Source organism: Malania oleifera, chromosome 6, assembly GCF_029873635.1.
Source record: "Malania oleifera isolate guangnan ecotype guangnan chromosome 6, ASM2987363v1, whole genome shotgun sequence".
NCBI classification, from domain to species: Eukaryota; Viridiplantae; Streptophyta; class Magnoliopsida; order Santalales; family Ximeniaceae; genus Malania; species Malania oleifera.
The window spans coordinates 16394252-16463110 of NC_080422.1; the positions used below are offsets into that span (position 1 = coordinate 16394252).

The following is a 68859-nucleotide window of genomic DNA, read 5'->3' on the forward strand; positions in this document are numbered from 1 at the left end:
CTTTTCATCGTGACAGTTGGGCTCCAGCAGCTCTATGAGTTTGGCCTTCAAGAGCTAGTCCAAAATATCCAGCACGTTAGAGTCCTGGAATGGATATTTCTTCTGCTCCAATTCTCATAGCATCGTCCTTGGCTTCTCCTACCGCTTTGGTGGGTCAGGCAATATTGGAGTGTTTGTCTTCATCTTTGCTCTGATCTTGATAGGTGTGGTGTCAAAGGTCATTGCATCCTTGCCCTTTGCAGTTTTTCGATCCTTTTGACCTCCTTTCTTTCTCAACGTTGGTCCACGTGGTGTACTGGGTCTTTGCCCCCATAAGTGGCCTTATCTCCATGTCATGGGCTCAAGTTGCAAGTTCCTCAAAGATTTTAGACTTGATACGAGAATGTAGAGCAACTCCTAATGCTTCCCTCGAATGCACATCTCCACGATGGAAGTCTTGGTTGGGCAGTCTTTGTAGTCCAAGCTCAGCACGCGCTATCTGCTGATGTACTCGACAATTGGTTTCCCTTTTCTTTGCTTCATGTTGGTTAGCTCCATCATGCTCACGGTGCGTTGGATGCTAAAGAATCTATTAAGGAACTCTCTCTCAAGTTGTTCCCAACTGTCAATGGATTCAAGTTCGAGATTGATGAACCACTTGAATGCATTGTCCTTTAGAGACCGAACGAATTGTTTCACCAACAAATCGTCGTATGTCCCCGCGTGGTTGCAGGTTTCGAAGAAATGGGCTATGTGCTACTTTGTATACCTCTTCCGTCAAATTGATGGAATTTGCGCGGTTGATAGCCCAATGGCGTCCTTATCCACTCAATCATTTGCGGATAAGGCTTTGCATAGGTTTTAGAATCTTGGTTGAGCCCACCTTGTTGTAGTTTGATGTTGTTAGCTATCATATCTTGCATTTGTTGGACTAATAGTGAGGCAATTGAGGTAGATGACGTGACATATGCTGATTCAGCTTGAGGCCTTTCTTCCGTAGAAGTGTTGGCTAGCATGGCATGTGGAACGAAACCGAGAGGATACGGTTGCTCTTCGCCGAATTCAATATCAATTTGATTTTTCCCCTTTAAGAAAGCGATCTATTGATCCTTGTCTTCGAAGGCTTTAGCTAGTATCACTAGTTTGTTCTCTAACTTGGCAATCCTTTCATCTGTGTTTGCCGCTTTTGTGGTCATTACTTCAACATTGGCGTCGACAAATGATCTTCCGTGGAATATTGGGGTGGATGGTTCTGTTGCGCCATCCTTGCTTAACCTAGTGGAGTGGTTTAGGCTTTACTGTAAAGGGGATATTAGAGGCAAGTAGTTGCCCCCAAGCTCGATGTCAGTCAGTGTAGACAATTGGCTTCTCCATGCTTCGAGAGAGCTAAGTGACAATTCTAGATCTTGAGGGAACTGTCGGTCTTCTGGATTCATGGGCCCCATGGAGGTGAGAACTTGAGCTCGCCTGTGGGTCTCCAAGCCAGTGTAGCCGAGTAAGGTGTGGTGACCTTTATTTTGTTGGGGCCAGTGGTGACATTCTTCCTTGGTGTCATGTGTTCACCAACTGCAATTTCTTTTTTTTTTTTTTTCAAGGCCCCTTTTTTGTAAGGCCTTTTCTTTTCTCTTTTTTTTTTTTGCCTCCTTGTTTTTTTTTCCCCCTTTCTAAGGCTTTTTTTTTTTCCAAACAGGAAGAGATGAGAGGCAAAGTTGTCCCACCGGGCGTGCCAAGAATTTATTCGCTAAAAATCTCGCACCCTTTGGAGTTTGTAGAGAGACGAAAAATGCAATAAAATAAAGGCAAATACAAACTACAAAATTATACAGTAAAATATATATTAAAATTTAGTAGGCACAACCTTTGGTTTATCCTCTGATTAATCCTTCTTTTGAATTCCGTCGAGGGCCACAGTAGCTTGATCTCTGGCAGAACGAATCTTTTCCAAGTCTTCACTTCGGCGGCAGAGACAATCTTGTAGGCGAAGCTTTGATCACAAAGTTGGACGTATTTTTGTGGATTTCAAAGCTTGACCTTTGGATCTCGTGACATAAACAAGTTCGGTATAAGGGGTTTATTTGAAAAGAAAGTTTGGAATTTTGGGGGCGAGTTTGGTAGTTTGGGCTCCTAAAGTCGAGATGATTGATTTCTTCTCTCCACCGATGTCTGGCCGGGTTGAGAAGATGTTTAACTTAGGGGAAAAGTTTAGAGGAAGATTTGATTTAGGGAGGACAATTTGGTCTGATTTAGAAGTTTATGGATATATTTGGGAGTATTTAGTGTTTTGGACGGAAAGATTTTGTGCAATTTGAAGTTTGGGGGTTAAAGTGAAAAAAATGGCTGGATTTTTGGAAGGTTAATGTGTAGAGTTTGGGAATTTTGGAGGATGGATTTGCAAAATCAATACAGACTTCTCTTCCTCTTCTTTGGTTTTGAACGTTGGGAAGACAAAACTTTGTTTTTCTTTTGCAAAGTGGGAGAGTGGATGCTTTTTTACTTTGCTTTTTTTTACCAAATTTTGTGGGTTTTGTCCGAGAAGCTGGGGGAGTGTGAGAAAGAGATGATGGAGAGAGAAAGGAAAAAAAGAAAGTGAGACTTCTCTCTTTCTTTTTCTTTTTTTTCTTTTTTTTTTTCTTGTTCTGCCTTAGGCAATCCGGAGCAGCAACAGGAGATGGAAATGGGTGTGCAGTGGCAGAGAGAGCTGGGTTTGGGGAGGATGGATAATGAAGGAAGACCTAAGACAGGGGATTAGAAAAATTGGAAGAACTAAGGCCGGGAATTAGAAGAGGAATATGTATTTTCTCTTCTTCTTTTGCACTTCTTCTAGACAAAACTTTTTTTCTTCTTGCCTTTTGCTTCTTCTTCCCACTTTTTTTTTTTTTTCTTTTCTTCCATTTTTTTTTTTTTTTGAATTTTAATATTTACATAACAGTTCGCCTAGTTAGGTCTTAACTCATTTTACCACATCTTTTTTACCATCTTCTCCCTATCCTCGGAAAGTTGGAAAGTTAGAAGTTTTGTAGCCTTACATGCCCTTTAATAATAAGTTGTAACACAAGCATTAATGATTTAAATAATTTATTTGATAAATTCATTTTACATAATTTAAATACAATGTTACAAAAAAAATAAATAAATAAATAAAACAACTAGCAGCTTCGTATCTACATTTATTACATTAGACTCATATTTCCAAGCAACAGGCAGACTGAACGTGGCCGGAGTACTCCACCGGTGCGGTCACCGATGTCCACTTGTAATCCTTCAAATCCAATATATATGCTGAGTGAGGCCCACCAATTCTTGCAGAGCCAATCACTAACAACCTGCCTTCCCACGACGATGTACAGGCTATCCTGCACACGTCAGCCGGCAGCTCAGCCACCTCCTGCCCCTTGGATTTGTCAAATACCGCCACGTGTTCCTTCAAACACATGTACAGCTTCCCTCCGCTACCATCCACGCAAGTCCTCGGACACACGTTAGCTTCCAAGAGGTCAGCCTGCGGTGGATACCAGTGCCACGTCGTAACATCAAAGGCCTCAGCACTTCTCTCGAATCGACCCTGCATTTCTGTAGTATACCCACCGATGACGTGGAATTTTCCTCCGCGGAATAGTCCTTTGCACTCATCGCGCTGGCATTCCATGTCAGGCAGAGGCGTCCACTCATCATTTGGCACGTCATACGCCAAAGCCGATCTCAGCGCATTCTTTTCCTCATCATGGCCGCCGGCTACGAAGACCGCCCGACGAGAATCCGACGCGCAGCCAAAGAAGGACCTCCGCCGACCTGGCATATCGGCGCCGCGCCGCCACGAGGTCGAAACGAAATTGTAGATAAACACCGCATTGGAAACCTCCCAAGTTGTCGGGTCCCACCCGCCCATCACCACGAGGTCCGACCCGACTCCGACGATCCGGCAAAACATCGGCAAAAGTCCTGCAAAACCCGGAACCGCCGGCAACTCGTGCCAGCTGCCGATTCCCGGGTCGCATAGAGTAAGACGGTAAGCCGGCGAAGCTAAGTGCTTGAGGGAGGAAGGAACTTCGGCAGGGTCGACCCGAGCTTGAGCCATTACTACGATGGATCGGGCGCATCCGGCGGACTTCCGGCTCCGGAAAAAATCTGGGTGCTGAATCTCGGCCTTCCAACGTCGACACACCGACGAAGCCGAGGAGAAGTGATCGTAGGGAACGCGAATTAGACAGTCGCGGCCGACGTCGTCGGGAAGACCCGGAATGAGCTCCATATTAGAAAACGGGTGAATTTTCAAATATCGAATTAGAGATGGAATTGATAGATGAAGATGACGAGAAGGATTTTGGGATGATGAATTGATGAACGGAGTGGCTGGTGGTGTTTAATTTATAGAGGTGGGCCGGCACTTTAGGGGGGAGTAGGGGGTTAATGACGGTGGCTCTTATGTCAGGCGGGCGGCGGACCGTTGTTTCTCCCCTTTTGATGGGCGAGGGAGGCCACGGCTTCTTCTTTTCTTGTGGACGAAAACTTGAATGGAATCATATCAATTTATTTTCTAAAAAAATACATGTGCCATGGAAGTCAGGCCGCCGACAAATTATTCTACTGCTTTCCGACATTTTATGTTGCGAATTTGGATTAGGATGGGAAGAAATAAGAAACATGGATGGGGATGGACTCCCTCTCATGTAATATATATAATTAAAAAATCTATAAAAATAAATTTATTATTTGATATAAAATTCACCCATCACAAAATGTTATGTAATAAATGAGTACAATTGTACAAACAAAAATTATTTGCATGAAAAATGTTAGGACATTTGGTTCTGATCATCTTACACTATTCCTGTCAGGGGTGTGCAATTGGTCAATTCAGACAGTTAACCAAATTAATCGAAATTTTTTGATTAACTCTCCATTATAACTCAACCGATCGAATTATACTCCTTAACCGAACCATACTCGACCGAGCCAAATTTTCGATTAATTCGGTTAACCGAATTTAATCGAATCAAATTATAATTAATTACAGAAAAAAAAATATGATTGTATAATTTGTATCATTTCAAAATTCAACTTAATAATTTATATTTAATTATTAATTAATTACAAAATTTGAGAATTTTATGGATTTAGGGAATTGTGGGAACCTAAATTATATAATTTATATTTAATTATTAATTAATTACATAATTCAGTTATACTAGTTAACCGAAATTCACTTTCTCCACAACCAAACTAAAAACTGAATAATTGAATTCACTAAATTATAAAATTGAACCAAACCGATCAAATTTGGTCAGTTAATTCGGTTAAAATCGAATTGTACTCACCCCTAATTCCTGCAAATGTAATTATCTTTGGAATATTTGATGCCAATTAAGCATATAAAATATTAAAAAGCTAAAATGCTAAGTTACTATACTTTGTTTGACGTTTTGCTCTCATAAATTAGTTAATTTGGCAAAATAACTATTTAAATTGTCTTAATTTTACATTTAGTATCCTACTTGTGGATAATTTGAGATTTTTGTTTCTTTAATTCAGTGTGTTGTAAGATATAAAGCATTCAGATACAGGATGAAAAGGAAATGCAGTTATTAAAAATTTGCAGATTAAATTACCCAAATACTCAATTTATATAATTTCAAAAAAATTAAAATAATTTCTAGCATTTTTGGATCAGTTGAGGTCAATGCTAATGTAAACATAGGGGCCCCTTGCCCCCTTTCCTTGTGACTAGTTTGGGGTGACTGGTTAATTAGTATGACTTTTATTTTTACACAAGTTTCATTTGAATTTTCAATGAAACCAATGACATTTTAGGGAAAAAAATTTAAAAAAAAAAAAAATGGGTTACAATTAGTTTATGGTATTCCTAAAATTAAAAAAGGAATAAAATATAAATGTAATAAAAAATTATATAAAGATACAACAATTTACTTGTACAAAAGCTCGTTTATCCATCCAGCATTAAATAGAATAAGAATAGGCATTTTCACGATGATATTTGGAAATTTTCATTCCTTTTTAATCTGGTATCTAGGACTCAATAGTATGCGCGTTTATGGTACTTTCAAGCTCTATAAAACAAACAGTTTATGAATTTAACCAATGTAGGCTTAAGCTAATTGTTGGCACCTCATTTTATCGAAGGTGAAAGGAAAAAAAAAAATCAAACACAAAACAAAGAAGAAAAAGATAACTAAAAATTAAAGGAAAAGGGGGGGGGGGATTTAAAAAACTTGGCATGTTGACCTGCACCTTAGAAAGCCAAAAAACTTACCCCCAGGGTGTGGTTCAGGTGGTAGTGTGGGCTGTGGGAGTGCCTCTCATGAGTTCAGATGTTCAAACCCTCCTGAACTCATTTCCGCCCCTGAACTCCTGAATTTACCCTCCCTTTAAAGTTGTGGGGTCAACTTCAAGGGACGCAGGATTAGTCATATGGACCGTAAAACGGACACGTGGATATCTGGTGCGTAATCCAAAAAAAAAAAAATAGAAAGCCAAAAAATTTTTAAAAAATAAAAAAAGTAGGCGTGTTCTTGCCACCCGCTTGTATGGGGGAGCCGAAATGACGTCATTCCAACGCCCCTTTGTCTTCTCCCACTCGTGCATGCGGCTTAACAGCCTCTGGCAGCTTGTTTACTATGGAACCTGGTATTGTGCGTCATGCTACCCATCCTACACCCCTACCATGCTACTTGAGAAAGGGCTTGCTGGGTAAGGCATTGCCCGTCGATTCAGGGCTTTACCCACTGGGTTAATAGCCCTCCCCTTCATTCCTTGCCCCATTTTCGATCCTATATAATCCCCACCCTCCCCTCAGTTGAAAACATACGGCGAAACAAAACCAGAGGAGAGACGAAGCCCTGCTCATGCCACCTCCCAAAACTCTCTCTCTCTCTCTCTCTCTCTCTCTCTCTCTCTCTCTCTTACACACACACAGTTTTGTTAGATGCACGCACCATGTAAGTGAATTTATGTGTGCGGATGCATGGAAATTATGTAAGTTGTCAGTTTATTTTAATATTATATTACCAAATTACATTAATCATCTTGAAATTAAATTTTATTTAAATAAGTCCTTGAAAAGAGAATGATTTTTAGTTTGTGTTTTGAAAGGACATGTACCTTTAAGTAAGACTCTTATTTAATTAAGTGTTTGAAGAGAGCACACATTAGAGTTACATATCTATTTATTTAGGTTTTAATTTTTTGTGTTTCTTAAATTCAATATATTAATTGGACCTTGAGGCATTGGCTCTAAGACACATCTATCTCTACATACAATTTCATTCACATCACTATTGTCATTCTATCCTATCATCCGAGTATAGAGAGTTAAACAACTTAAGAAAGGTGTTCTTTGCGGAGCTAAACTTTGGACTCTTCCATTTGTGTAGAAGTGGATTGAATCATATGATTCAAATCGAATTGTTGTATCATGGGAGAGACAATTCAAAGTGAAGTTCTGTTGCACCATTTCATAAGTTAAGCCAAAAAAAACTACAGAATACTTGAATCTCCTTAAAAAGAACGAGATACTCATGCCAAGAGAGGTTGGACCTTCAAAGGTGCAAGCTCCTATGATGATAATGAATCCTCATCCCAGGTTGACTTTGATTCCATTGGATGAATCTACACCCCTTTTCCTATGTTCATCCTTGGTAGCACCTACATCAGTTTACCCATCTGCTCCTTAAGGATCTTGAGTTCTTGATTAGCCTCTCTCTGAATCTACTCTATCTTAGCCAATCGATTCGCTTAGCTAATCGATTCGATCTCAATATGATCCCTTGATCCTCACTAAGTATTCTCCAATGACGAGGAACAACTTAATTGGCCAGTATCAGAGACAAAAAAATTCTTCTATAGGAGACACAATAAATGGGATGACCATACATGCAAATGATAGATGTATGAAATGAACTTGAAATTGCCAAGATTTTAAGACAAAGGTAAGAAAATTCCTAGAAGGTGAAGATCTTCATGGGCAATTGAGATTCACTCACAAATGCAACTTCCTAGAAAGCTTGGTAAGAGTTATGATTCTACTATGAACATGAGTGATAACACAAGTGGGTGAATGACTGCCCGAATGCCTTTATGCAAAATGATTAAAAGATTAAATGAATATGCTTGCATATTTGCATGAATGAAGGAAATACCCTCCCATGAGATGAGGGGACGAATGTTAAGCAAAAAAAAATGTTGGAATGGGCGTCAGGGGTCCCCCTCACACTCAAAGCCTCTAGATGGAAAAAATGGACAAAATCTCACACTTCAAGTTAGTAAATGTAAAAAAGAAAGGATGCTCATATGATATGCCAACGAAAAGGAGGCTTTTCTAAAGAATGAATAAGAAGGATGCAAGATCTCAAGTAAGGCAAATGGATAAAGGGATGTACGAAATGATGGATGTTTATCTACTCAACAAATGGGTGGTTGAAAGATCCTGAGCAGAGCCTAGAGGTGACTTAAGAAGATTTCTTGAATTAAGGCCCACCTGTAGGGTGATGACAGGGTGCTCCCTGAATAGATGCTACCCAGGAAATGAATACCACAAAATGGACAAGTATACAAGGGCCCTTATGCCAAAAGAATGAAGGAATTGCTCAGGCAATGACTACCTGATCAAATCACATAACCATCTCTAATTGGATAAGGAACTTAATCAAATAGGAGAAAATGGAAAAGTCGTCCATACTGAAGGAAAGGATACCCCAATGAAGGAGTCACTAGGAGAAATGGGAGGAAGACCCTAAGATTGATAGTGATTCCTTACTCAGAACTAATGGTAGACAATGGGAATGAAATTGCCTAAACAGAATACTGAACAACCTTGAAAGAAAGAAGCCTAGGAATTGAAAACTAAGTTTTGGACTTTATTTAGGTAAACAAGATTAAATGTAAGCAAAGGCATTATACCTGCCTTGCAAGGTTCTGGGAAAGAGGGAGGAAACACGCTCAATGAAGACAAAAAAAAATGGCAAAATTGTATAAAAAGGCATAATAACAATGAAAAAGTTGTACAAAAGAGTCTACCAAGAAGGTTGGAGCTCTTGTCCCTAGAAAGTAGGTTTCTAGATACATGGGATGGCAGTCTGAGGCTTAATACTAGGGTGGGAGTTTCTACAGTTTACTGCATGTGGTTTGGCTCTAACGATAGGAGGTTCCTAGTCTATTTCTACTTAACTAGAAAGTCGGAAGAACTCTCGTCCCTACCCATTATAGGCGATAGTGGACAAGATACATCTTGAGTGGAATGTTTTATGTGCCCATTAGGAGGCTCTTTGTTCTCAGGATCTAACATGACCTCATCCCATACTAATCCTAAGGGTACAGCCTAGGTGCAGAGCTCGTGTAATGTGTGTGAGGAAAGGCCTAAGGAAGGCCTAAAATCCATAAGCAAACAAAGAATCATCTAGCACACATATTTCTTTATTACATGCATATTTACAAAGAGCAAAAAAAGCACACAAATCATTATTAAAGATACACAAGTCTTGATCGATTAAATTCAAGGTAATCAAAAGGCTAATCCTTGGCTCGACTCTTTAAAAGTCCCCAGTGGAGTTGCCAAGATGTCGCAATGTCTCAAAGGGGTCAACTCTTGAAATAAATGTGGTTGAATCTCTGAAATCGCCTCTATTGAATGGCAAACTCAAGATAATATGAAAATGGGGTAATATATGCCGTTAGAAATGGGTCAAAACATAGTCCAATGAAGTCGCCACTAACCTATTCTTACTCTAGGTGAGGTTAGAACACCTATTTAATATACTATCAGTTCAATGATCTCTAAGTTATTCCTAGGTCCAAGGAAATTGATAGTCAAATGTCTGCATTACCAGGTCAGATTTTGGAGTACGGTTATATAAAGGGAAAATACTAGCACCACTTTACACTTGTCTGACGGACGGTACCTGATTAGCTTAGGACTACCTTTAAAATTAACCGATCAAGACTCAAATTATTCCTTTTAATTCCATTTACCAATCCAAAATATATTGGATAGCTCTGCGAAAAACAAAAGCTACCTTCACCTTGGGATCCCCAAAGGCATGCGAAGTCACAACCCATAAGAATCCCCATGAGGATTAATTGCTTTTTAAGTTTATTTTAGGTTAAGGGTTTTCTTTAGTTGACCTTTAAATATTGGGAGACCTTGTGAAAGACAAAAACTTCCCTCACCTATGATTTATTTAAGGTATGTGAAAACAAATGTGAATTTAAGTGTAATCCCAAGAGGGGCTGAGTTGGGTAATTAAAAAATATTTTTGGTCTCTTAATTCCTAATTTTAAAATCAACCATACAAGCACAAGTTTGAAGATACATAGATTTCAGTATTACACAACCTAATAAATTCAAGCTTTGGATATCTCACACAATTTAGTATTACCCAACCAATCTCAAGTCCAATAAATATTTAAGATATGCACAATAGACAAATATTAAATAAATTACCAAACGCAAACGAGAATAAAAAGAGATAAGTTAAAAGAGAAGCAAACACAGGATTTTTACGAAGTTTAGCCAAACACGGCCTACGTCCTCACCTTGGGCAGAATACCTAAGGATTCCACTAATCTGCTCCTTAAACCCAGGCGGAGCTTCTTGTTACAAACCGCCGCTTACAAGAGGCATAGTTTTCTCCTTACAACCTGCTGCTTACAAGAGGCGTAGCTTCCTCCTTCCCGGTTCACAACCCGAACCGTCAATACAATAGATGAATAAAGTTTCTGAATACACTCAAATGCTTCTCAACAAGCTATGAGTACAGTGAAATCTTAAACACACTCACAGGATATAACTTGAAGCTCAAAAGTGAATATGTGATGTTTTTAATAAAATTTTTGCAATAACAAATGTATGATCTTTGTTAAAAGAATATATGTTAAGTTTGCTCCAAAGATCTAAACCCTATTCAATATTTCTCTAGAAAAGATTTTCCAAAAATATGTATTTTGGAGATTTAAGGGTTTGCTCTTAAATAGTTTTTGCAATGATAAAATAAGATGAAATCTTGGAATAAAATATAAAAGTGAATGCTTTCAAAGATTTAAAATTTAGCAAAAACTTTTTCCCAAAACGATTTTTCAAACAATGAATAGATGAAAAACTAGAATTCTTCCTCCCAATAAAATTTTTAAATAAAATGGGTAGGGGAGTAGATAGACTTTAACAAGAAGACTAAATACTTAAAAATAAGAACTTGTTTACCAAACCTCAAAACCAATGAAGCTTGCAAGATATGAGTGAAAGCCCTTTGAACGTGAGAGTAGAGAATGCCCAAGAAAGTTTTTGTATAAAAGAATATTGGCAAAAGGTTATAAAATAGGTTTTAGAGTTGAAATATATAGGCATTCTCGGCATATGGACACTCTCCAACCGTTGGATCATTAAAAAGGTAAGTTATTAAAAAAAATCTACCCACTGAGCGCTAGAGCGTCAGCTTGCTCCGACAGACTCGTCGACAAGTGGACACATTCGTCGACGAGTGTCCTTCACTCGCTCAACAACTAGACCAGGGGATTCATTGACGAGTGGTCTGTCTGAGAAAGTTAGGGTCTCGGTATTTTCTTGCCGATGGGAACATGCATTCGTCGATGAGTGGCTTTCATGCTTTCGTCAATGAGGCTAGGGGTCTAGTCGACGAGTTCCCTATTTTTTAGCCCTATTAACCTTCTAAGATGCAGATCCAACTATATCTTATGAGACATGTAAATACAAATACAACTAAATGCACATTACAATTGAAAAGTTGAACCATCTTCATCCTTTTGCTCTTCAAATTCCATGGAACAAGTTCAAGTTGTAAGTGCTTCAGGTTTCTCATAGCTTCCATAGCATTCTTACCATCCGTGCGTGCTAAGTAATGATCATGTTCAAAAGCTTAATGCACAGGTAAGATACTAAGTGATTTGTCATTATCAAAATAGGATTGGACTCATAGAATCAACAATCTTCCCTTTTTTTATGATGACAAATACACGAGCAAAAATGGGTTAAGCCTAACTGATTACGCTTCAAAGTTGCTTAATTAAGTGTTTAAATTCATGCATTAAAGATTATAATTTTAATTAAATGCCAAATTATGTTCAATATTTTAACAATGAGCTCAATTTATAATATTTGGATTTTTATTCTATAATTTATGAATTTTTGGTATCTTATTATTGTAGGATGATTTTTGGACATTTAAAGTTGAAATTAAAATTTACGCGGGTCATACGTGAGAGAAACCGGGTCATGCATATAAAGTGAACCGTGCATGTGAGGGCCATAACTTTTCATTGAAAGATCCGCGTATGTGGGGTTCATGGAGGATAAAGAATAAAATGATGCAAATGGAGGCGTTTAACGCGAAACGAAGCTAATTAGGCGATTATGGACAATTTCGATACTACTTTGTAATCTAGGCATAACTCTCTCATCCTACCTTCGATTCAAATGATTCAAGATGCTGTAGAAATCGAATAAAATGTTCTACAACTTTCATATTTTGAGTTTTAAGATATACTGACTGTATCAAGGTCAAAATCGGGCGTGAAGTTACCATACGCTTATAAGCTTTTAACGTGGGTCGTGTGAGACAAGGAAAGGCCCATGCAAAAGCAAGACGTGTAGAAGCATGCGCTGGAGTGAGTGGCTTTTCGATGGTTTAAAAATTCAAGGAGAGGAGAGTAGGCTTTATTAGGATTGGGAGAGAAAAAAAAAAAAAAACAAGTTTTGAAAAGTCAAAATAAAGGGGCTAGGGGGTTGCCTTTATAAGTAGCTTAGAGTAGGGTTTGAGGGGAGTTTTTTTTTAGTCTTACTTTTCTTCCTGGGAGGCCGTACGCAGCAGGAGGGGACCTCCCCAACACATACACGGCTTGCACCTCTTTTCTCTCTTCTCTTTCTCTTTTCTTAGTTTAATATTGTTAGATTAATTTTTATTGTCAAAACTTTAGTTTACTTCAATTTAAAGTTGGGTTTAAATATTTGTTTAAGTTAGTTTAAGAACCTTTTTTTTTAAGATAATTTTTTGTTCTCTCTCTCTCTCTCTCTCTCTCTCTCTCTCTCTCTCTCTCTCTCTCTCTCTCTCTCTCTCTCTCTCTCTCTCTCTCTCTCTCTCTCTCGTTACTTCATTACTTTTTAAATACCTTGTTTAGATTTATTTTATTGAAGCTTTTTGTTCAAGTCAATTTTTGTTTAAGCAAATATTTAAGTTTAATTTATTTTTGAAATCTTTGTTTAAATTAGTTTAACGTTGAAATTTAAATTATTTTTTTTTTTTTTTTTTTTTGAATCTATTGTTGGATTGACTTTAATTTTTGTTCAAGTTATTGGTTGGATTAGGATTAAATTCTTGAGTTGATGTTTAATTGAGTTTTTTTTTATGGTTGAATGTTTAAGTTGATTCATAAAGTTTTTGTCTTTAGGTTTTTGTCCGAAATTTCAAATGTAGGTTTTATTTCTTGTCTGAATGCTTAATATAAAATTGTGTTCTGCATTTAATTTTGTTATCATTTATTTTATTATGTGAATGGATCATTGAGTAGGGATTCTAATTGTGTTAATTTTTCCCGTCGTCTATTTATCGTTATTAGTTTCTTGTCGTTAATTTTATTCATGAGATGTTCGTAGTTTATGTCTTGTTTCTTTTAATTTTGATTTCGTCACAAAATCTCAAAAATCCAGGAACTGAATCTGAACTGTGTTTAGTAAAAATTTCTTTTCTTATTTTCTTTGGGATTACATGAAGTCTGCAATTAAACTGCATTCCCTAAGGAGACGATCTGCCCCTTGAGCTAATTATTGTACAACTGAACTCTTATACTTGGGATAGCCTTTGCGCTGCTCATTTTTAAAGTGAGTCATTAACAAAGGCTACCCCTAAGGATATGCATAATTTAAAATGTGCAATGTTTTTGTACTCAAAATATGTCCAAAGTGGCTAGAAAATATTTCTCCCCCTTTTGACATCAACAAAAAGGGCTAAGGCAAAAAAAAAATATAAGTATTTAAATAAATCCTTAGCTTAGAGAAATTTGCTTTTTGACACAAACATAACTTATTTGAAAAAAATTCTCATGTTGAGCACAAAACAAAATTTCAATCAACATCTATGCAAACAGTTAGATTCAGTATAGTCCAAAGCAATTCATTCATGTATCAAAATGTATCAAGTATCCATAGAAAAGTACAAACATGTAGTTCATTATGGATAGCAATGGTATTTCTCACCAAGGTATAAGAATAAGAGTATGAAAGAGGTTCGTGAGCACGCCTAATTTTCAAAGCCAAATAATTTTCAAGTTAAGTTTCTCCCCCTCAGCTATGCACTCCATTGCATCTCTAGGCAACTTCTATGTTATGCATCAAGCCTAATTCATGTTTGATTTGGATAAACTTATCCTCCTGAAGTGGTTTCGTGAATATATCGGCCCATTGCTCATCTATGCACAAACTCAAGTGCCACGTCCCCCTTTTGCACATGATCATGAATAAAATGATGTCTAATTTCTATGTGCTTGGTTCGTGAGTGTGATATGGGGTTCTTTGAGATGTTTATTGCACTAGTATTATCACATTTTATGGGAAGAGTGTCATAGTGCAATCCATAGTCCATGAGTTGTTACTTCATATAAAGCGTTTGAGCACAACAACTTCCAACCGCTCTGTATTCAGCCTCGGCTATGGACAGTGCAACTGAATTCTGTTTCTTGGAGAACCAAGAAACTAAAAATTGTCCTAGAAAATGACATGTTTCGCTTGTGCTTTTTATATCCACTTTACTACTGGCAAACTCAGCATCTAAATAACTGACTATTTCAAAAGTAGCGTACTTAGGATACCACAAGCCTAGTTCAACAGTTCCATTTAGGTATCAAAGTATTCCCTTGACAGCTAATAAGTGTGACTCCTTAGGTGCAGCCTGAAATCTTGCATACATGAAAACACTAAACATAATATCAAGTCTACTAGCAGTCAAATACAACAAGCTACCAATCATGCTGCGGTAGAACTTAACATCTACTGGTATGCCTTACTCATCCTTATCTAGTTTTGTGGAATTGCTCATGGGTGTTCCTAAAATTTTACCATCTTCCATATTAAATTTCTTGAGCAAGTCTCTTATGTATTTAGATTGGTTTATAAAAATTCCATGTTTGTCTTGTTTTATTTGAAGTCCTAGGAAGAATTTAAGTTCACTTATCATGCTCATTTTGAATTCATTTTGCATGCATCTGGCAAACTCATTACACAACTCTTCGTTTGTTGCCCCAAAAATGATGTCATCAACATAAATTTGTACTAGGAGCATGTTATCATTTTTATTCTTTATGAAGAGTGTTGTGTCTATCTTCCCTCTAATAAGTCCATTATCTAGTAGAAAATCACTAAGCCTTTCACACCAAGCTCTAGAAGCTTACTTCAATCTATACAAGGCTTTAGTCAATCTATAAACATGATCTGGGAATTTGTGGTTTTCGAATCTTGAAGGTTGTTCAACGTATACTTCCTCATTTATATAGTCATTTAGAAATGCGCTTTTAACATCCATTTGATATGATTTAAAGTTCTTAAAAGCAGCATATGCAAGTAACAATCAAATGGCTTCCATCCTAGCTACAGTTGTGTAGGTTTCCTCAAATTCTATACCTTCTTCCTAATTATATCCTTGGTCAACTAGTCTGACTTTGTTTCTAATGACTATTCCATTTTCATCTTTCTTGTTCTTTTAAACCCATTTTGTTCCAATAACAGTGTAATCATCAAGTCTAGGAACCAAAGTCCAGACTTTGTTCCTCTTAAATTGGTTTAATTCTTCTTGCATGGACATCACCCATGACTCATCCTCAATTGCCTCACTCACATTCTTAGGCTCATCCTGTGATAAGAATGCGAAGTGGCTAATCATATTTCTAAGGGATGATCAGGTGGCTACACCACGTGATGGTTCACCTATGATTTGATCTATGGGGTGATTCCTTACAGATTTCCATTTCTTAGGTAGTTCATGTACCTCACTATCTACTTTATTATCCTCAATATGTGTTTATTTTATTTCAGTACTTTTCTCAACATTATTCTCAATAGACAAATTTTCTAATCCCTTTGTTATTTCAAAATCATCCTCATCAGTCTTTTTAGAGAAGAGATTGGACTCATCAAACACTACATGGATGGATTCAATTATGGTCAACGTTCTTTTGTTATACACCCTATAGGCTTTACTGTCTAATGCATAACCTAGAAAGATTCCCTCATCAGATTTCGCGTCAAATTTTTCGAGGTGTTCATTATCACTAAGGACAAAACATTTGCACCCAAAGACATGAAAATAGGAAATATTAGGTCTATGCCCATTCCACTGTTCATAAGGAGTTTTATTAAGAGTGGGCCTAATCAAAACTTTGTTCAATACATAGCAAGCATTGTTCACTGCCTCAGCCCAAAAATATTTGAGTAATTTATGTTCATTAAGCATAGTTCTAGCCATTTCCTATAAAGACCTATTATTTTTCTCAACTATTCTGTTTTTTTTTTTTTTTTTTGTGGTGTCCTGGGTGCAGAAAAATTTTGGGATATAGCATGAGTTTCACATTAGTTTTCCATATCCTAATTTTTAAATTCTGCCTCTATCACTCCGGATATTTGTGATTGTATAACCCTTTTCATTTTTTTATTTTCTTACAAAATTTAACAAATTTTTCACATGCTTCATCTTTGTGTGCTAGAAATAATACCCATGTGAATCTAGAATAATCATCAACAATGACAAAGTCATATGATTTTCCTCCTAGACTTTGAACTTGGTTTGGACCAAATAGATCTAAGTGTAGCATTTGAAGTGGCCTGGTGGTGGAGATAACTTTCTTCTTCTTAAAACTAAATTTTGTTTGTTTTCCTAGTTGGCATGCATCACATATTTTATCTTTCACGAATTGTGTTTTAGGTAAACCCTTAACTAATTCTCTTTTAACTAATTTAGACAATAAATCCATGTTGGCATGACCTAATCTTCTATGTCAAAGCCAACTAGCCTCATTTATAGCAAAAAAGTATTTAACATGTTGAGAAGCTAAGTTATCAAAACTAGTAGTGTAAACGTTTTCATTTCGTTCAGCAGTAAACAAGATTTTATTCTCAGATATATTTTCTACTAAGCATTTATCATGTTCAAATGATATCCTATATCCTTTATCACATAGCTGGCTTATACAATAGATTATGTTTCAATCCATCAACAAGTAATTATCTATAACAAGCGAAGGGTCCTTAGCAACTTTACCTACACCGATGATCTTGCCTTTTGCATTGTCGCCAAAAGTGACGAATCCTCCATCCTTTGGTGTGATGGATGCGAACTTTACTTTATCTCTTGTCATGTGCTGCGATCAGCCGCTATCCATGTACCATTTGTCCTTTAAAGAGAATAATTTCAAGCACACCTACAATATACATTAAAGTAACTAATTTTGGTACCCATATTTTCTTGGGTCCATAAGGGTTAGTGCCTAAATCTCTCTTGACTTTCCAAACCTTCTTAATTTTAACATCTTTGTTTCTAAAGGGACAATCAAATTTTATGTGACCTATATCTTTACATTTAAAACATGTAGTATATCTATAGGAGTCTTTAGATAGGATATAAGATTTTGACTCCCTTACAAAGTATCCCATGAAAAGATGTTTCTATTTAGGTTTTCCTTCCCATTAAAACCAAGTCCTTCCTTGTCTAAAGAATTTCTTTGAGCCCCAATGAGTTTTTCAAAATTATTTTGGCCCTCTGTGAATTTATAAATAATTTTAGATTTTTCTTCAAATTTTCTTTCTAGCTCCACAATTTACAAATCTTTTTCTTTTATTAGAGAAGCATGAGACTCACTTTATTTTTCCAAAAGCTTTGAAAATTCCTTTAATTTAGTTTTCAAGTCAAAATATTTATTAGATATTTTCTCAAACATTTTAAGAGTATACAAATATTCTTTTTGTAATTTGTAGAGACCCATAAAATAATAATAATAATAATAATAATAATAATAATAATAATAATAATAATAAATAAATAAATAAATAAATAATTTAAAAAAAAAAAAAAAGGAAAATGGGTTTGGTATAGACCAAATCGTTGACGGTTTTGGATGAGCTCAAAAAATCGTCAACGGTTTTGAGTTATTGCAACCAGATAAAGGTAAATTAGTTAAAATAGGTTTGGTTTTTAACCAAACCGTCGACGATTTCCTAAAACCATCGACAATTTTGATCTGGATCAGTGGCCTATAAATAGAATTCAAGTCATTTTTTTTAGGCAAAATAAAACTCTCTCTCTCTCTCTCTCTCTCTCTCATGGGCAACAGTACTCCCTTTCTCTCTCTTCGATTTTTCACCTGGATTTAGTTGTATTGAAGGAAAAACATTATTTCGAGATCTCAGAGTCGATTCTCTGCAATTTAATTGGGGCCGATTTGTTGTTTGGAGATTTTAAGCATCACTCCAAAGTTAAGGTAAGGAAAATGAATTATGTCAGTTGTTTTTAGAGTTTAACTGGTTGACGGGAGTGTGAGCCTAGGGCTGTTAGAATAGTAATTATTCCAAGATTGAACTAATTAAACTAAAATATATGACTGCAGGATTTTGAGCTCCGTACGCCATAGACATTATTTTAGGATCCTTGCAAGCACATCTTTAGTAATCAAGTAAGGGGAATAGATTATGTTAGACATTTTTAGAAATTTAACCGATTAAGTTATAATCTATGATTTCTGAAATAATATATGTGTTTTCCTAAGTATACAAGCTTATGAAAAAGGATACTTTGGGAATGATTTATGTGTGTTTTGAGAATATTGGGTTATTAAGTTGAGTAAAACCTAGAGATATTTATATCGATATTTTCAGCAGAATATTATAGTATACATTATCACTCAAACTGTGTGGCATGAGTTGAATATTATGCAAAATTAAATCTGTTAGCTTTTATGGAAATATATATATATATATATATATATATATATATATATATATATATAGACAGAGATGTGGATTAATACAAGATAATGTAATGACAGTATTTTTATACAGAATTACAGCGTTTTATATAGAACTACAGAATGACATCATTTTATACAGTATTACAAAATGACAGCACTCCATATAGAACTACAGTATGTTAGCATTTTATACAGAATTATAATATTACAAAGATTTATATACAGAATTACAATCTTATGGTTTCATACTGAATTGTGAATATGAAATCATGAAATTTTATTGTTTTAAAAATCGCATTATATGGTTTAAGAACCCTAATGGACCAGCTAGGTAGGCAAATCGGACTTACAGATATAGATATAGATATAACTAACTTAGTCTAATTAGGCCAGCCATGTCGAAGTCCCGCCTTCGGGCCACACAACCCGGATCATTCGGGGTAAATTCATGACGTTGGTTGTTTATCCATCCAGGGCAGTTCTTCTATGCCTATGTGCGTATTTACTTATACAAAGATATTTATATGCCATAGTATGTTTTGAAAGTAAAGTAAGTATTTTGAAATATATATATATTTATGTATGTGTGTGTACAATTTTACATGATTTCATAGTGAAAGAAAAAGGTAAATAATGGATGTATATTTGGAACATTAAAATTCATGTTGCCACACTGTGGTAATAATTTATTCCTTCTTACTGAGAGGTTTCTCACTCCTTTAATCTTTAACATTTCAAGAAATCCAAGGAATCAAGCCTAGAGCGTTCCAGGGCAAGGCTAAATTGTATTGCCCAAGGTGAGTTCTAGTGAGACACAATATTGTATATGGACGAACTTTACGTTTTTTTTTTTTTTTTTTTTTTTTTGGAATGGATTATAGATGTATTAAGTTTTTTAGATTTGTGTATGTATTTTGGAGATGCATTGTAGTACTCTGATATTGTTTTGGGAGTGTATATGTTTGATCCGCTATGTTGTATTATACGAGTTATGAACAGGAGTATCTGGTGCCCCACCTTGGGTATCAGGATACTATAGCATATGTTTTACAGGAGATCGGGTATGGAGTATAGCACTCCGGGCCCCACGGGGTTTGGAGTATCACATATTTGATGGTATCAGAGCATAATTATATTTATATTTTTAATAGCGATTTTTTTAAGAGGGGCGTTACATAATTCACCATATGAAAGCATGCTATTATCATTATCAAAATCACTAGAATAATATGATGAGGTGGAGAAAGTTGATTTTACCTCGTGATCATCGTGTGCCATTAGGCACAGATTAGCAACCTGATCATCACAGGATCTTGAGTCTGAGCTGCTAGTACAATGTGTGTCCCAACCGACTTTCATTGTTTTCTTCTTCTTTTTGGATACTTTCTTTAGTTGAGGACAGTCTGGTTTGATGTGCCCAACTTCTCTGTAATTGTAGCACATAGGAGGATCATCCTTTTGTTTCCTCTTACTTTTGTTTCCTCTTACTTGACTCTCCTTTTTCTGTTTTCAAGTTCTGAAATTTTCTACCAAATTTTCTTTATCTTTTTCAAGAACTTCCCGAACTTTTTATCTAGAAGAGTCATATCCTCATCCGACTCTGAATCACTCTCTTCACTGGAGTTGCTAATAGATACTTTGAGAGCTACTACTTTCTTAGCTTTGCTCTGCTCACTCATCCTTTCATTTATCGCTAATTCATATGTGATGAGCGATCTGATCAGCTCATCCACCGTCATTGCTTTTAAGTTCCTTCCTTCTCCTATTGCAGTAGCTTTGGCCTCCCAAACTGGTAGTAGACCCCTAAGAATTTTCTTGATCATTTCATAAGTAAGGTAAGTCTTACCAAGAGCATGCAAAGAATTTGTGATGTGGGTGAATCTGGTGTACACAAATTGAATTGATTCATTAGAAGTCATTTTGAATGTTTCGTATTCACTAGTGAGCATGTCTATCCTACTGTCTTTTGCATTCTTAGTGCCTTTATATGTGACTTCTAATTTTTCCTATATTTTCTAAGTAGTCTTACAGGCCATGACTCTATTAAATTCATTTACGTCTAATGTGCAGTATAAAAGGTTCATGGTAGTGGCATTTACTTGAACTGCTTTCATATCATCATCTATATATTCATCTTCAGTTTTAGGTACATTTTCTTTCTCTACAATTTTCATAGGGACATAATCTCCTTTGGAGATAACCCTCCACACTTTCCAATCAACATTTTGAATAAAAATGCGCATTCTTTTTTTCCAGTAGGTGTAATTAACACCACAAAAAATAGGAGGTCGTGTGGAAGAGTCTCCCTCACCAAAAGGGGTTACACCAATATAAGTCATCGTGACCTTTTTACAAAAAAAAAAAAAGTTAAAGTCTATGTAACGAGGCTCTGATACCAAATGTGAATTTAGGTGTAATCCCAAGAGGGGGGTGAATTGGGTATTTAAAAAATATTTTCGGTCTCTTAATTCCTAATTTGAAAATCAACCATACAAGCACAAGTTTGAAGATACAGATTTCAGTATTACACGACCTAATAAATTCAAGCTTCGAATATGTCAAACAATTCAGTATTACCCAATCAATCTCAAGTCCAAGAAATATTTAAGATATGCACAATAGACAAATATTAAATAAATAACCAAACGCAAGTGGAAATAAAAAGAGATAAGGTAAAAGAGAAGCAAACACAAGATTTTTACGAAGTTCGGCAAAACCTAGCCTACGTCCTTACCTTGGGCAGAATACCCAAGGATTCCACCAATCTGCTCCTTAAATCAGGGCGGAGCTTCCTGTTACAAACCGCTACTTACAAGAGGCACAGTTTCCTCCTTCCCGATTCACAACTTGAATCGTCAATACAATAGATGAAAAAAGTTTCTGAATACACTCAAATGCCTCTCAACAAGCTAATAAATACAGTGAAATCTTAAACACACTCACAAGATATAACTTGAACATCAAGAGTGAATATGTGATGTTTTCAATAAAATTTTTTGCAATAACAAGTGTATGATCTTGGTAAAAAAAATATATATATGTTAAGTTTGCTCCAAAGATCTAAACAATATTTCTCTAGAAAAGATTTCCCAAAAATATGTATTTTGGAGATTTTAGGGTTTGCTCTTAAATAGTTTTTGCAGTGATAAAATATAATGAAATATTTGAATAAAATATAAAAGTGAATGCTTTCAAAGATTTTAACTTTAGCAAAAACTTTTTCCCAAAACGATTTTTCAAACAATGAATAGATGAAAAACTAGAGTTCTTCCTCTCAATAAAAGTTTTAAATAAAATGAGTAGGATAATAGATAGACTTTAACGAAAATATTGAATGCTTAAAAATAAGAAATTTTTTACCAAACCTCAAAACCAATGATGCTTGCAAGATATGAGTGAAAGCCCTTTGAACATGAGAGTAGAGAATGCCCAAGAGAGTTTTTGTATAAGAGAACATTAGCAAAAGGTTATAAAATAGGTTTTAGGGTTGAAATATATAGGCATTCTCGGCATATGGATGCTCTCCAACCATTGAATCATTAAAAAGGTAAGTCATTAAAAAAAAAAAATATGCCCGTTGAGCGCTGGAGCATTAGCCTGCCCCGACAGACTCGTCGACGAGTGTCCTTCACTCGCCCGGCAATGAAACCTGGGGATTCGTCGATGAGTGGCTTTCATGCATTTGTCGACGAGTTCTTTATTTTTCAGCCCGATTAACCTTCTAAGATGCATATCCAACCTAAAACAAGTGCATATGAATGTTTCATGAAAAACATGCATCCTAAGGTCCATTTATTGGTCATTTTGAGCTTCCAACTATATCTTATAGGACATGTAAATACAAATACGACTAAATGCACATTACAGTTGAAAAGTTGAACCATCTTCATTTTTTTTACTCTTCAACTTCCATGGAACAAGCGAAGCTATATGTGCTTCAGGTTTCTCATACCTTCCATAACATTCTTACCATTCGTGCGTGCTAAGTAATGATCATGTTCAAAATCTCAATGCACGAGTAAGATACTAAGTGATTTGTCATTATCAAAACAAGATTGGACTTATAAATTCAACACATAATGCTCCAAGCTCAGAGGAAAGTCCATTATAGAAGTTCACTTTATTACCTCAATGTATACAATCAAGAAATAAATCATTATTCAAAGCATATAAGCTAAGAGACATCAAAAAAATGCAAATGCAAATTATGCATGAAAGGTGTGCACTTAAACCAAAGAGTCCAATAGAATCCTACCGAGCCAGCCTGAAGTGATTCTTCTAGATCCTCAATCCTCGGGCAATAATCGGGGACTACATAATCCCAATTCATCATATTTCTCCTCATGGGGGGGGGGGGGGAGTGCACTCATACACAAGCATGCAGGAAAATGCATACAAATGAAAGAGGTAAACACATAGTCAAGTGACATGCAAGACACACAATAAGCAAGTCACACAAGAAAAATCACTTCAAAATGACAAAAACTAAGCAAAAATGGCCTAAGAATTTTTCCAAATTTTTTCTCTATTTTTCAAGATTTTTCTACAATCTTTAAAAAAATTTGATAAAAAAATTCCCAAATTTAATTTCTTTTTGTGATTTCAAATTTTTTTATTTTTTTGGGTCAAAAAATTATTCAAAGAAATTTTTTTAACTTTTTATTTTTTTGCATTTTTTCCTCTTTTTTGGATTTTAAATGAATTTTAAAATTTATCTAAAAAAAAAAAAGGGAAGCGGTTTAAGGAGCTAAACGGTTCAATGGGGCAAACCCGAGTTACCTCGAATCAAATCAAGCTGACCCAGTTTAAGGAGAGAGAGTGGTCAGAGGCTCTATTGCAAATCACACATCTGTGGTGACACTTGGTACATTATAAATGGCCACATTTTTCTTTTTTTTAAAAAAAATTTAAAGAAGTGATGCGTATTAGTGTGATGTCACGATGATGTCACCCACCACGTTATTGCCACATGGCGCCATGCCACTAGCCTAAACCTAATCACAGGGATTGCTGAGGTGGTAGCGATCCAGCCATCTGTAGAAACACAACGTGAACGGCTGATATTAAGCCTTGTTGTTGGGTGACGTCATCTAGAAGAAGCGGACCAAGATACACCACATGTCACCACCCAATGGTTGAGACATGTCCCACTACAAGTTTTTTTTTTAAATAAAAATATGTATATTTAATTTCTTTTCTTTTTTTCCATTTTCTTTTCTTACTTGTTTTCTTTCTCTTTTCTTTTTCCCGAACTCTCTCTTGTTCACTCTTCTCTTGTCTTTCTGCCTCTCTCGCCTCTCGTCTCTCTCAATAGTAGCCCAACTACCACTAGCTACCACCACCACCACTTATGGCCTCCACCACCTCCTGCGGGCTTAGGTAAACCCCTCTCTTTATATCTCAATCTCTCTCTCCCTTCAATATTTAATCTCTATCTCTTTCTCTTCACTCGATCTCTCTCTAACCTTCTCTCTAATCCACTTTTTGCAGGTTTTGAATGGAGGCACACAACGGCAATAAGCTTCAAGTTCTCTGCCTCTTCTCAAATCCAATATTTAGAAGTAAAAACCATCCCCCTAAATCTTTTCTTTCTTTCTGCTATCTCCCTTTTCCAATCCCTTTTGGGCCTCTTTTCTATTTTATTACTTTTCTAGGTATTTTCCCACGTTTTCTCATGAGCCAAACAACGAATTGTGGATCGACCAACGTTAGGGTTCAAGTTGGGTTTGGTTAAGCCAACCCGAGTTTAGTTTGGTTTAGGGTTGAGTTAGGGTTAGGTTAGATTAGGTCTAGGGTTGGGCTTAGAACTGGACTGGGCTTTGGGTTAGGCTTGGTCTTAGACTTAGGTTAGGTTGGTCCACGAGTTGGGCTGTGTTCAGGGCTAGAGTTTTAGGCTTTAGGTTAGGTTGAGACGCAGGATGGGCTAAGTCTAGGATTGGGCTTGGTTTTAATTTATGTTTGGGCTTCAGGTTATTGGGCTTTATTTTAGTTAGGCTAACAGTAAGTGGGTTGGCAAGGCTAGGCTTAGGTTTTGGTTTGGGCTAAAGGTTTGGGTAATTGAGTCAAATCTAGGTCGAATGGGTATGGGTTCTTGAGTCATTTGACAAGGTCAACATGTGGTTGGATCAATTAACTAGGGTCAGGCCAACTCGGTTCAAGGTTTTCGGGTCAGTTGACTTGAGTTAGGGTTGGTTTGACTCCGGTTCGGGTCATTGGACCTAGTTTTCAGACATTATTGAACCGAGTCTTCGGGTCCTTTGACCCGAGCATTCAGGTCTATTTGAAAATATTTTGCAGGGTTTTGGGTGGTTTTTGGGACTGAACTTAGGTTTTGTTTGGGGCATATTGAGAGTCAAATTTTGGGCTTCTAGCTGATGGAATTAGGAGTTCTTATTTAAGGATTTGAAGGTTTTTCTTTTGAATTTGGAGACTTTAGATAATTTTTTAGAATCTTGATTTAAGGTTCTCTATTCATAAACCTCTTATCATGCAACGTATCCTAAGTCACACAAGCATCCAACATATTCACCACATCACACCATTAAAATAGCTTAAGGATTCATGATAAAGAATTAGGGCACATAGTACCTACGTTTCTGCTTCTCCTTCATTGCCTAGGCTTGCCAAGAATTTATAGGCCGGTACTCCTGTCTTAAGGCCGTAAGATAGAACCCTAAATTCTCTTCTCATCCTCCACAATGACTGACTCACATTTCAATCTACTCATATCCTATTTTCCTCAAAATCCATTCTTATACTCTGGTATTGTATTCCACTGTTTACTAAAGTCTGCAAAATCTAACAACCTAAGCTCTGATACCAAAATGTAACGCCCCGATTTTTCAATCATCAATAATGATTAAATCATACACATCAAACATCACATCGGCCACGTCAACAACTTTGATACCACTCACATGACCCGACCCGCATTGGGTACCGGGTAAACAAGCATTTTATTTACATTAACCTAACAGCGGAAGACATAATGTACATACCATTCAGAATACAATACCCAGAGTATCAATATCCTTATACATAAATTTCTATCTCATACCCAAAACAATACAACCCTAGGGGAATCACACCTTCTTAGTCCAAAAACTCACCCTGTATATCAAGGTCTCAGCTCTCTACTGTCTCGGAGCTCTATCACCTGATCTGTTTCTGTTCCCTAAAAAGTTTAGATAATTCGGATGAGACACATCTTAATAAGATGGAATAAATTATTTACAATGTGTGGCAATATAAGTTCAGTTTTAACATATTTTACTTTTCAAATCATCAATTCATCTAAGAAAATACACTGACATATATGCTCAAAATCATATAGATATAAAACACCAACTTTTATAAACATTAAAACCATTTCTCAAATTCATTCTTACACAACTCATATTTACTAGCGAAGTCTCTGAGAATAGAGGAGATTGCACTCCCATATATGCAGCTCCCCTCTACTCTGATATCGTTTGTAACCTTACCCAATTAACTTGGGTTCGACTACAACTGATACTCATCAGGGCACTCACCTTACTCAATAAGCCCTCAAGCGGAGAGTTTTACATCACCTCAATTATTTATATTATTAACTCACACATATCCATTTCTTAATTTCATCATTCTTTATTTCTCATTTTCCATTATTTCTTTCATTTCTCATTTCAGCTCATCTTTATCATTCTTTCACTTTCCATTTCCATTTCCATTTTACTATCCAGAACATGAGTATCCTTGGTACCCAGTACTAATATCGCGTTTGTAACTCATGGCTACCCTGAGGATCTCTTTTCCACGCCATACTTACCCCCATGGTCAGGGTTGTGCTGCCCGAAAGTTGGATCTAACCGTGGTTGGCCAACCCGATTAGATCAAAATATCATATCACATATCTCGCATCTGTAGCACGACTGACCGACCTATAGCCCTAATCCAGACTCAGGGGGGACAACAACTCTTCTAAACGGCTCAATCGACTGTCATGTCACATGGTCCAAGAGTCTGTGTGGTTGCACTATCACCACTAGCAACGGTACCGTATCAATATCACTACCCATCATTAAGGTATCCATAACCATCCGTCAAGGTTATCATTGTGACATACCCGCAATTATTATACGGTATTAGAATTTCATCAATCACGTTTCAATGATCCCATCGCAGCTTTCGCACTTTGCAATGTTCACATTTCCCAGTATTTACATTCATCATTCTCAATTCAGTATTCACATTTCAACATCATACTAATATATATATATATATATATATATATATATCATTTCACACATTTTAGAATTTCTCAATAAAGTATTTCATTATTTTTCAATATACATATCCATGTTTCTTTTTTCATCATTTCTCAGAAAACTCTTCAATATACGTATACATATATTATTTTTCATTGTTTCTCAATAACACAATTCTCATTTCGTTTCAGCTCAGTATATCCATCGCACTGGGTTTCTTTTAAATCATCTCGGCACAAAACCTTTCAGTATGTATATTTATATCATATTCTCATTTCCTTCATGCAAATCACACAATTCAATTCAAACATGTTCTCAGTATAACTCATATGCCACACAATTTTTATCTGATAATCATGTCATAATAATTTCAGACAAAATATCATATTTCATTTTCACATAATTTCTCAATCAATAATTCTCAACAAATATTGTTATAATTTATTCCCCTCACTCGAATCCTGAATTCAATAACCTTAGTTCAATCCCAGAATGCCCAATATTCTAACATTTCCAAATTTACATTAATTAAATAACAATTAATCTCTAAATAACCCCCTTATCCTAATTTTGGGGCTATGCCTACAACGACCCCACGAGAACTCGGCTCCACTAGACTTGTAAAGAATCATCCCTAGATTCTCGTGGTGGTGTCCGATAATCAATTTGACTTAAGATTTAAGAAAAATTAAGGTAAGAGTGAGAATTTATTTTACCCCAAGAGATACGCGTATATCGCTCCTACAACAAATCCATTCCGGTAGAAATGTCGATGACGGAGAATGGAACACAGCAATATTTTCCGTTCTCCAATCGGGGCTTATTTGGCTAAGAAAATCGAAGAAAGAGAGAGACAGACGGAGACAAGAGAAAGAGAGTGTGAGAGAGCTGGAGAGATAAGAGAGTAATCTCTTTGTTTCTCAGGGAACCTGAAGCTTCTTTTTTTTAAGATTACATTTATATATATATATACACACACACATATTACTTCATCCATATATATGTATATATATATATAATTATATATCCATCATAGTATTTATTTAATTACTTTAATTTAATAATTTTTAATTAATTTATTGATTAATAAAACTTTTTTTTTTTAGGATCACTAGACCTAAATATTTTTTGGGGTCATTACACTAATTGTTGGAAGTCTAGGGTACAATCTCAGGTTGCACCAATTATAACTAGATCGAAGTACTTGGCAATGGCTGAGACTGTCAAGGTAGCATTGTGGTTTAAAGGATCATTCAAGGAGTTGGTGTTCAGTTAGGTGGAGTTCCTGTTACCACTAATAAGTTCAAACATAGTTTGGACTTGGTTTACGTCTTTAGGTGTTAAACAGGAGGCGGTCCCAATCTACTGGCCTGAGTGGAGCAGCGGGGTTATGCTTTCGGATTTCTCCTAGGTGGTGAATATTCACCAAGGTGGAGATTATTGGGGATGTGGTTCATATTTTGAGTCGAACACATGCACTAACGGAAAGCATCATGCAGCGAGGAACAAAGAGAGAAGGTTGCAGGAAGCAAACTATCGACGGTTGGGCCTAATCGTCGACGATTTCAGGATAGTTTGCAAGGAATTGCAAATTGACGATTACGCTTACTCACGTCTCAAAATTTCAAATCGGAGATCAGTAAATTGGGAGGTTTTGGAGGATTTTCCTCCGAAAGATCGCTACAGAAGTGTTTTAGAGATATAGTAGAAGTCTTCTGTACGCATAGGGTTAGTATATAATCTTATCATGTAACCCTAATTTGATAAGCTTGATGTAAGCTTCATTGTGATAGCGAAAAATAATCGCTGCTTCTATGGACGTAGGCAAATTTCCGAATCACGTAAATTCTTGTGTCTTTGATAATTGCTTTCGTTTATTCTCTTTGTATGTGATTGCTTCTTTCGTATTATTCATCATTGAGTGATTGCATTGTTTGTTCCGTGATTGTTTTGTGAGTTTGTATGAGAGCTTCCGCTGCACGCGCTCGGTAACACAATTGATATCAGAGCGCCAATTGTTCACAACACAATCAATAAATAAATTTTCGATTTAAGACATCATTAGAATTTGATATCTCTAAATTTTAACCCAAATTAAAGCAAATCTTCATTTTTAATTGTATTTGATATATAAAGAAAATAAAATGGAAAATGAATTCCCATCTTAATTCCCTTTCCTTCTCTTTTTCCAAAAAAAAAAAAATTGGTCCAAACAAACTCGTAATGATCAGTTTTATTGGTTAAGATTCAATTCTAAAATTAACATTATAATTAAATTAGTTAAACAATATATTACTTTTGCTAATTAACTTGTTACTAAGATTTGCTTGTGTTCTAAAAATTTTCTTATTATTCTTTGTTTTATCATTACTTTTAAATTATTGGCATAACAATTATCAAAAAAATAAAATAAAATCTAACAAATCATTCACTTCCTCTTATACTTATGAATCTCCCCAATTTTTGTATGCAATTAAATATTATATATTTGAAAATGGTCTCCTTAATTAGATTTGAAAATTGAGGGTTGACATTGAAATCGTAATGCCAGCATGCTCACAATTTTGGCTAGTCAACTTAAACTCCCCATAGCCACTAGCCAAAACATTTTATTTTTTTTTATAACTCGGGGACTCCAGCTACCATCATGTCACTCTGGACACTATAGTGTGGCACCAAACCCCGGGGGGTGAAAGTCGTCCGCCCATTGACACACTCCTGGTAATTCACTGGTATATTGTCTCAAGGTGGAATTAAACACGTGACCTTAGGGTCAGCAACGTCACAGGTCGCCCTAACCACTTGAACTGGCCTGACCGGACATCACTAGCAAAAATGTGACCAACTGCCATAGTAGCATTGGCCAGTAACTAGGGGATGACACAAGAAGGGAGAGCAAGGGAAGGGTAGTAGGATGCCTACATACGTGCCTATGACGGAATCCCGCGATGGATTACCCATTATAAATAGCATTTTTGTAATAATTCTTTGAGTTTAATGCACTATTTAAAATTCAAAAATAGTTAAAAAGTAGACTAAAGGATACGAATGCATTAAATTGAAAGAAAAGAAATTAGAGAGAAATAAAATGGAAAATAAAGATCTCATACAAATAAATTTCATTTTACCAAATTCTTCATTTTGAAATTAAAGGAGAGAATAAAAATTTTAAATTTTCAAATGAAAAAAAATAAATAAATCTAGTAAGACTAAATTACAGCCAACGTACGTACAGAAAAGTCCCTTCAAATCTTTATTAGTTTGTTGATACACTTAATTGCGTATTTGTCTAGCAAATATTGTGGTTCTAGTATGGTAAATATTGTTTTGTTAGGTTGTAAAAGAGTCACTTGTTTTGTACCTATAATTTAGTTATTTGCACATTTTTTTGGAACATTTTTGAAGAGAAATATTTTTTATTCTTATGTTTGAGTTAGATTTTACTATTGTTGCACAATTATTTTTAAATGAAAATTTTTAACACTCCATTACTTTGTATTATGGTTTTATATTTTTTGAGCTAAGGAATTGAAGGTTACCTTGTTTGCGAAATTATTTATGAACACCTTAAAATTAGTTCGTCATAACGTTTTCAATTGATATAGGTGGGTTTAAAGGCTTCTCGATAATAGGAGGTCTTGAATTTGATTTTACACTAAGGTTAATCCTTGATTTATTAGAAGATAATAGTTTCAAGTTAGGGTTCCAATGAAAATTCTTCATCATATGTTTTTAAATAATTGATAATTTTATTTTTGAGTTTTTTTACGGTTACCGGAATGTAATTATTCATGGTTAAGAAAATATTTTTTTTAAATTCTTTCATATTAATAGAGTAGATTATTTAATTAAAACTCAATGAAAACTATGATTCATATAAACATACTCAAGATTTGTTTGACTAAAGGAAAAAAAATGAAAAATAAGAAGAGAATTCATTTTTTATTATATTTTCTTTTTGTATTAAATAATTTTAAAATATAAAATTTATTTTAATATCTTTGTGTAAAGGAAAAATTAAATGTTAATTATGTGCGGGATTCAAATTTTTGTTTGATATGATATTTTTTATATTTTTCCTGAAAAAAAAATATGGAAAAGAAAATTTCTTCATGTTTTTTTGAATTTTAAACTGCATCAAAAACATTTTGAATAATATTTAAAACCAAAAACAATGCAGGTAAAGGCGGAAAAATGATGCTGCCCAGGATCGAACTGGGGACCTTTAGTGTGTAAGACTAACGTGATAACCACTACACCACAGCATCCGTTTAATGTTGGAAAAAGTATGACCTTATATAATATCAAAGAAGCTGCGAATCAAAACAAAACTTAATGAAGATGGGAACCTGTTTTTCTTTGTTTTGTTTGAGGACTAGGGAACCTTTAAGTTAAGTTATAACTACTTATAAATGTTTTTGAAATTTTAATTTAATTTAATTTTTTATATTTTATTCGACTTAATGTGCACTAATTGAATTTCTGATGTTCATTTATTTAATTAATTTGTTATGACTCATAATAAATCAAAAAATAAAGTAAAAAATTTAAAATAATATGTGGGAATAGTTGATTATTTCATTAATAAAAAATTTTACATAAATAATTAAAATTTTATTTTATATAAATAAATTGCTCGTAAAAGAAATTTAGTTAACCCATAATGCAATAACTGGCAATATTAAAATTTTAATAATACCCACTACCATTTCACTGCAAACTTTTGAAAACTACACAATTTTTCAAACAATTAAGCTTTATGATGAGATGTGGACTTAAAAAGGTACATGCGAGCAATGTTTAATTACAAAACTCAATGATGACATCCCTCAGATCCACTTGCACCAGCTCTCGCCTCCTCCTTGATTTAGAAGTTGATAGGGACTGATAAATAATCATTGAAAATTCGGTATGAAAAAATAAAATTTATTAATTGTATGTAAACTTTTATTTCATTATTTTATTCTACTTTACAAATCAAATATGATGCGAAATGGAAGACCAGAGCTTACATGGGGACAAGTTTTCAAGACCACACTCCATTCAAAAAAGGCTGAGCACTCTAACAGTTGAAGGAAAAAAGTCATAAAGGTATTATAGCATAGCCTTCATTTTCTGTTTACTGCATCATGCGGGAATCAATTTTTGACCTATTATTCTCACAACAGAAATTATAGAGTAATATAGCTCATACCAGTTAATGCTATTTCCTAGTGGGAAGACCATATTTAAACCATGCCCCAGCTTATGCATATACACAATGCAATAAAAAGAAAAATTTTAAAATTAAAAAAGTGATGATTTAGGTGGTTCGGCAATGTACCTGCTTCTATGAAACCTATGTACAATTTTCACTAGACTGCTTTTGATTAATTCTAAGCTACGAGCATGTATATTTGACGGTCCGGATGAAGTTGAGTCTTTATTTGAAATTTAAAGATTTAAAAGAGAAGTAAATGTAAAATTGAATCAAGTCGAATTCAGTTTTGTTCAAGCCCCCACTTCCAAGTTCTTAAAAGGCATTATCATTACATTAACCACACATTTTATGTATAGGAATAAAATGAAATTAGACCTAAACTTTATAAAATTTTGATTTAGTCATACTTTTTATTCAAATTTTTTTCATTTCATTCTACTCCACAAATAAAATAAGATGTAATTATAAATTCCAAACTTGAATTCAATGTAATGTTAATTTAGGAAGAAAAAAAATACAAACAAGCATAAAATTTGTTTAATTTCATAAAACTTCAAATTCAAGGCTTCAACTCATCTCAAAAACCAACGTGCAAGTTTTTAAGGCGATATATGTAATATAAATTCCACCTTGCTCAGTAGAAGCTGTCCCTCTTGAAAATACTGCATAACAATCAAAGACAGAAGAAAATCTATGGCCAGCCTATTTAACTCCTCAATAAGGCTCATGATGAATCGATAAATAATGAACTCGAGAATAATGATTCTATATTTGTCAAAAAAAAAATGATTTTCTGCACAACACCTCTCACTTGTACCGGGCTTCAAGATAACTCTTACTTAGCATGACTTGCTTCTCTTATGTACAAACTTCACAGAAAGGAGAATACTAAACAAAATAGTTCATGCTAACCCAGGCAAGAAAATAATGCAAATGCCTTGAATATATTGATCATTCCAAAGTTCACGGAGACACTACTTGTTTCAATAATGCTACAACATCAGGCTTCTGAAAATGCAGCTAAGAAGGCTGCAAAAATATTTATAAAAACGAAAAGCAGGAAGGGGCCTCAATGAAGAGCTGCTAGTTCGACAAGCTCTTTGTATTCATCAGAGACATAGGACTTCACCTTCATGGTGGGTTTCCCTTCACCCTTCGCCGGTGACACATACTTCAAGCCAATCACCGTAGCCAAGCCTGAAACAAGATACAATCCAATTAATCTATTTAACCAACATTCAAAGAATCCAGTGAAGCAAGCTTGGCTTTATTATTTATTGAATTATGGGCATTTTGATCATTCATACTTCATGAGTGTGTGAGTCTGCTGTGTGTAGGTCAGCCTGATCTGTGTCGAACCTACTCTCAAGCCAAAGCCAGGTGTGCCTAAGTTTTTGAGAGCCGGAATGCATGGGCTTTAAAAACTGGGCCAAACATTGCCCAGATTAGGCAGAAAATAAGAATCCTTTAAAGCACATGAGAACATGTGAATCAAATGAGTTACTGCACCAATGGATAATGTTATCGCAATTATATCACTAGCCATTTTATTAAACAATTTAACAATCCCAAGTAGAAACCCAACCATGGTCTGTGAGAGCATATGATCTCAGGCCCAATGCTTTCTCCCATCTCATTCTTCTCTCTTCTACTTTCTAACCCCAACCTTAATTTTCATCATCCAGCCAAATTAATACAACGAAAATCACACCAAGATGTATAATTTAATGGTTTTTTGTTACCTTAAATGCATATGTTTTAAAAGAAGGATTCTTAAATACAAATAAGTGAAACTTCCCCAACAGATGCAGCTACTTGGGAGGGGGAACGAACAAGTTTCCATCTACATTTAGGTTGTGCTTGAGGGCATGACTTTTGGCATTGGATTTGGATTAGTGTAGATTTGGGAGAAGAAAAAACATTCAACACAGTTTTGTAATGCATTTTATCTAAACCCACACAAATTAAAATCTACATTTCAAATTCTAAACTCCCAAACACAGGGTTGTAAATTTTGCAGGAATTTTGAAAGATTGATTGAAATCCCTTGATTAATCAATTTGCAAATGCATAGCACAAAAAACAGCATTCACAGTTATAGATATTTTGATGTCGGTTATAGCTAGATGATATCAAAATACCCACACGTGCATGCACACACGTGTAAAACAAAACCCTATGATGCTGCCACATCAATACTAATGCGGATTGTGAACGTCTCAACATGCCATTTCAACCCTTCTACATACAAAACAAGGAAATATAAATGCATATTAACAGGTATATTTGCAAGGAAAGAAACAAGGATCAATAAGTCCATCAAAATACAGAAACCACCTTGTTCAGCATGTGATATGTCCATCAAGGATTTTGTGATACTAGGAAATCTATGCTATTAATTGAAAATGTGTAGCTAGAAATGGTTTGTTCAGGAAATAATACATTGTATCTCCACTGTTATGAAGGGATGCATTGTTCCTTAAATAACCAATACATTGTTCCTTAAATAATACATCGTTCAGGAAATAAAAATTTCCATTTTGATGTCTACTTTTGTTCTCATTTTCGTAAGTTCCTTAAATACCCAATAATTGCTCATCTTCTGTACTAAGCAAAACTGCATCATAGTAAATATATATCTCTAATACCTAAAATTTGAGACCTACCGAGATGCAAGCCAGTGACTAGATGTTATATAAAATAATGAAATAAAATGATGTTTTTCAAATAAAACGAGGTTATTTATAATTATTAGAACATGAAATAGTATTCTGGACATTAAACATTTGTGCATGCAATATTAGGTAAGACGTCATTTTTGAATTTAATTGAACTGATGGTATTTCACCTTTCAACCTTAGTAAAACAAGCCATATATTGTCACGGCACAACAGAAAAACTAATACATATGGATTCAAGTTGATATTTACTCACTTTGATGTACACGTCCATATAAAAACCTTTCACCTTTCCAATACTCCAAAGGCCTCATCCTGATTCTGGTGCTTCGCCTAACCCCAGCTTCCCATGAGGCACCAGCCCCTGCAGAGATAACAAATATAATCTAGATCAATCACAACAAATAAAAAATCCGATGATGGCTGGTGTGAATTGATCCATGCATACCTGCAAGGCTTTGCCTTTGAGAAAATTTCATTCTTTTATGTCTTCTGCATGGAGGTGTGTTTGCTTTGCTTTGCTCACCCAATGCTACTACAGAAGGTTCCTGAATATTTTCAGCCATAGCACACCATCAGAAAGCACAAAGTCAACTATTGGACTCATTAAAGTCAGACGGACTCAAGAGAGGAAACAACAGTATGAAAGCATGATTCTTAAAATGAAAATATCTCTGGCAATATTTTATGCTGAACAACTTCTTTTCTTTCACATGTTCAAAATAGTTCTTTTTCCATAAATACCCTATGCATCAGATAAACTAATGCTGCTTCATTTTTCAGACACCAGACCAGATACTTAAAGCTATGAGATGAATCGCAAGCATATCACCACAGTCAAACTCTTAAGAATTAATTCTTTCTGCCATGGGATATATGAGATTTTGTATGCTCTTCTTAAAGCTTGATATCCATTCTTGGCCCACAACCTAATAGTTTAAACTTTTAAGTAAAGTGGTAATTTAACATGGTATCAGAGCTGGTTACCAGGATTTATTGTGTTCTAGTCTTGTTGCCCACGTTTACTGTGCGGTATTTAAAAAAATTATTGTGTTCCCTATCATGGGTGTTATTTATCATGTGTTTATCTCTCCACGAGATGTTGGGCTGCACGTGCAAGGGAGTGTTAAAGATTGATATTTATCGTTGGCCCACAACCTAATAGCTTAAGCTTTTAGGTAAAGTGGTAATCAAACAAGTCTCATTCACTGAAAAGCTGAAACAGCAAAAACCCCATCCTTGTAGCAAACTCAGAGGAGTATTGCTGGATTTATTTAATCAGGCAAGAAAGCAAAATATAACTTAAAACTGACCACAAAACAGGCACACTGATAAGTATTTCAAAACAAGGGCTTCACCAAAACACATAGGTTACGTGGAGCATCTCCACTTGTTCCTAATTGCACCAAAAAAATCACCAAAATACAAGTGCAAACCATTACATTATAAAAGATTTCATAAAAAAAAAATTAAAGGTCTGTTAGGTATTATTTCAGTTTTCTGTTTTCTATCTTGTTTCTGTATAGCAAAGAAACAGATTGTGATAATTTACATTGTCAGTTTTCTATTTCTATTGTCTATTTTTAATTGGTTTCCCTAAACCACATTTCACGATTTCCAGTTGTTTTCTCAAACTGCAACCAGAATAGTTTAACATCCAGAATTAACTAGTGTGGATTAAATCATTCATTTGTACATAATTTTTTATTAAAACTAAAATAAAAGGACCATGTGTTAAAATATAATTAAAATAAAAATATCCATAAATTTTCTAATATTTGAAAAAAAAATAATCAGTCATTTAAAAATATTTTGCAATTTTCAATTTTCCTATCCAATAAGATTGTTGTTGTAACACTAAACAATATATTTTGAAATATAATAATTAAGTAAAATAAATATAATAATTTATATTTTTACAATAATATTATTAAATTTGTAATCTTTTGTATTTTTTATTTTAATTACATTTCTAATAGTTCTTTGGTGTAAAGACAAAAATGATAGTTGTTCAATCAAATTTTTAATTTGTTTTAGCTTTAGAAATATTAACTAAACAAGTTGCAATTTTGGGTCCCTACTTGCAGCAAAATAACCAGAATACATGTGCAAAACATTACATTATACAAGGCTTCATTTTCAAAACAAATTACAAAGAAAAGATTCAAGTAGAAACAAAAAATACAAGTGTAACAATCTTGGGCACGACTCCAGTGAAGTATTGTCCATTTTGACCCATTGGTCTCACAAGCAAGGTCAAATTTCGAAGCACTCCAAAAGTACAAAAATTTTGATTTCGATGTCAATATCAATTTCGATTTGGAAAAAAAAAAAAATGAAAATCAGAAGTAAAGCATGGAATTCTTTTATGAAGCTTTGGAAATGATTAATAGACATAATAATGTAAGTTTTAGGACTAATATATTACAAGTAAATACATGTACGCTGTGTATGAGGTGGAGAAGTTGTAACATAATATGTGCATCAAACATATTTGTAAGATAATGTACGTTAAACATATTTAGTGAATTAGCTAATACAAATGAAATTAATAAATCATTTAAATATTATTTATTATAAAAATAATGATAATTTAGACATGAATGGTTAAATAAAATGTTGTTGTAGGTTTATTTTTCCATATAATTTCAAAAGCACTTGTAATGATCTTTTGTTTTGATAAAAATAAATAAAATAATTTGAGAGAGAAATTTCACTTCATTCCTAAGTCTCTCATTTGAATTCCGAGGAGATCTCATTTTATAGTTCAAATTTTGACAAGTTTCACTAAAATTTCAAGATTCCGATAAATTTCTCATTGAGATTTCGATGGAAAGTATGCAATACGAAAATCGATTGCCATTTCGATTTTGAGGGTCACAGAAACCAAAAATTTTGAATGAAATTTCGACAATTCGTGAAAATTTATGACCATGTTCACAGGTTTGTCCTATAAAAGGTGCCTCCTCACATAGTTGGAGCCTAACCATCCTTCTAAGCCTAAGATTTCCCTACTACACATCCAATGTGGGACTATGACATCTTGTATTATCTCTGACACCCTCATCAAGGTGTCTTCGGCTCCACATGATAGTACCCCTAAGTGGCTATAATGCCAAATGTAACGGTCTTGGGCTCAACTCTAATGAGGTATTGTTTGCTTTGGCCCACTAGCCTCACAAATTTGTGCTATAAAAGGCGTCTCCTCAGATAGTTGGAGCCCAAACCATCCTTCTAAGCCCAATATTTTCCTAGTACACATCCGATGTGAGGCTGTGACAAATATTTAACTTCTGAATCAAAGCAGATTAATAGCCTCCTAATTAAGGGGAAAAAAGTCTATGCTGTAGCAAAAGCTAACATCATATATAAACAAAATAATTTTAAAAATAGCTTGGAAAGGATGTCACTAACCTTGAGGTGCTGTTCTGCACAAATGTCTGGGGGATTTGCAGGACCTCCCATTGCATTGGGTTCAGATGCAGCAGGAATTGATTGATCTATCAAAGAAATTAAGAAGTGTATTAAACATCATAACTTGAAATCACTCCCAACCATAATTCTAGGAATAAAATCAATTATCAATTTGATTCCCAACCAAAACAATACAAATATCATGTATGAATCAGAAAAGCATATGAAACAGCTGAATTTTATGGCAATTCACATTAATAGAGTTGTATCAATTGAATCAGTAGACTCAAAAGCTATCAAGTTGATCAGAGAAAAATTCAAAATTGACCCTTTTTTTCATTTTCTTCTCTTCCAAAAGCTTCTTTTATAAATCCCCATATGAAAAGCTTCATAAGCCCCTCTAATATTGTTTTGTGCTGGAAAAGGGAAAAAAAATTTTCCCACCAACAGATCACTTTTTTAGAAAAGGATGGTTTCCTTTCTGCTGCAAATTCTATTCTTCCAAGTTTCTAAAGACAGAAGCAGTAAAACCATAAAAAGGGTCCAACTTTTAAGAAAAGAATAAAAAATCAAGTGTTTGACTATAGTTGGATTGTTTAAAATGAAGATTTTCCAGCTTTAAAGAATCTTCAAGATGAAATTTTATAATCCTAAAGATTGTTTCATGTTAAAATAGGCCATTTCATGTTAAAATAGGCCAAACCTGGTGACATTTCACTTGCTTTTTAGCATTTTAAGAATTGGAGTCTACCATTTATAATTCTTCTAAGTTCTTTATGGAAAAACAATAAAAGTGTTCGACTTTTAAAAAATAATATTGATTTTAAATTTTAAATTTTTAAAAGAACGATAGTGTTTGGCTGTAGTTAGTTTTTAACTGAAGTTTTTCCAGCTTCAAACTATGAAGACTCCTTAAGGTGAGCTTATTATACATTCTTCTTACATTCCACCGCGTTATATTAGTCATCCAGCATGTGATACTGCTCTGTTTGTTAGAGAGTCAGTAAGGGTACTATGTTAGTTGTCATGTACTTGACAGTCAACATATATTATAAATAGAGGGAAAGACCTATCATTATGATCAAGTCTTCTAATTTCCCCAATACTCCAGCATGGTATTAGAGCAAGATCCAACCTAAATCATAAGTGCACAGCCACTGCCAAACAAACCCTAAATACCATAATCCTGTGCAAACTTGCCACTATAGGAGGATCATCGGCGCCACTAGAGATTAGAAACAAGTCCAGTTTGCCCTTTCAGAAACTCAAGAACACTTTGTAAAACCAACCTCATTTATAGCCACAAAACCTATCAATAAGGCTATGAAATTTCATTGTCGGCATCACGAGTTGAGCTTGTTTAGGGCATTATGCTTGCTTGTGAGCACTTGTCTCGTGTGTTTAGGATGGGTTTCCATCATGTAAATACTAGTGTAGGGTTATTTTTTAGAGATACTTTTTTCCCTAGGCTAAAAAGAGGAATATGACTCCTTGGCATGGTTTTAAATCGCGGTAGCGGGTAGCGTAACGTAACGGTAACAGGTGTAACGGGAAGCAGGAGTAGCGGGTGTTACATAACGGGAAGCGGGTGTAACGGCCGTGAATTTTTTTGAAGCACGCACAACCTTGTGCATATTAGCGTACTTGCATGTTTTAAGCTTTTGGCCATTCTTAGAAAGGGTTTTAGTGTATTTTGGACCCTTTAGTTCGAGTAACTAAGTTATTTGGTAAAGGCAACAAGTTTACATTTGTTTTAAACCATCATTGATAGAAAATTACGTGTGTGTGCGTATTTATACTTCTCATTGTTCTTATCTGTGATAAATTCTTATGTGTGCTAAATGAATTAATAAAATAAAATACATTATACACTCCATTAATCTATTAGACACATAAGACATGCGAATAATATAAATATTAAATAGTTAGAAAAGAAAAAAGGTTGAAGTTGAAAAATAAAGAACATAAATATCACATTACTAATATTATTAAAAAAGAAAATTCCTAACAAGTTAGTATTTTGAAATTGTTAATTAATGCATCTATTGTGAGTATTTAAAGAAAAAGTAAATTTTGTATCATTGTCATCCTCATTATAATTTTTTCCCCCTCTTGCCACTTGGTTTATTGAGAATGATATATGAAAGAGAGAGAAAAAGTGAGAAGAAAAAGTAAAAAATAAAATATTTTTTTGGTGTAACAGTCCTGTAGCGGTTACGTAACGGACGTAGCGGCCTTTACGTAACGGTCGCGGTCCGTAACGGCCGCTACGGCCGTGATTTTTCTTCCCACCGATTTCGCGGTGTGTAACGGTATCGGTAACCCAAAAAACCTTTACGTAACGGCGTTACGTAACGGTCGCGGCCTTTATTTAAAACCATGCTTAGGGGTACTATCATGTGGAGCCGAAGACACCTTGATGAGGGTGTCAGAGATAATACAAGATGTCATAGTCCTTGGTCATATTGATGTTTCCTAGTGCCAGAGTGAGAATAGCATAGAAAGCTCTTTAGAGGAGGGTGAGTGTTCATCAACTTGTAAAACTCACTAGCTATTGTAAACGTATTTAGCCTACTTGTCTCTCTTGCTAGAGACAAATTGTGTATCATTACGTTGATTAATGAATTATGTTGCTTCAATGTTTACTACTTGTGTATCATTGTTTTCATAAGTTGCTTAATGCTTCCGTTTCATTTCTTTGAATGACAATAGAAGTGTATTGTTGGCATATTGTGGTAAACGCCTAGGCTAGCTAGTTAAACAAGAGTACTTTAGCTAGTGCCGCACGGTCCTTCACAAGGGTGTGAAATATTTGGCCCATGAACCTTGGTATCAAAGCCTGGTTAATTGCTACGTGAATTCAATTGCCTTCATTGTGGGATTGGTAAAGCTTTGGTAAGCAACCATGCCGACAAATAGTCAGAGAATTGATGAGCTAAAAGCACAAGCTAAGACGGCAGCCAACTATGTGGCCGTAGAGATGGCCCAATAGACAGAACGTGTTGATGAATTGGAGGGATCTGAAAGGCATCAACAAAGTTCGATGATGGAAATGTCAAAGGGCTTTCACCACACTATAGAGACCTTGCAAGCTTAGATAGCTTATCTGATTGCAAAGATGAATGTGATGGTTCTTGCTATGGAAAACTCTTAACACTCCGGACTTTAGCAAGACCAAGGTACCAAAACCCAAGACATATGGGGGTGTCTGTGATGCCAAGGAGTCGAAGAACTTCTTGTTTGATATGGACTAATACTTTTGTGCTTTGAGGACAAACTCAGAATAGGTGAAAGTGGATACTACGGCTATGTACTTGGTTGGTGACACTAAACTATGGAGGTGTACCAAGTACAATGAAATTGAAAATGGACGTTGTGTAGTTGATTGTTGGGCAAACTTGAAGAGAGAGCTTAAGGCCCAATTCTTTCTTGAGAACATTGAGTACAATGTTAGAAGAAAGCTGAGAGACTCAAGCATACTAGGTCAATCAGAGAATACATGAAACAATTTTCTGCTTTGATGTTGGATATACGGGACATGTTGGAAAATGACAAATTGTTCTATTTTCCCGAGGGTTTGAAACCGTAGGCAAGGAAAAAACTTCATAGGCAAAGAGTTTAAGACTTGTTTACTACACAAGCTGCCGCAAAATGCTTGACTAACTACATTGTTGATAATTCCTCTTTGGCCAAAAAGAGTGGCTTGGATGGAAACAATGGAAAGTCTTTCAAGAAGGGCAAACCCAACAGTGGGAGAGCTAACAGGTAGGCATCATCTTCAAAAGAAGCTTCATCGTCTCGAGGGTCCAACAGACCCAAAGGGTAAGATTTCATGCTACTTATGTTGAGGCCCTCACAGAGTTTCTGAATGCCCTCACAAGTCATCACTTAATGCCTCCCAAGCTTCTACCACGAAGGGGGCATTAGAGAATGATGAGTAAGAGGAGGATACCCAAGGATGGGTGCAATGCAGCTAGTGAACGCATTGGAGAAGCGGGAGTAAGCCCCAAAAGTTACACAAGCAAAAGGGTTTATGTTTGTTAACTTGAGGATCGATGGGAAGAGACTCGTGCTATGGTGGATACCGAGGCTACCCAAAATTTTGTTTCCCAGATAGAAGCAGGGAGACTCAACTTATCCTTGGAGAAGGATTCAGGATGCACGAAAGCGGTGAATTCTATAGCTCAGCCTACTCTAGAAGTAGTCGAGCAAGTCACTGCGAAGCTTGGGTAGTGGGAAAGGCATGCGAATTTCACAACGGTGACGTTAGATGACTTTCAAGTCATTTTGGGAATGGAATTCTTAAGGGAGACTAAGGCAATGTCGATACCTTTTGCTAGTTCCCTATGTCCGATGGGATATCGCCCTTACATAGTGCAAGTCGTTGCGAAGAAGGGAGATGATGAGAAGTTCTTTTCAGTCATACAACTCAAGAAAGGATTGAGAAGGGGTCAACAAATGTATCTCACCATGGTGATGGTAGAGGAAGTAGGCCAATAGCTAGTGCTATGACCATCCAAGTTGTGTTGGATGAGTACAAGGAAGTGATATCGGATAAGCTTCCTCACAACTTAACTCCACGATAGGGTGTGGAGCATGAGATCGAGTTGTACCCAGGAGTGAAGCCACCTGCTAAAGGGTCACAATGGATGGCACCTCCACAGCTAACAGAGCTGAGAAAACAAATTAATTTGTTGGAAGCGAGATATATTCGTCATTCCAAAACACCGTTCAGAGGACCAGTATTGTTTTAGAGGAAACATGATGGAAGCATGCGGATGTAGGTACACTATCGCGCACTCAACAAGGAGACAATGCGCAACAAGTATCCTATTCTGTTGATTACCAATTTGTTCGATTAACTGAGTTATGTCAAGTACTTCACTAAACTTGACTTGAGGCCAGGCTACAATCAAGTGAGAATAGCTTATGGGGATGAGTCAAAGACAACTTGTGTGGTGCAGTATGGGGCATATGAATTCTTGGTAATGCCATTTGGGTTAACGAATGCACCTGCGACATTCTGTACCTTGAACCAGGTATTTTGTGAGCACCTCGACAAGTTTGTCGTGGTATACCTGGATGATATTGTTATCCACAGTTCCACTCTGAAGGAACATAAAGAGCATCTACGGAAGGTGTTCGACAAGCTGAAAAAGAACAGTTTGTACGTGAAGAAAGAGAAGTGCTCTTTCGCTCAACAGAGCATCAAATTCCTTGGTCACGTGATTAAGCAAAGTCACATCAGGCTGGATAAGGAGAAGGTGGACTGGTTCAAGAATGGAAGATCCCAACAACAACGAAGGAGATGCATTCCTTTCTTGGTCTTGCCAAACTACCCCTTTGATGGAAATACTAAATAATGGTCAGCGGTGGAACTAGATAGAGAAGTTTTAGGGAGCCTTTGATGACTTGAACGATTCCAAGATGAGAGATCCAATACTTGCTCTTCCGAACATCATAAAACCCTTTCGAGGAGATGCATTGGACTACGCCATTGGAGGAATCTTGTTACGGGAGGGCCATCCTATTGCATACAAGAGTCGTAAGCTTAGCGAAGCGAAATGGAAGTACACAGCTCAGGAGAAGGAAATGCTAGCAGTGACACATTGTCTTCATGTGTGACAACATTACATACTTGGGTCAAGCTTTGTGGTGAACACAGATAACTCAGATGTTAGTCATTTCTTCACACAGCCAAAGTTAACACCAAAGCAAGGTCAATGGCAAGAATTATTGGTAGAATTTGATTTCTCATTTGAGCACAAGGCGGGGTGAATGAACCAAGTTGTTGATGCATTGAGTAGGAAGGTCAAGCTGGCGGCCTTACAAATGGTAACCCAGTTGACATTGAGTACCATTACCACGATGATGCGGGAGCGCATCAAGGAGAATTTAGCAAAAGATCCAATTGCGCAAAACCTCATAAAACTAACAGAATAGGGGAAAGCACGTTATTTCTGGATGGAAAACGAAATGCTGATGACCCATGGTAGCCGGCTTCCGGCTCTTTGTACCACTAGTTGGAGATATGAGGAAGACATTGCTGAGATACCATGTGGATCGGACATCCAAGATGGCAGCGCACTTTGGCATTACTGAAGCAGAGGTACTAATAGCCACACATGCATGATGATGTGGTTGATTATAACCAAACTTGTGTAACCTGCCAACAAGACAAGGTGGAGTGTAAGAAGATTGCAAGGTTGTTGGAGCCCCTATCAGTACATTAAGACCATGGGAAAGTATCTCACAGGACTTCATCACTAATCTGCCCAGAGTGGGAGATGCAAGGTCTATACTTATGATTATAGACAGGTTTTAGAAGTGCAAGAAGTACTGTTCAGCAAAGGAGATAGCACAATTGTTCTTCAAGCATATCGTGAAGTATTGGAGTGTTCCCCAATATAGCATCAGTGACCGAGACTCAAGATTCACTTGTAACTTCTGGAGATAACTTTTCAAAGTCCTCAGTTCACAGCTTGATATTTCTTCGAGCTACCATCCGCAGACAAACAGACAAACGAAGAGATTCAATGGGCTACTACAAGAGTACTTGCGCCATTTCGTCAACGCCAACCAGAAGAATTGGGTGCAGCTACTTGACGTGGCTAACTTCTATTTCAACGCCTAAAAGAGCTCAACAAGAGTCCTTTTGAGTTTGTTACAAACCAACAGTCGTTACCTCACACAGTGAACAAGCTGTACAAAGGAAAGAGTCCCAGAGCATACATCTTCATCAAATAATGGAGACAGAATGCAGAGATCGCCCAAGCCTACCTGGAGAAAGCTTCTAAGCGAATGAACAAGTGGACAGATCAAGGGAGGAGACCACAGCACTTCAAAATGGGTGATTTGGTGCTTGTTAAGCTCAATCTTGAACAGATCAGGTCACTAAGAGGACAAGATAGGAGACTACTTCGTAAATATGAAGGATCAGTCCCCATCTTGGCCAAAATCAGGAAGGCCTCTTACAGAATTTACCTTCCAGCTTGGATGAAAGTGCATCTCATGTTTCACGTCAACAACCTCAAGCCATTCAACGCCGTCATCAAAGATCCAAGTAGAAGTCAGTCAACCAGAGCATAAGTGAAGATAGTGCAACCCGACAAACGAGAAGTTGAAGACATCCTTTCAGACATAGAGTTCACATCCTCAAGGAAGAAGCGGCAAGAGTTCTTAGTGAAGTGGAAAGGCCTTGGTGATGAAGAAATCAGTTGGGTTTTTGCAAAAGATATGCAACCATTTGTGGACAAAGTTGAAGTGTACCTAGCATCAAATTCTATGAGGACATCGACCGCATAAGTTGAGGAGCATCACGAGCCAATCTTGCTCAGGGCATTATGTTTCACTGTGACCACTTGTCTCGTGCGTTTGGGATGGGTTTCCACCATGTAAATACTAGTGTAGGGTTATTTTTTAGAGATAGTTTTTTCCTAAGCTAAAAAGGGGAGTATGACTCCTCGGTCATATTGATGTTTCCTAGTACCAGAGTGAGAATAGCATAGAAAGCTCTTTAGGGGAGGGTGAGTGTGCATCAACTTGTAAAGCTTACTAGCTATTGTAAACGTATTTAGCCTACTTGCCTCCCTCGCTAGACACACATTGTTAACAGAGGTGTTGATTAATGAAATACATTGCTTTAATGTTTATTGCTTGCGCATCATTGACTCATTGCTTTCATAAGTTGCTTACTGTTTCCGCTTATACTTCTTGGAATGATTATGAAAGTGTTATGTTGGTGAATTGTGGTAAACGCTAGGCTGGCTAGTTAAACAAGAGTGCCTTAGCAAGCACCGCACGGTCCTTCACAAAGGTGTGAAATATTTGGCCTGTGACACCGAAGGAGCCCCCATGCACCCCAAGCGCGAGTCGATAGTTAGCACCTTTTGACCTCATGCAATGGAGCATGAGAGCTTGTTAGATTTCTTCCTAAATGCCTTAAATACTTCCATACTCCATAACATCAAGTTGATGGTCATGCCTTTAGCTTAAAGATCCAAAATTTTTCGATTCTTCACTCGTGGCACTTCGTTAATGGTTATTCCATTAGGGTTCTGTATTAGTTTTTTGGGGTTGTGGCAATGCTATGCTTGTTTGTTTATGCCTTGTTCATGGTCACTTCAACTGTTCTCCTTGATTGTGATTGTCCCAATTATTCAATTTGATAATCTTGTTCCTTTTTGGTCTCATTTGTTAGTGTTGGAATGGAGTCCATAGATCCCAAAAGTATGTTTCTTTCGTCATTGTCGTAGATAACAATAGAGAAGTTGGATGGAAATAATTATGTACAGTGGTTTGTGGAACTCAATGGAATCCCAAATTGCAAATATGTGCATGCAATTGGATTTATGCAAGTAAATTTGGGATTATGTCAAGTTCTTATATTCCACTAACATTGCACATATGTACGATCCATCCCCGAGTATTTTCAATTTAAAACAAGAAGACGAGTGTCATAGAGTACTTTGCAAATATGATCGCATCCATAAGGAACTTCACATCGTGCAAACCATAACCACCAATGTCTGTGAGATGCAGAAGGGAACATATGACAATTCTCCAAGTCCTAGCAGGTTTGAAACCCAAGTTTGAGACAATATGGTCCTATATCCTTGGAAGTGCAAGTTGCATTGCGTCCTTTGTGCTTCCTCCAATTCACATTTCTCATCTTACTTCTAGTGTTCGAATCTCTAGCTTTAAGAAGACTACTCTAGGGGTAGTTCAATAGGTTGAGGTGGAAGGCATGGACATGATAGAAACCCCCTTGCAAGTGCACTCATTGTGGACGCAAACGACTCAACTGGGGAGCAATCTATTGTATCTATGTCAAAGAAAGAGTATTCAAAGTTCTAGCAATATCAAGTATCCAACAAGTTTCTCTTCCCGTTGCATCTCTTGTCGTAACTCTACAGCTTGTTGTCCAACATCCTCGCATTAGTCCTTGGAATTATAGATTCAGCCACAAACTCATCATATGACAAGTACAACTAAATTCTTTTCCACCATCGAGTATTTTGAAAGTGTTACCCACAAGTTTCCCTTCAATCTTATGTTAGTTAGCAAGATTACAAAATCCATGAATTGTTTGGTAACATTCTTTCCTCATTTAGTTGTCATTTTGGATTTGAAGACAAGGAAGATTAGTGGAACCTTGGGGTCTTTACCACTTTGACTCCCTATCTCCCTCTATTGTTTGCACTATTGCTCATATACCACTCCAAATCCATTGTCGCCTTGGGTTCCTTCATTAGACAAGCTAACAATTTCTAAAAAAATAGCTCCTACTTTGAGTTCTTTATCTTGAGTGTGAGCCTTGTTCGGAAAGAGTCATCGTGTTCCATTTGTTTCCTAAGTCAATAAACAAGCAATAAGTTCTCTTATGGTTGGGCCCCTAGTCAGGCTATGACAAAGTTGGGCGTCCAATATTTTGTAACTTCTGTTAAAGGTCATTCAAGGATGACTTGGCATTATTTAATAAAGAATCATTCTAAGTTGTTTCATATTTTTGTGTCTTTTGTTCTAAAAGTTGAACTACCTCACAATTACTTAACCAAATATATCTTTCACTACAAGTGTTGTGAGCCAATCAAGAACAAGTCACTCAAATGCAATAATTCGCATCTTCTTAAGATACCTCAAAGGTGCACATAATTCACTAAATCTTTGAGGGATGCTCATGATAAGTTTGTTTGTAACAAGCCAGAAGGTATGATATCTATGTTCCGGCTTGAAGAGGAGTGTTACTCGTTATTTTGGTCATTTATAGCATGAGTATTGCTGTTAGTTAGCATTAGCAAGGGTACTACAGCCATTTTTATGTACTTGACATATATCATAGAGGGAGAGAGTCGAGAGACCTATAGGTGTGATTAGGTCTTCTAATTTACCCAATACTCCACATATTACTAGATTCTTGTGCGTGCATGGCATAAGCATTCGCATGAAGATACTGTAGTGCTCCAATGATGCTTCCTGTAGGTGACTCCTTTGTGACCCTTCAAATTCCTTTGAAAATCATTGATGCCTTTACACACATGCAGTAATTTATCTTCTTTCCTTATTTGTTTTCAGTAATTCATTTTCTTTTAAGATATAATTAACAGCAAGCAAAACACTCAGTTGCCATTGTCGTTTAAAGCAGCAAAGAACCACTCAGGAACACAGCCCAAAGTTGCCTCCGGCTTTCATTGTATTAATTATCATTATAATCATTTTTCCATCAATTTTTCATCAACTAAGGAAATATATATAGATTCCAAAGTTATTTTGAGAATAGAATGCACTCAAAATAGGTTTATAATATTTTTATATATTTTTATTTAATTTAAAAATAAAATAAAAAACCCTTAACCAGTGGCAGCCACCGTGGAGGCAGGCATCTGCAATTGCAACGAACAATATCCAATCAATTTTCTTTATTAAAATAAAAGGGAAAAAAGAAAAATTTACTAAAGAGAAATCGTAGGATGAGAAATCCTCCAAAACAAATCAGAAAAACTCAAAAAAGAGACACATTGCCAAAGAACTGAGAGGAATGTAACAAACTAGGAAGCAAGGAGAACTCCTTCACCCCATCATTAAGATTATCATGAAAAACAAAGTCCCCATAAAAGCATTACCATCAATGATTAGAATGAAGATATAGGTGCTCCAGGACACAAAGATGGAAAAATAAGAGAAGGGAAAGAAACATTATGTGAACAAAAAAATAAAATGATGGTGCACGGTGCAAATTGTTGCACAAGTACCTGCCAGGCTTTGTCTCTGAGGAAATTTCTTTTTTTTACGTCCTCTGCTTGGGGGTTTGTTCGCTGTACTTTGCTTAACCAAAGCTTCTACAGAAGGTTCCTGAAATTCCTGTAATGGCACACCATCAGAAAACACAAAGTCAATTGATGGACTTATAAAGTCAGATGGATCCCAGAGACAGAATAACAGTAAGAAAATTTTATTCTTAAAATGACAAATTCACTACCAATATATTCCCATGACTGTTTACAATTTTTCTATCACACGCTAAAAACAGTTTTTTCACCATAAATACCCTATGCATCTGATAAACTAGTACTGCTTTATTTTTCATACAGCAGACCAGATACTTAGGAGCATATCGCTTGAGTCAAATGCAACAAAAAATCTTCCACTCATGGAATGTATGAGATTTTGTAGGGTCATTTAGTCTCGATTCAGCCAAAAGATGAAACAGAAAAACCCCTTCTACATTGCAAAAACTCCTTCGAGTATGGCTAGATTTATATAATCTGGCAATAAAGCAAAATAATAAAACTGGCCAAAGAAAAGCCAAAATTATTGCATCAAAAACAAGCATAGGAATGATACTGTATTTCAAACCATGCCCTTCACCAGAAAAAAAAGGTACTTGAACATCTCCATATGTCAGTCCCTAATTGCAAACGAATAATCACCACAATATAAGTGTGAACCATTTTTTATCAGTGGTGTAAATCATTATTACAAGGTTTCATAAAATACTAAGCACATGAATAATACTTTATCTCAAACTGTACCTTCAAAAAAAATAATGTACAGGTTACTTCAAACATCTCCACAAATCAGTCCCAAACTACCACAAATAAACAAATACAAGTGTAATGCATTACATTATTCAAGGTTTTAAAAAAATTACAAAAAATATTCAAGTATAAACATAAAATACGCTACAAGACAAATTAATTTTTGAATCAAAGCATATACAAGGCCCCCCTAAAGAAAAAAAAATGCATATATTTGACCAAAATCCCATACCATATATAAATAAAAGAATTTAAATATAATTTGGAAAGGATATCCCTAACCTTGATCTGCTGCTCGGGACCACTGCCTGAGATTTCTGCTGGTGCATCCGTTGCATCAGGTTCAGATGCAGCAGGGCTTGATTGATCTATCAAAGAATATAAAAATGTGCATAAAACAGCTTAACTTGAAATCACTTTCAATCATAATTTTGAAATCAAACCGATCAATTCAATTTGATTCCCTAGCAAAACAAGAAGAACATTATGTATGAATCAGAAATTCACAATGAACAGCAGGATTTACAGCAAATCGCGTGAATAAAATTGAATTAATCGAATCAATAGATTCAGAAATCAGAAGTTGTCAAAGTTAATTAGACAAAAATTTAAAATTGACCAGTTCTTCATTTTCTTCCCTTTAAAAAATCTTCTTTTATAAATCCCTTCAAAAACACTTTATAAGCCTCTCTAATATTGTTTTCTGTTGAGAAAAATAGGGCAAACCTAGTGACATTTTGCTAGCATTTCAGTTTTTTTACAATTGGAAGGTTTCCTTTCCACCACTATTTCTATTCTTCCAAGTTTTCTATGGAAAGTGTCAGTAAAACTATTTGATTATAGTTAGATTTTAAATGTAGATTTTCCAGCTATAGAGAATCCTAATTGTGAGCTTTTTATAATCCTAAAGATTGTTTTGTTTTGAAGTAGGTCAAACCAGCTGGCTTTTCACTTGCCTAATTGCAAGTTCCCTTTCTATCACCATTTCTATTCTTCTACCTTATCCATGGATAAGAGTACTAAAAAGCATAAAATCTTCAATTTATTTTTTTTATTTTTTTTAAAAGCAAAAGTAGTTGGTTGTTTTTGGATTTGACTGAACTCTGAAGCTTTTCCAGCTTTAAGCACTCCTAAAGGTGAGCTTTTTTATAAATTCTTCTTACATTCCACCACATGTGTGTGTCTTGATTGTTAAAATCTTTACAATTTATGACAGTATTATTATATTATCTATTTGTCTATACATTACAGATGTGCCTTATATCATATTATTATTATATTCTTACCTGCACATGCACACGCGCACTTGTGCACATTCACGCACACACACATATATATGTAATGCTCCAGTGATGCTTCCTGTAGGTGACTCCATTGTGATGCCTTCAAATTCCTTCAAAAATCACTCACAACTTGACACATGGAATAATTTCAGTGGAAATTTTTTTTATTTTCAGTATTTCATTTTCTTTTGAGATATTGAGCAGCAATAAAAACACTCAGATTGTCATTGTTGTTCACTCACAGCACCGAAGAACCACCACAGGGAAGCCAGCTGAGGTTGCCTCCTGCTTTTTCTTCTAATTAATTAGCATCTTTATAATCATTTTTCCTTCAATTATTCATCATCAAACTGATTGAAAGATTTCGAGAGGTACTAAAGTTATTTTGAGAGTAGAAAGCACTAAAATCAAATGAAAATAAACAATTCACTGATGGTGCCCACCATGGACGCAGGCATCTACCATTGCAGCCACCAATATCCAACCATCTTTTGCCCAACCAAGTTTGCTCGAGCGGTAAGGGCAAAGTTGGGCCTTTGGGATCCCAAGGACCCAAGTTCGACTCCCTACTTGTGATTTGTCTCGCGAATTACTAGGGATGCATACATGGGCAGGCAATAATGTTTTCATCCTCCAGTTTGGTGCTGCCTGGGTGGGTCCAAAGGGCTTGCTCAAGTAGGAGTTCCGGGTCATCAAAACAAAAAAAAATTTCCAACAAATTTTTTTTATAAATTTAAAAAAAGAAAGAAATTTTCACTAAAGAGAAAGAATAGCATGAGAATCTTTTAAACCAAATCATAAAAATTCAAAAAGAAGTAAAATCAGACTAACAAAGCCATCTAACCACGCTGAATATCGGACAAAGCCACACTCCCAAAAAGATTGGAATATAAACAACTAAAAAGCAGGAAAACTCCAATAGTGTAGGCCAAACAGTGCACCTGTCACGAGGACTATGTTAATTACTGTTAGAAGGGGTAGGGGTCGATCTAAAATAACTTAGAATGAGATGGTGAGAAAGGGTTTAACAGCGCTCATATTGTTGGAGGATTTTGTAAATGGGCAGAAAAGAATTCATACAGTCGACCCCACCTAACGTGACTTAAGGCTCGGTTTGTTGTATTATAATAGCATTTTACATAGTTAAGTTTATCTTAAGGAATATTTAGTGTTGTAACTCAGTATGCACTATGGAAATCGGGAATAATTTGTGGAAGTAATAAAAGGAAGGAAGAGTTGCCACTAAAGAACATAGTCAGTCACAAGAACCAAAAATGACCAGAGAGCGCATGAAGATGCTATTGAGCACTTAACTTTTAGTATATAAAATTGAGCACCCCACCTCCCAAAAAAAAAATCATACCTAGCTGACCACAACTGCTGTGCAGTTTTACTGCAGTTGAATCCTCAACATCGATATCTGGTCGTGCAGAGGGCACTGCTCCTAGTGTCATATCTTCAACCTGCATAGCATCTCCCAAAAAAATAAAATTAAAATAAAATTAAAATTAAAATAAAATTAAAATTAAAAAAAAAAATTTAGCTTAGCATGCTTTTACAATTCTGTAACTTATTGAATTTCTAAAACTTAACTCACCTTATCACCCGCCTCAGTCTCAAGTCTATTCAAGCTGTGATCAATATAATTGTCAAAAGGATGACCAGAGCCCTCAGTTCCCATGTTAGCAGCAGTAGTGTCATCTGCTTCAACCATAAGCGAATTCGACTCCTCTGAAACACTCAAATTTTTTCTGCAATCAATATGATTAGATTGATTGTGGATGCTTCCAACAGGAGAAGAATTGCTGGCTGGTGACAGATCAATATTCAGTGCTGAGAATGGATCAACTGATGTGTTTTGTTGCAAAATACGTTTCTTCAATAAGGAGATTGAAGCAAGTGGACTCTTTGGTGGAGTGGGCGAAGCTAGAGGATGGACAGGGCTCTCTGCGATCTGTTTATGCATTACAGGCGTTTTGCAACTCATTCCCTTTAACACATTTTGAACATCAAGTAAAACATTCCTGCGCTTTGGCAAACTTCCCCTTGAAACCATAACTTCACTCCTTTTTGTATCATGCAAGTCAGGGAGGCATAGTCTGTCTACATCAATTGGTTTTATCTGTAAACGGTCCTGCAAAAGAGTGAAAGCCACATTGCCATCTAAATCTTCACACTTATTGGATAGCAATTCATCCAGAAGCCTGTCGACTTTTCGCTCTGCCTCAACTGTCGAATCTATTCAAAAACATAATCAATCATTACTAGGTGAAGCAGATTAAGCACCCCAAAAAATAATGGGATTTTCATTTATTAAAATGGAAAAAATAAGAAGGGAAAAATTATCAGCATCAACTTGGAATTTATATTAATCAAATCAGTGTCATCTTAGCGATGACATCAATCCATCTTTTCCTTCAATAGCATCACTCACCAGCCAATTCCTCTTCCTGTGATGCATCATTTAAGTTGGTCAAGTTTTCCGGCAAAACACAGTTGTAAGGACTACAAATGTCCTGTTCAAATGTCTCTTGAGAAGATATAAAGTTCTCATCCTTATCAGAAACCACTGATGAATAGCGATGCCTATAACTAGCTGACCTCCTGGAAAAAGGGAAAAAAGAAAAAACTATGATACATTACTAAAAAATTGCTTAATAAATTATGATAGTCAGGGCAAAAATATGAGATATACCCCAACAATCCAGGTCGACGACGCCTCGCATTCATGGATGGTTTGTGCTGATTTAAATCCACAAATGCATTGCCAGTCTGTCTCCATATTTCCTTTTTGGCGTCTATAACCAACAATGAGCCAAAGAGAGAGCCAGTCATGCACAAAAAAAGTGCAACATAAACTCAATGAAAGAAGTGCCACTTACTTTCAAGCTTCTCATGGGCCAAGAAGTATTCCTCCGGGTCTTGCAGTTGATCAATGTCCAAACTTGGCTCCAAACTAATGTTAAGCTGACTGTCGAATGCAAAGAATACATTGTTCACTTAATTTGTTAAGGAATTTACTTCTACTTTGTGAAAAAGTAAAGAGACATACCTAGAATCAAGCTTTAAAGAGAATTGAGGCCGTTTGCGGCCTAAAGCTGGTCTTCGTTCTCGAGGATTTTCCATAACCACTGTAGCAAGAGCCTCATTTTTGTCTTTGGATGCTACATAGCTTGAAAGTTTTGAGTTCAGAAGTTCTGGACCATTATTTACAATAGTCCTTGCCTGCTCTAAAAGCTTATGGGGACTACTTAAAGCCTGAAAAAAATGCACAAAAACCATGAACTTTTACAATCCGGCAATTCAAAGGAAACTGGCCTTAAATCAAATTTCTAATATTCAGATACAGGGGATCAGAAGAAAGAGGACGTTTGGAAATCCACTCCTTTGAGCAAAGAAGAGAGAAAAACACTAAATAACCTTTAAAAGTGGACAAAATATAAGTCAAATAGATTTTTTTTTAACTAGGAGGGTAGATCGTTTATCATGCAAGGATTTAAAGTTATTCCAGGGGAAAGCCTAACCACACAACATAGAATCTTCACGTTAGATATATGTATTAAAAAATGGAAGAAAAATGATAAAATAAACCAGTGTAAAGGACCTAGGTGGTGGAACCTAAAGAGAGAAAATATAATAAAATTTAAAGATAAAATGATCAAAGAAGGGGATTGGATTATAGAGGATGGGATAGATACAAATACTCTTTGGAGTAGATTAGCTAGCTCTATTAAAAAGATAGCAAAGGTGATTTTAGGTGAATCAAGGGGAAGATTCTCGAATAGCAAAGAAAGTTAGTGATAGGATAAAGATGCCCAAAAAGTCGTAAAGATAAAAAGAATTTGGTATAAAACGTGACAAAAATGTAGAAACAGGGATAACTTTGAAAAGTATAAGGAGGCGAGAAAAGATGCAAAAAAGACCATTAGTGAAGCAAAATACAGATCATTTAATAGTTTGTATGATAGATTACATACAAAAGACGGGGGAAGAAATATATTTAAACTTGCTAAAGCTAGAGAAAGGAAGAGTAAGGACTTAGGAAATATAAAATGTATAAAAAGTGAGGATGATATTGTCTTGGTTAAGGACGAAGACCTTAAAGAAAGATGGCGAAGTTACTTTAGTAAGTTGTTTAATGAAAACCAAATAGAAGGCTTAAACTTAAATTTGACAAATGAGGAAAATACTAAAAATATAGGATTTATTAGCAAAATTAGACTTAACGAAGTTAAGTTTGCACTAAAAAAGATGAAAAATAGGAAAGCTATAGGACGGGATAACATCTCAATTGAAGTTTGAAAATGCTTAGGTGCTAACGGAATTATATGTTTAGCTAATTTATTTAATACAATTACAAAAACTAAGAAAATGTCTGATAAGTGGAGGAAAAGCACTTTAATATCTATATACAAAAATAAAGGAGATATTCAAAATTGTTATAACTATCATGGAATTAAACTTATGAGTCATACGATGAAACCATGAGAAAGGATAGTTGAACAAAGATTAAGGTCAGAAACAAAAGTCTCAGAAAATCAATTTGGCTTTATGCCTAGGAGATCTACCACAAAAGCTATATATCTTTTAAAAAGTTTAATGGAAAAGTTTAGGGAAAAGAAGAAGGACTTGCATATGGTATTTATTGACTCAGAGAAAGCATATGATAGGATACCCTAGGGAAGTTCTATGGTGGGTTTAAGAAAAAAAAAAAAAAGAGTATGTAGTAGGTATACTGATGTCATTAAAGATATATACGATGGAGTAATGACAAGTGTAAGGACTAGATGGAGAAACTAGAGAATTTCCAATCACCATAGGTGTACATCAAGGATCTGCTCTAAGCCCTTATCTTTTTGCTTTAGTGATGGACCAATTGACTAAGAGTATTCAAAATGAGGTTCCATGATGTATGTTATTTGCAAATGATATTGTATTAGTTGATGAAACCAGGGATGGAGTAGGAGCTGAGTTAGAATTATGGAGAGAAGGTTTGGAATCTAGAGACTTTAGGATAATTAGAAATAAGACAAAATATATGAAATGTAATTTCAATAATGGTAGAAGAAATATTGAAGACAAAGTTAAACTTGATGATGAAGAAATAAATAGAACTTGTAGATTTCGATACCTTGGATCTATTATGCAAGCTAAAGGAGAAATTGAAGATGATATAATGCATAAAGTTAAAGCAAGTTGGGTAAAATGGAGAAGTGCTTCAAGTGTGCTTTGTGATCGTAGAATACCCTTCAAATTAAAAGGGAAGTTTTATAGGACATCTATAAGACCAGCTATGATATATGGATCAGAATGTTGGGCGACAAAGAAACTAAATATCCAAAAAGTAAAAGATGCTGAGATGGGAATGCTTAGATGGATGAGTGGTATAACACTGAAAGATAAATTAAGGAATGAAAATATTCGCGGTAAGTTGGGTATAGCCCCTATAAAAGATAAGATAAGGAAGGGACAATTCAAATGGTATGGACACTTGCAACGTAGGCCTCATAGTACACCAATGAGGAAGAGTGAGTTAGTTATCATGGAGGCAGTAGAAGAAGTAGGGGTAGTCCTAAAATAACTTGAAAAGAAATAGTGAGTAAGGATTTAACATCCCTGAATCTGTCAAAAGAAATGGTCCATGATCGCATAAATTGGTGAAAAATGATTCATATAACCGACACCACCTAGTGGGACTTAAGGCTTGGTTTTGTTGTTGTTGTTGTTGTACAAACTAAGGCATGAGCTACATTTAGCTTGCCTGAAGTACCGAAATTGCAAGAAGCAGCAATATTGTGATGGCTATCCTACACCATAATATCATCAAAATTGCACTTTCGCATGAAGATGCAAGAGCATCATACCCCTCTTCACATCATCATCTCCCAAATCTTACTCTAGTGATAAATGAACTTACTAAAAGTATCCAAAATGACGTTCCACTTAATGTGTTGTTTGCAAATGATATTGTCTTGATTGATGAAACTAAAGGTGAAGTAGAATCTAAGTTAGAATTGTGGAGGACAGCTTTAGAATCTAAAGATTTTAGAATAAGTAGAAATCAGAACCAGACAAAATATATGAAATGTAATTTCAGTTGTAGTAGGAAGAATATTGGAGAAAAGTTTGATCTTGATGGTCAAGAAATCAATGACATTAGATTTTGATATCTTGGATCTATTATGCAAGCTAAAGGAGGAATTGAAGATGTAATGCATAGACTTAAAGCAGGTTAGGTAAAATGGAGAAGTGCTTCAAGCATGTTGTGTGATTGTAGGACACCCTTAAAATTAAAAGAAAGTTCTATAAGATGGTTGTAAGACTAGCTATGTTATATGGATCAGGATGTGGGGCAACTAAGAAACAATATAACCAAAAAGTAAAAGTTGTTGAGATGAGAATGCTAAGGTGGATGAGTGGTATAACATTTCAAGATAATTATGGAAAGAACATATATGTTCTAAGTAAAAAGTAGCTCCTGCAAAAGATAAGTAAGGGAGGGACACCTCAAACGGTTTGGGCATTTGCGATGTAGGACAAATAGTCCACCAGTGAAAAGTAGTGAGCTAGTTACTGTGAAGGGCAATAGATGAGGTAGGAGTAGATCTAAATTAACATGGAACGAGTTAATGAGTAAAGATTTAATAGCCTTCAATTTTTTGGAGGAAATTGCCCATCGTCATGTAAATGAACATATTTGTAGTTGTTCTTTCTAAAAGAGAGCATGAAATTCAAAAGCTAGCGTATATTTTTTCCTCCATAGTTGTTAAAAAAGCCAGCAATTGTGCCTAAGGAGGCTTCAAGTAAGGCAATACAAAAGCCTACGCAGCCAGGAACATGCCTTAGGGCTGAATGATAGATTTAGTATGAAAATGCCTAACACATGTTGTCCTCTTTTGTTGTGGTTTGATGTTTCCAAGAAAATCAACAACTCATTTGCATGAGAGACACTTAAACGCCATGAAATTAACCAAAGCAAAGAAATTTTGTTTTAGCCAATAAAACATACAAATAATTTGTAAATCATGAAACCCCAAAAAAAAAAAAAATTTAAGAAGTTAATTCTGAATGAATACACTGTGGATCACAATGCATTAGCTGAAATTTTTTTTAATATAGAATATTTAAACTTGTTATGAACTAACTAGAACTTAAATTAGAAGGGTCCACATGTATCATTTCTATAAATCAATATTTAAAGGCAAGTGCATAAAGCAACGTGTCTAACCTTTAAAAGGTGACATAAAAACCATGAGGCGTCAAGGCATCGAGGCATAAGTAGTAGGGCGTCGATTATAATTTTATTTTTTGATAAATACAAAGATAAATTATATTTTTTAAAATAATTAATTAACTAATCAAGAAAATTACAATAAAATGATTAAAAATTTAGAGAAGGCTTGCCTTGGATCAACGATAACTAGTTGATCATGGGTTCAAGTCCAAGGAAATAGACTCTTTGCAAAATAGCGAGGGTAAAGCTGCATACACCGTGACGATCCTCCACCTATCCTCGCAAAGCAAGGAGCCTTGTGTCCGGGGACGTCCTCTTTTTATAAACTACCAGCTAGACATTTCTTTAAAAAAATATATATATACTAACTTGAATCCATTAAGCAAATCATCTTATTATAGCTATAACATTGCAAAGTTCAAATTATTTTTAAGATCTACAATGCAACTCTCAAACATTTTGGGAAGATTGAGGTTTAGAAATCAACTCTATTTAAACATTTTTGTAAAATTTCCTACCCAAATCTAACTTGAGATTCTCAAATCCAAAATGCTAAGCTTCGACTAAAAAGGCACAAAAAGCATACTTTTTGTACAAATGTGTAAGCCTTGATATGTAATGCATTGGTGTTTTGTGAATTGGAATTTTTGACTGAGCCTCAAGGCATTTTAGGGATGCTTCGTCTTGAGGCGAGGCTCAATTGAGCCTTATAAACTATTGGTATAAATATTAGTCGTGAAATTTCGTCATGTAAAGAAAAAACATTTTACACATGTTTTTAATAAATCTACGTCTCAAGTTTTTCAAGCATGTGTTGGCACCTTATGCCTTATATCCAAGCCCCAGGCAACCTTTGCAGTTTAAAAACTAGGATCACCCTCCATATTCTAGGGCCTCTAAGCAATCAAATGAACTAGAGAAGATGTATTTTCTCTGTTTATTTCTTTTTTCTCATTTAGTCAGTTGCATGAGAAAGTAAGAGTTCTATTTTCAGGTAGTTCACTGAGGTAGAAAAATCACTAAATATTCCGAAACAGTTAATTCATATCCAAAAACATCACTTTTTTCGCATTCCGGGACTCTTACTGCTTTTTGTCGGATGCAGAAATTGTAATGATTTTAGCTCGTAAAGCACGAGATCTATTCTTAGTATGCTATCCAAGCAACACCTAAATGTTACAAACACACGAGCACAATTATAATAACTCTGTTAAAATATAAGAAGGGGAAAAAAAAAATGGAACCGTTTACCTAGAAGGAAAAAATTGAAACCTCAACTTAAAAAAGGTGACACAGTAGCATCAGCGTGAGTTGCCCAGAAGCATTGCTCCCGTCGGGCCCCAGATAATTAAAGAATTAAATATTAAAAGTTCAATTCGGGTTTTTCCCCACATTTCTCAGCCGCTGAACTGATCAGAACTCGAAGAAAGATACAGTTATCATAGTCCAAAACAACAGAAATGATCAGAAATTGAAGAGAGTCTTTGCATGATCTGTGTTTAAGAATCAAGCGGAAGCAGTTACAGACCAAACAGTCAAATTGCAACCAGCCAACCTAAAAAGGGAGCTACAACCGGGATGAAGTCAAATTGAAGTGGATGTACCAGGGATTTTAGGTAGGCGTGAATAGAGTCGATGTCGTCCTGGTCCTTGGGCTTCGTAGCAGTGGTCGAAGCCCTAAAAGTTTGAGGAAAGAGCAATGGCGCAGAAGAGTAGCCTCCAAATGGGTCCACCAGATCGGAGCTCTGAGATTCGTTCACCATCATTTCCTCACTGTCGATCGCTCACCATCGTGCTTCGGACTTCGAACAGCTAAACCCTAGCGATGGAGGAAAGACGGTTCCAGAGAGAGAAAGAGAGATTTCGAAAACAGAACAAGCGGGAAGACTCTGCGTTCCGGGACCTACACGGTGCCAACTGTTTTTACTTTTTATTTCTTTTGCAGATTAGTCCCTTATAGGGCCCGTTTGTAAATACTTGATAACAAAAAAATGTTGTCGCACTTTATCACTTAAAATAAATATTTTTATTAAAAAAATAATATTTATCAAATATTTATTATAAAAAAAATACTTTTCAATATATTTCTTAAAAAATTATTTTTATTTAAATTTTAAAAAATAATGTAAGATAATGTTTTTACCATTTATAAGTGGCATTGTCATAGACGACTTAATTTTGTAAATACAAAAAAAATTAATTGTTATTTATAATTGAAAAAATACATTAGAAGATAATTATATGTTATTTTATATTATAATATATTAATTATTAATAAAACATAATTCAACTTTTGAATTAAAAAATTAATAATTAAATCAAATTAATATTACAAATTAAAAATAATAATTAAATTCATAATATTATTTTAACATAAATTAATACAATAATCATATGTTAGAATAAATTAAGAATAATATTATTATTAGTCAAAAATAATATTATATTATTTTTACTTAATAAAAATAAAAAAATATTAATTAGAACTAAAAGTTAACATAATTATTAATAAAATTGTTAATTAATAATTAACCATATATTGTTTTATTATGCATTATAACCTATTAATTATTAATAAAATATAATTAAATTTTTAAAAATATGAAAAATCATTTATAATTCAAATTAACATTAAATAAACTAAACATTTTTAAATTAGTTATTAATACCATTTTTAGCATAAATTAATGTGATAATCATATGTTATAAATATATATTAATAAAAATTATTATTAATTAATATATAATATTAGATTATTTTAGTTAATAGACAAAATATTTAAATTTTAATTAAAATTTAATATAATTATCATTTAAATTTAAATTATAAATATATTAATTTTCATTTAAAATATACTTAAAAATATAGATACAGCATCTTCATCTCATCTTACTACTGAGACCAAACGTAATCATTTCCCTCACCTGATCAAAAACATATTTTGACAAATTCTTTGCTCTGGAGCCAAAATTTCTTACCTCATAATTCATTGGTTGGTAATCCTAAAATGATTGCTTACAAAATTATTAACAAAGAATTCCACTGAATTCCAAAGACCGCTTATAGCTTTCAACATTTTTTTCAATTCAATATTTATTATTAGTACTTATTTAAATTCAGTTTTTTTCCTTTGACACTAATTAAAATATTTATTGCAACAAGCACTTAATGCACCCCACCTTTAAAGAGATATTGAATTTGTAATTATATTGGAAGATAAGATTTAATATTAAAAATAATTATATTAAAATTTTATCCAAATTCACTTGAATTCAAATTTAATGTGAGTAATTTTGTGTATAGATAATATTATTCATAATGGAGGTGAATTGTATAAATATAAAAAATTTAATAACTATTTGTTAGAATTAGTGTATTCCTAAGAAGGGGGTGAATTAAAAATTTTAAAATTTTTTCTTAGGTTAAACCAGATATTAGTAATATACAACCTGAGGTCTTTTTAAGCATATACCAATTGCGCAAATAAAAATAATATGTGGAAATTAAATCATGCACAACATTTACAATATATCAAATATAGCATACATGTGTAGGAATATAAAGTACTAAAAATTAAAAGTAGACACACGATATGTTATTGAGGTTCACCCAACATCGCCTACGTCCCCTCCCCAAGCTCACAAGTAAGAGGATTCCACTAGTTACTCACTTCATGGGTGGAGCAACACCGTTTACAACACCTTAAATGTTGGTGCACGTAGTTTTCTTAACCAAGTCTGAACCAGTTCGAAACTATTCACAGGGCTAATCTCCCTCTTCCAACCACACGTCAGGAATACAATAAATATTCAAATCATTTTTGTGTACAAACAAATGCTTCTTACACTAAGCAGATATATTGTTGAGACCTGAAAAATTATAATATTTAAATAATAAAAAAGGGAGAAAAGGAAATTTTAAAGGGGGTCACAGCAGAATCTCGTCGATAAACGCAAAGAGTTCGTCGATGCAGCGACTTATTAAGATCGTCGACGATGACACATGTCTCGTTGACGAGGAATTACCGAGAGGGGTTATTTGAGGGCCTAAAATTAATCGATGATGAATAAGTGTTCGTCAACGAACTCTCTACTTGGCCTCGTCGACGAAGTGACGTGGCTCGTCAACGAAGGTAGGTGTATAAATAGCTCTAACTCGGTTTTTTAGCGAGAAAATGGCATCCTAACCTCCCTTCTCTCTCTACTTCGTCCTCCACACCTTCTCTTTTGGATTCTGGGCTGAATCTTCGCCGGTTCGACGATCCGAAGCTGCCACATCACTCCTAGGAAGATTCTCTTCACATATGCTGGAGTGATTTGTAGGTCAGACCAACTTGGGAACCATCCCAAAATTTGGGTAAGTTAGTTAATTTCAATTTTATGAGGTTTTTGGTGTTTTCAGACCGAGGAGGATATGTTAGGGAAGATAATACTAAAGTTTTGTTGGAAAAATATCAATTTCAGAGTGTTGAACTGGGGAACACACGGGTGTGATTTTGGGTGTTTTGTGGGCTTCCTAGAAAGCCAGGTAAAAGGGATAAACTAAGTCACTATTTCCATTAAATTATTTATTAATATTCAGCTTTTATTTTCAAGAAAATTATGTATGTTATAGAACTGAGCTTGGAAATATTGTCGTTAACAGGAAAACAATTTTAACACAGTTCAATAGGGATTATGATTTTGTGTAAATTTTATGAATGAGACAATATTCACTTTTGTATGCCATGAGTATGAAATCTACGATTTCATGTAATATCAGAGTATTATGTTTTCAGAATAAGCATGTTATTACAGTTTTCTAGGAAAATATTAAAAAATGGTACAAAGATTTCAAACTATAAATTTTTATGATATGTCGGCGTAAGGGTCGTGGGTTTTATATGACATGCTACACTGACGTAAGGGCCGCGATTTACAAGATACAAAATGTCGGCGTAAGGGTCGTGAACATATCCAACCAAGATTATCCTAGATCAACTTATTCACAAACTAGACGTAAATATTTTTGAGGTATTAAGCGATTGAAGAGTCTTCGTATATGGAGAACATATGTCGTGTCCCTGACTTTTTGTTGTAGTTGTGTGGAGCAGGTATTAATCTTTCACCCCATTCTCGTGCATTTCTATTTCTTTTTCTTTCTTTCTTTCTTTTTTTTCTTTCTTCTGCTCATTTTTCAATTTATTTCTTTTCGTGGTCAATTAAGACAATCATTACACTTCTTTTGTTGTCTTAATACCACCTATGTGAATTAAACTCGAACAGTAGTCTATGAACTAAGTCTATTTATAGAGGGTGGTTCAGCTTTCACATCTTGAGTAAACTACAAGGCCTAAGTTTTTATCTCCCCACTGGATGTCACCTCTAGGCTAGCAAGTCAAAAACCGAGACTAGTGTACAAAGAATATCTAGGAAAAAAAAATGGAAAGTTGAGTTTCATGGACTCCGAGCCGAGGTCAAAAACTCAAAAGAATGATAAATGGCTCAACGGTACCTCACGAGGTGTCATAGTCGCCACGAGCGCTCTCTTAATACTCACAAGCAACCCTAAGTGCTACAAGTCACGTGAATGTGCATTTTTAACCTCATGAGATACCATGTAAATACAAGAGTTTATATAACCAAATTAACACAAATGAACTACCGGTCAACCTTCATGGAGTTAGAATTCCTAGATTAGTCATATAAAGAGAAATTACACATAAATAACCTAAGCGTGTAACTCCTAGGTTATATGCAAGTATGTAAAGGGTATAAATCAGTGTTAATCATGGCCTAATCATCCATATTCAATTTTTTTTTTCAATGTATTTTCTCGTCCCCCCCCCCCAACTAAAGTGAAACATTGTCCTCAATGTGAAAGTATAGGGGAGACGGGAGAGGTGATAAGCAGGGAAGTAGAGACATACCTAGGTGGAGAAGTAAGGGAAAAGAAAAACTAAAACTAAGAAAAAATGTACCTAAAAATAAAATAAGGTAAAACAAAATGAAAAGAAAGGAAATAAAAACATCACATTCTGTCTGGCGGAGGCTCTGGAGGAATTTCACCTGATTGGTGAAGTTTTATAAATTGAACTGATGAGTCTCCAAATTTGAGCCGCCACAATGAATCAATCTTATCACCTGCACGAAGGTTAGCCTCAAATGAATTAATGCTCTTCAAAATACCAAACGATATATGTGCAGATTTACTTTCTTGTTTTAACAAGAAAGTATCTTTATTCAATATGTTTTGCAGGAAATTTACTTATTTAAGAACTGGTTTTTGAGCAAAAGTTGTCGGAATAGTTACCTTTAGTTTTTCAAAAGCATAAACATTAAAATTTTTACCTGCTTCCTTGAAAGTTGAACTCTCACCATTATGCTCAATTTCTTCATCCAATGCACCAATCACCTTACAATTGCAGAGATTTGCTTTAGCATTGCAATCCTTGACATTCACTACAGTAGGTAATGACGGTTCCATGGCTGTCACTTGCACTTGAATATCTGGCTGGGGTGATGACTCCTTCATTTCCGAACTCGCTTCCTCCGACGTTTCTTTAGCTTCATTTGTCTCAGTTGCAACTTTAGGTGTCAGGGCAATTGTTTGTCTGTCAATGGGTATCTCAGGTCGGGGAACTTCTTCTTCACTTCTCGGAGTACTAACAACCTTCTTTGTCTCAAGAGAATCCCTTGAGACATAATGTACTTGTTGAAGTTGTTGCCGGTATACTTGAGGATTAGACTGAGGTTGTGATGAAAATTCCTCTTTTTCCAGGGAATTCAATGTCGTGCTCATCTTAGTCAAAACGATGTTTAACTCATTGATGGTGCTTCGCAATTCATTCATGGTCTGAGTGTTAATCTGCATAAAATCCTGAAGTGTATTAGTCATCTATGCCATGCTATCCTCAAAAGATGTCGTCAGTGAAATAGAAGCTTCATTAGATTGAAATTCTGGAAGTGCGTAGCTTTGATAGATCTGCTATGGCTGATACTAATACGGAGGAGCAACTGAATAATATGTCGATTGTGAAGGAAGTGCATAAGACTAAGGAGGCTGCTAAAACTGTGAAAAAGATGGATCAGATTGATCACTGTCCCATGAGAAATTCAGGTGATTCCTCAATCCAAAATTGTAGGTGTTCGAATATGGCTGATTTGGATCGTTGTTAACCCAATTTTCTGATTGCATCTGATTAGAACTGTAACGACCTGCTAAAATTATAATAAATACTATGAAATTCCACTACTCCGATACCTTCTAATAAATATACAACCAACAGCCTAAGCAGCGAAAAGCTGAATTCATATAACCATGATCATATACATACAATACCAGAGTGCCAAAATACTCCCAATTCAAAACATATAAAATTGTATCCAAAATACTCTCAACTGAAACTAGGGCTATACAGAAATAACCCCCTTAAAAATACCCACTCTACAAACAGAACAGTACTGTAACCCCTCTACCTGTGAGCTTGATCTGCTCGCTTAACTGGATCACCTGAAAAATATTAAACCACTAGGATGAGACAAAACTCAGTAAAACGAAATATGCTATTGCTAGTGTGTGGCAAGTGAGCTACATGCTTGTAAAATCTGATTTAGAAAATATCATAAATACGTAAACTAAGAAAAACCATATACCTGTTACAGTGTAAATCATACCTATATTGCTTAACTTAAACTGATTTTTTTGGATATTTTATTCATAATACTTCTAAAATCTATAAGTATGTCTATTTTCTGTAAAACTGATCATACATATATATAATAACTGAGAAAATTCCCTGGATGGATAACTGAAAGTCATGATTTAACCCCTCATAACAGGGTTGTGAGGCCCGTAGGCGGGACCTAACCTAGCTAGCCAACTAGGGTAAGTCAACTGAACTCCAACAGTCAGATCGGCCCCCTCAACCCATATCTGATGGGGAGTCTTTCCACAACATAGACACGATCGACTTCTGAATACCACATACTATATGAGTAATGTGGTTGCACTCTTAACTAAATATAGCTACGGTATCGAACTCTGCTGACTGAATCTGGTCCATCAGGGTCTAATACTATATAGGTAGTTGATATCTTTAAAATATTGTTTTTACCATGATTTTAAAAATAACCATAGCCTCGTAAAACTTATCCAAGAATCTGAATAACTGAGTGAATATTTAGTTTCTGTATAACTGAATAGCTATCTAAATATCTGAGTATCGAGGCGTTATGGTACTGAAATCATGACATTATGAAATTGCTGAAAATATATGTTTCTGAGTATACTGTACAATGAAAATTCATCATTCTATAAACATGCAAATATCGTGATATTTATGCTAATAAATTGTAAACATGGTATTCATAAATTGTACAAATATTGTATTGTTCTGTTATCAACTCATGTCATACAAATAAATATTAATGTTATCGGACTCTAAAAACTGTATATATGGTCTACATAATAATTTGATAAAAACATATAATTTGTACTGTAATCATAATAAGGTTTCCTAGCATAGCATATTTCCCTTACCTGATTCTTGCTAAGGTCCCCTACTGCGACGGGTCTTACACTTGCAGGGTTCTCCGTTCAACACCCTGAAAGAAACATTCCCTAAAATAAAATATCATTATCTTTTCGACTACTACATTTCTTATAACTGCTAGAAGGTCAAATATTAAATAAAAGGTCTTACCCTGGATTTGGAATGAAATTCAACTCAGTCCCACCAACGTTCTACTCTGGCAGACTTGGAAAGAACTTCCCCAGGAGCGTGGTGGTGGTCTCAGATCATCGATTTGGCGACTAACGGGGCCGAAATCGAAGAGAGAGAATGGAAGAACCGTAGAGGAGAGAGAAAGATAACTTTTGCTGAAAATTTTACGTAAAAAAACCGAGTTTAGGGCTATTTATACTATGGACTTCGTTGACAAGCCACGTCATCTCGTCGACGAGGTCAAGAAGGACGTTCGTTGACGAATGCTATCTGCTCGTCAACGAAATTTAGAACTTGGAAAAACAGCCTTTAGTTTCCTCTTGTCAACGAGACATGTCCTCGTCGACGAGATCCTCATGTACCTTCGTCGACGAATCCCTTGTGTTCGTCGACGAGGCTCTGATTAAATTCCTCGGGTTATTACATTCTTCCCTCCTTATAAAATTTTGTCCTCAAAATTGCTATTCATATGATCTGTTATCCTTTAAAATAAACGGTCTACTTTTTTTATTACTTGCCCTCACTTATGGCGGAGGAATACCATAGTTACATAAGTAGTTATGGGAGATTACAATCATAAAAGAAAATTTCCCCCAAAACCAAAAAACTACCTATCCTATACCCTACTTTACAATTACACGGAACTAAACAAAATAAAATTATTATCTTAACGTATACATCACTGCTGTAATTCACTAAACAAGTGGGGGTATTTCTGTCTGATTTCATTTTCAAGTTCCCAAAAAGCTTATTCTATCGCGTGATTCCTCCACAAAACTTTTACTAGTTGTATCTTCTTAGTACGCAATTCCTGTTATTTTCTAAGATCTGCACTGAAGCTTCCTTATATGCTAAAACATCACCGAGTTCTAATTCTACGTAACTAATAATATGAGAAGGATCTGGGACATATTTCTTTAACGTAGAAAAATGAAATACATCATGAATTCTGAATAGAGATTGTGGTAAAGCTAGCTAATAGGCAACTGACCCAATCTTCTCGAGTATCTCAAATGAGCCAATAAACCTAGGGCTCAACTTACCCTTCTTCCCAAACCTCATGATTCCCTTCAGTGGTGCTATTTTTAGAAATACATGGTCACCCACTTCAAATTCCAATTCCCGGCGACGAGTGTCTGCGTAGCTTTTCTGCCGACTTTGTGCTGCACTGATTCTATCTCGAATAAGTTAGACTTTATCGTATGCTTACTGTACTATTTCTAGCCCCAAAACTCGCCTCTCACCCAGCTCACTCCAGTATAAAGGAGAACGACACCTCCTTCCATAAAGTGTTTTATAAGGTGTCATGGCTATGCTAGCTTGATAGCTGTTGTTGTAGGCAAATTCTACCAGTGGCAAATACTGGGTCTAGCTACCCCTAAAATCCAACACACACGCTCGCAGCATATCCTCAAGTACCTGAATCGTTCTCTCTGTCTAACCGTCTATCTGAGGATGGAAAGCAGTGATGAATGCTAACTGGGTACCCAGAGCCTCCTACAAGCTATTCCAGAATCGTGATGTAAAACGAGGATCACAGTATGAGACTATGGATACTAGCACTCCATGGGGTCGAACAATCTTCTGTATATAAATCTCTGCTAGTTTGTTCAT

The 68859-nt window shown here is 35.4% G+C and overlaps 2 protein-coding genes and 1 non-coding gene across 3 annotated transcripts; all 3 read right to left on the reverse strand.

Moving 5' to 3' along the window:
• Positions 1–3037: 3037 nt before the first annotated feature.
• Positions 3038–4510, reverse strand: LOC131157769 (F-box/kelch-repeat protein At1g15670). Its single transcript, XM_058112147.1, has one exon. It carries the CDS (start codon positions 4226–4228, stop codon positions 3161–3163), a length of 1068 nt encoding a protein of 355 aa, XP_057968130.1. The 5' UTR covers positions 4229–4510; the 3' UTR covers positions 3038–3160.
• Positions 4511–31389: 26879 nt separating this feature from the next.
• TRNAV-UAC (transfer RNA valine (anticodon UAC)) lies at positions 31390–31462 on the reverse strand. The gene has a single exon. It is a non-coding gene; the product is annotated as a tRNA-Val (tRNA).
• A 1857-nt stretch (positions 31463–33319) lies between these two features.
• Positions 33320–60454, reverse strand: LOC131157770 (centromere protein C). The gene is made up of 13 exons (XM_058112148.1): positions 60145–60454; positions 54359–54564; positions 54189–54277; positions 54002–54104; positions 53741–53910; positions 52904–53544; positions 52670–52769; positions 50306–50391; positions 49238–49346; positions 38487–38572; positions 35521–35620; positions 35329–35436; positions 33320–33591 (listed from the first exon to the last, which is right to left on the reverse strand). The coding sequence occupies exons 1-13, from the start codon at positions 60304–60306 to the stop codon at positions 33464–33466; spliced, it is 2088 nt and encodes a 695-aa protein (XP_057968131.1). The 5' UTR covers positions 60307–60454; the 3' UTR covers positions 33320–33463.
• Between the last annotated feature and the right edge of the window lie 8405 nt (positions 60455–68859).

Excerpts from the sequence above, each read along its gene's own strand:
- LOC131157770 (XM_058112148.1), bottom strand. The coding sequence starts at position 60,306 with ATGATGGTGAACGAATCTCAGAGCTCCGATCTGGTGGACCCATTTGGA. Across the intron at positions 54,278-54,358 it reads TCTTTAAAGCTTGATTCTAG|TCAGCTTAACATTAGTTTGG; the intron begins GTATGTCTCTTT and ends TGCATTCGACAG. Across the intron at positions 35,437-35,520 it reads TCAAAGGCAAAGCCTTGCAG|GGGCTGGTGCCTCATGGGAA; the intron begins GTATGCATGGAT and ends TTATCTCTGCAG.
- LOC131157769 (XM_058112147.1), bottom strand. The coding sequence starts at position 4,228 with ATGGAGCTCATTCCGGGTCTTCCCGACGACGTCGGCCGCGACTGTCTA.